A 72,089-nucleotide genomic window follows, 5' to 3' on the forward strand; every position below is an offset into this window, starting at 1 on the left:
ATTAGTAATTTGATACTTAATCAAATTCAATATAAAACAATTCAAGCTATTTAACCTTTATGAATATAAATTATAAACACTTGTTTACTACGTTTATAATGTAATAAAATAAATTTTACCTTTTACATAAAGTATTTTTTATATAAAAATACAATATTGTTTAAATTATTTTAAATTATAATGAAGAAATAACAACATATGAACTTTCTCACTTTTTAGACGACAGCGGCGATCATTTAGCACTAAACCTGCACTTGAAAATATCCTTTCACAGGGAACTGATGTACCTAAATGACATAAACTATTTTTGGCCAATATACTTAGATTAGGGTAGTTATAGCTTTGGTCTTTCCACCATTTAAGCGGATCTTCGTTTCTGGATATAACTGCATCGTCCAAGTAGCGTTGAACTTCGACTATTGCTCTTGACTTTGCAGTCCCCAATGGTGAAAATCTTGCCACATTACTATCAATTTCACTCCAAATTGATAATTCTTCAGATTCGGGTATTGGATCCGGCTGTATATTTACATTTGATTGACTCTGTGGTTCTTTATCTCGAATAATTTGTGCTATATTTTCAATGATTTCATTTTTTATTGGATTCATATTCATGAAAGGCAGGTGTTTAAATCGGGGATCTAAGAATGTACACTTAGAAAGTGTCATACTTTTTTCACAGTTCTTAAAACCATCCCTTGCATCCATATTACTCAGTAACTTTTTAGCTACAAGCAATGCTCTTGGGGACAAATTCATTTTTATTAAACTATTGCACACTTTGTATAACCCCTGGACTATAACAATTACAAGTGAAGCTGTCATATATTTTTGTCCACTTATTGCGTTTGTAGCCTCTGCGAAAGGTTTTAATATTTTAATTAGATCTTGTAAAATGGTCCAATCTTCGGGTCTCAAAGTATCAGGAGCATTATCCAATAAACCTAATGTACCTCTAATTGATGTTTGCATCTCAACAAATCTATCTATCATGTAGTAGGTAGAGTTCCACCGAGTTTGTACATCTTGAATAAGCTTCTTTGGATCTTTTATACCGTTATTTATTTGGTAAGTTTTAAATACATTATTAGCTACAGTGCTTTTTCTGAAATGTGATACTATGCTTTTAACACTGTCTATTAGGTCATTTTCAAGAACAAGGGCTGACTGTACTATTAAGTTCAATGTATGAGCAAAGCATCCCATATTTTTAAAAGATAATGAATTGAGGGCATTTTTTATATTGGAAGCGTTATCGGAGACCGCGAATGTAATTTTGTCGTTTAAATTCCAAGAAACCAATACTTGTTTGATTGCTTGGCTCAAATTAACTCCAGTATGGTTCAAGTTAAAAGAACGACACTCTAAAAGTATAGACTTTAATATAAACTCGGAGTCAATGAAATGAATGGTGATTGCCATAAAACTTTCATTGTTCCTGGATGTCCAGCAGTCAGTGGTCAAACAAGCACTCTCAATGGTAGATACCAACTCTTTCATTTCTCCTAAACATCTCTCATACATGGCCGGAATATGGACTTTTGATATCGTGTTACGGTTAGGCAGTTCATAACTAGGATTCAACGCTTTTACAAATTCAATAAAGCCCGAATCTTCAACAACTTTAAAAGGTTGAAAATCTTTTACAAAAAGTTTTAAAAGTACTTGATCGATTTTTTTTTTAGCATCTACTGATAATTTTTTTGGCAAATAATTTGAAACAGATGTTTGTTTACGTTTGCGGACTGAAGAATTTGAAGCTTGGATCAAGGAGAAAGCATTTGATGAAGATGGTGTAGGGATTTGATCAGATACATCAGAAGTAGATGTTGATGGTTATATTGCAGAGGAACATGATGGAACTGGTGCGGGATCATCAATTTGTTCACCTTCATTACGATTCTAGAATTAATTAATTCAAAATATGATAAATATTCAAATTTAAAAATTTAAATAGTTGATAGAGTATCTATACAATTTGTATCTTAATCAGTTTTTAATTTAATTTCATAAAATATTGTACATTAATTGGATTATATTTTAAATAAATCTAAATATGTATAATATTGGTAATAAAAAGATGTCAAAATATTAAAATGCACTAATGTATCAAATTATACTTTTAATAACTATACATGATAAACTAGTGGCTTAAAGTTAAAATTTTTTAATATGTTATTAAATTATTTAAATATAATAATTAAATTTATTCAGTGACTAATTAAAAATATTTGATTTTATTAGGTACTTACATTCAAAGTATTTATCGGCAAGTTGATTCCATGACAAGTGGATAAATGTTTACGAAGATTTGTCAAAGTAGACTTATAAGAATATTTCTTTTGACATGTATCGCATTTAGCAATATATTTTAATTGGTCAAAAATAGTGAAATATCCCCAAATACTACTTGTGCGTCTATCCATAATCAATATTTTTAAATAATATTACAATTTTTTGACACTTTAAAAAATTAGTTCACTAGGACAATACTGGCAATAGAATTGAGCAGTAATGTGCAAGAAATCAGAAATCTGAATGAATTATGTATGACAGATACAGACTATAATACTAAAATATTTTACTGCAAGATGGGACACATTTATTCCAGGAATAAACCTGCATAATCTTGTATGTAATATCTTGCCTGCCACTACAGCTAGGCTTATAGTACTAAACAGATATAATATTTTAACTAGGATCTCATGTTTACTTTACTTCACTGCTATAAATAATATAACAGCCAAAACTAAGCCTCAAATATTTGTTAAATTCTAATGAAGTGGTTATTTTAATAATATGAATCAATAAAAATAAATAAATACACAATTTTAATACTCAAAAATATGTTTATTTATTAATTAATAATAACATATAAGCATTATATAATATAATAATAATTAACATAAGCCATAAACTATAATATAACATAGTACTATATAATCATAAAATAAAATTTAAAATAGTAAAAAAAACTAAGTCAAATAGGGAAATGTTTTTTTATTTTTAAGGAATAATTATGAAACGAAGTTAAATTTACAATGGCAATTTAAAATTAATTAAACTAAATACCGCATAATTGACAAATTACTATATAAATAAAGGTATTAAATTATTTAACTAACTCCCTACTGAAATTAAGCAAATATATAATATAAATAAATTTAAATTAGCAATTAAAAATATGTACATGCGTTCGTTTGACTAGTGTCTCATTATCATTATTATTGTACATTTATTTTGATTTGTTTAGTTATAGATATTATTAATAGGTTATTATTTTTTATTACGTTTAAAAATTAAATTAAAGCTATACTTGTAAACTGTGTAAAAAATATAAATAATTATGTAAAATACTCCCTACTCCCGCCACAAGCTTTGCTTACAGGGAGTAGGTATCAACTTAATATAGGAATATATAAATATTATATAATATGTATGTAGTATATAGTAAGTTGAAATAAATAAATACTAAATATCCATATACAATTAAATTATGTACCTATTCACTATCAATTAGTAGAGACGAAAGGTCCCTAATCCCTATGCACACTTAACATAATGTGTACTAAGTTCGAATACGTTGATTTTTAAACTTAAAAATTACGATACATAAGATGGTTAGGTATTTTGACTTAAGAACCAAAGCCTCCAATCGGCTATCAATAACATTGCCCTTTAATTAGTTAAATTATTACTAGGGAATAGCTATTTAATGTATCAATATAACAGAAACACAAGATAAATCTGAACTGGAAACCCCTGGCATACAGTTACTAGTCAGTAACAATAGTAACATAATAACAATCGTGCTTTACTGCTTTGGATATTGGATGGAAAAAAATAACAGTAACAGTTATTTTCACTGTTATTTTTTTTGTAACAATAACAGTTGATAACAGTTAACAATTTTAATAACAGTTTAGCATCACTATGCCGGTTAGCTAGGATTCCCAGTGAACATTACGTAAGAATTATTTCTAGCACGTAACAGGGAATTCCGCGCAGCCGTGCATAACCGTGATACGGATTGGGAAGTAGTTATATAACAACCACCACCCCTCCGCAACGTCTACTCTTCGTCCCGCGACATTACCGTCGATAACAGCACAGCGCGCAGGCCAAAACCGGTTTCAGCCGCTGCAACCGTCAACTGCCGCCGCCGAGTACGTCGACTCAGTTCTGCTATTCTTGGAACGCAACGGCGGTACCGTCAACAGCTGACCTATTAACGAAATCGCTAATAGAACACGTAAACTTCCGTAAACAGCGCGCAAAATTTACGTCAAAAAAAAAAAAAAGCCTCTAAACCACGTACACACACCACACACAAGCTACCTAACCGACCAACAGTTTAACGACCGCATTTGTAATTTAATCGTACATAATGACTGGTAAAACGTTACAACAGTTATCGTCGGCGGAGCTGCGTAGCGAGTGCACGGCCCGCGGACTCGGCGTGTCCGGGTCGAAGTCGGATGTGTATGTCAGGCTAGAGGAGCACCTTAGGGAAAGCGGACTAGTTCCCGAGAACGTGAGGTTTGAACCTGTGCAGCCCCCAATCACAGGATTAGGGGACGGTACTGGACAACAACCACACGTTCGATCAACGCTGTTAAGCACGGACGTCAGTCAGATCTTCGGACCATCGACTAGGGGTATCTCGACAAGCCCTACGGCAAGTCAAGGACCAACGGACGATCGGCCAGAGGACTGCGGCAACCAGCTGACCATGCAACAGGGCCAGTCCGCACACCCATTAAATAACGACATTTTCAAAACCGCAGCGGAACAACTGCAAAAGTTAAAACTGGCGTTACCACAAACGAACGACACAACGTCGTTCGAGGCACGCCTAATGGCGCTCGAGGCAAGCATGACGCGGTTCTTTACGGAATCGCGCTCGACCGCCACGCAGCAGCCACACGACTTTTCGGTCCCGCGGTACACCAACCACCCGTCACCCGTACACATAACAACTCGTACACACGATAGTTACCAGTCGGGTAGGTCGTATGAGCGCAACGAAGGCGGCGCTCAGCCGAGCGCCAGCCGCATTGCCGCCACGAACAACCGACCGTTCTTCACGCGCGACAGTCAACACGACTATACGGGTCACACCACACGCGCGTCACAACACGCGTTATACGAATCACGCGCACATGAACGTTCGGTACTAATACCGTACGAGGACTTGCGTACAGCAAGAGCCTCGTTACCCGAGTTCACAGCTAGGGGGAGGCCGTAATTTTACGGAAAATAATTGACCGGAATGATAAAAAATACGGAAAGTAAAATTATGGACCGTAATACTGCGGAACGTAAAATAACGGAATTAAGTCGTTCAAACCATAATGTCGCGGAACGTAAATTTATGGAACCTGAAAAATGCGGAAAAAAATAATTTGGAACATATGATTACGGAACCAGAAAAATGCGGAATGTAATATCATGGATAGTAATTCCCTGGACTGTATTATCCAGGAACGGACCGTAATTTTGCGGAAAGTAAAATTACGGAATTTATAATACCATAAACCAATGATTCTCAACATAGGTATTTCTAATTACAAAATGGTCGAATTAACTTCGGTTTTTTTTTACATCTCCTACAAATGATTTATTATTGACAAAATTACCGACAGTTGGGAACATATAATTTCATCTTAAATAGAAGGCACAAAGAGTGCCTCCAACATGACTTTTTGATAAATTGAAAATACATTTTTGAGGTTAATTAACTACCTACCTAGCTATTTAGTTTAAGATCTGAAATATACCACATAAATAAATATAATTATTTTGAAGTTTTGAACCATATTATAATATAAATATAAACAAATCAACCATTTTTTAGTCTAGAAATGTTTTGATTTGTACGTAATAAATTCATAAGTTTAATTAGGAAGATGTCAGGGAAGGTTCGACTGAAAAAAAAATACTTTGAAAATCAAATAATATTTATTATTAATTCAAAATTAATAATAATAAGTTAGGTACCTACGTACTAACTAAAGACACAGAATATTCAACGCCAGTACAAACATTATCACAATTCTAGACACAACTTCATATGACTTAAGACATTTTGTAATATAAAGTGTAGGTATTTATATTTTGTTGTCATGGATCTATTTAACTAATAACTAAATAGCAGACCCTATTCACTATTCAGTATTTAATTAGTATTAAGTGCTTAAGCTATTAGTAAAATGCTAAGTAGGTACCTATATTACCTAAGGTTATATTACATAGTATACCTAGGACCTACTAGCCAGTAGACATAATTTGTATTGTATCTTATCTAGTAAGTTGTAACCAGTGTTGATAAGTACTAAAAGACCTATTTAAAGGTTAGGTTAGGTCCATTTTTTTCCCATTATGCCTGTACATAAAAGCATTTAAGAACATGATTATATATATAATATATTGTAATTAAATCGGAAAAAAACTCCAGAAATTCACACTTAACAATTTTCAGTACCAATAACGTATGCGAATCGATTGAATCGTATGACGTCTATTATACGGCTATGTCTATTAACGAGCTGATAATATTATATTAATGTGGTTGTGTATATTTTTATAATATGAGTATAATATTAATAAGACTGCACTGAGTGCACTGTTTAGTTTTTCAACGTTATTTCCAAATTCCAATATCAGCCCGATTCTTCGAACTTCAAATTAGAACGTCTGAACGGGTTACATAATAATAAAACTCTACCATTATTCAATATATAAATTTGATAATCGGCGTTTGTTGATAATATGTTGGCTTATATTTACGGTTTTTAATATTTTAATCATATTTTTGGTTTTTGGTTTTTGCTTTGACGTTACTTTTTATTTCAACACTGGCCATTTATCATATTTTCATATTATCATCGTTTTTTAGTTTTTAAGAGGGCTCTACACCCACATGTGTTGTTCCCGTCTTATAAAATATATAGAACATAACAAAACTGTTTTGCGCGGGTAAGAACCACTCAGACTGTAGTCCAAGTTAAGCAACCAAATGTTCACACTAGAAAGAAGAGAAAATTGACTACAACGTTGTTTTTAATTTTTCGATATCACAAATACGATAAAAGTTTTTATTGTTAAAAAATGTATTATTTTTGAGTTTTTCGATCTTGAATAACTAATTTTTTAGTTCCGATATCGAAAAAATAAAATCAACGTTACACAGTTAAATATTTTCTCCTCTTTATAGTGTGAAAATCTGGTTGCTTAGCTTGGACTACAGTCTGATTGATTCTTACCCGCGCAAAACAGTTTTTCTATGTTTTACATTTGAAAGACGGAGACACCACATGAGCTGCGTATAGCGTCCTCTAGATATAATTAATTATTATTTTCCTAATAATTTAATTATTAATATAGTTTTTATAATATACCTAGTCGTATTTCTTAATTTTGTAATTTTAAGTTTCAAGTTGCATCACTAGTATCACAATATAACTTCTAATAATCGATACAAGTAAGGTATTCTATAACGTGAACGGAGTATAGCTTTTATAGCCTATAATCTATACCACCCAGCAATATTCAATCACATTAAGGTGACCACATTAAAAAATCAAAAACTAAGTTGATGCCTTATTATTTTTGATATCTTCTTTCACTACTTATATTCTTTGGTATAGCTAGAATTTTGGATTATGTGAGGTGGGATGTTGTTTATCCTGAATATTTTTTAATTTTGATAAGTACTGAGAATAAATCCAATTTTTAAAATATAAATCGTGTATGTACACCTATCTACAATTTACATAAAATACACGCATCTTTGTAAAATCAATACAATATTCATTGTTCCGCTCAGAATCTAAAACCTAATTTTGAAAGGTTTAAGAGTTCAATTTCAAAATTATGGAAAATTTATTTTTAAATAACCATATGGTATAGGATTGGCCATTGGGTACCTAGGAAAATTAAGTAAGGTAAAACAGTCGGTTCGCATCACACCATCATCACACTTGCAGATTTTATAATATGTGATTTAGCAAACAAAAATATCATAGTGTAATACCTATTACAATAGTGCTGAATCAAAAAACGATTTTTTGCATTTGGTTTTTGATACTAATAAGGTTAGCCGTTTCAGTATTTTAGCTATCTGGGTGTAGAAAAAGTAAACTATAAACACCCTTTAAATCTTACAGAATCTATTGGTATAACTAGTATTATAAATAGGTACTAGTATTCATAATCGATGGTATTACTTATAAAATTAGTCGATTATATTTTTTTTATAATACATTCAATAGACTAATTAACCTCTCTGCAATTTCAATAGAAAGCTTTAAATTGTTTAATCTGTTTCAGAATGTTTTCCGAGTTTTTCAAAAGATATTTTCTTAGATGTTTTCTTGGTCCATAGGATCAGGATAAAAATCTAATTTACTCATAATAATAAGCATATGTATTACAAATTTCTAAAATATTTAATCCATCTATTTGAACATGTATATCCATCGGATATGAACAAAGATTGGTAAATTAATGAAAACAATTAACTCAAGCTAAGTTCAGTTAAGCGAGGATAAGATCGATAAGTTGACAGTTAACAGTTAAGAAATCATACATTTAACTCGATATGTTAAAAGTTGATAGGGACAAAATATTAACTTAACTCAGTTTAAAAAAAAGTTAATATACTTTTTTTAGTTAGTATGTGGATCACATAAATAATGACTGCGTTCTTTCTAATTTCCTAAATTATTATAATAAACAATGTTATTGAACTTTCATTGTAATGTACAGTAATTATACCTATTTTACTTTACATGATTATTAAATACCTATTTAAATACCTACGTTCTACACATCACAATAAATAAATTAATAAATATTAATTTTATTATACCAAATACAAATTTAAGGTCATATAATACTTATTATCAATTATGCGTATCCAACCTATTATAACAAAAATCCATCTACAAAATTATTTTATTTAGAAAAATAACAGAAATGTTTGTATTATTATAGTATTGGATTATTTTTACTTTTATTTTAGTATTAATATTTACGTATGAAACTATAAAAACGAAAAATTTCAAAAATTTTTAACTTGATGCTGATTTTTTTTAAACAAACTGAGGAAAGCTAAGTTATTTAAACTGTCAATTAAACTAGTTAAATTCACAAGTTGATTAGAAAATTAATTAACTAGTTAATGCCCTCCTTTGGATATGAAATCAAATTTAATAATGAACAATTTAAAATGTGTCTTGTCACTGTTGATACAACTTTTTTTAATTTTTTGAACAAGTCCTTCAAACGATTTTCGTAAGAAACATTTAAACATTTGGTATAAAAAAAGCTTATAAAGTAGGTAATATTAATTGGTATAACAACCAACAGATAACGTGATAACAAAAGGTGATGGCGCTGTGGTAACGTACACTTGACTGACAGCATACGAATAAATTAGAAATATAATATTATGGCTTCCGTCTTAGGACAGCACAGTCGTCGAAAATCGGGTACTTATTCCAATAAACCGCCTCGGCCGCCAACTTAGAAGCGATGGCGACCCCTAGCGGACCTTAGAGGCAATTAGCATTTAATATTTTAGGAACCAATTATTATTTTCCGTAATATTACGTTCCGGTATTTTACGTTCCACACTATAAATTTCCATCATATTACAGTCCGTGGTTTTACGGTCCGGGATATTGTAGTCAGAAAATTTATATTCCGTCACTTTACGGTCCGTGATACTACGGTCCGGAATCTTACGTTCCGCGATAATACAGTCCGAGATATTACGATCTGAGGTTTTACATTCCGTGATTAAACATTCCAAAATATTACGCTCCACAAATTTAATTTCCGCAAAATTACGTCCCATTGAATTATTTTCCGCACAATTATAGCCCCCCGAACTAGGGCCGAGGATCCCGTACCGTTTATAGACAATACCGAGTCGATTTTGACGCAAGCTCGTATACACCCATCGGGTTGGTGCAGGCGGTCGAGCCGCAATTAAAAGGAACGGCGAGTACATGGTACAATTCTATCAGGGCACTCGACCTATCCTGGACAGAATTTAGGGAGGAATTTTATGAAAATTTCAATAACGCCGAAATTCAGTCTCGATTGCGTGTCGACATCGTGTCAAGACGTCAAACGCCCAGACAGTCGTTAACGGAATTTGTGCTGATTAAAAACCAGCTTGCGCGCCGCGTAAATACCGGCCTATCCGAATCGGAATTGGTAGGTATTATCGCCGGACTAACGCGTGACACTTTCCGTACACACATACGTCTACACCGGCCATTGACGTTCAGCGAGCTGCGACGCATAGCAGGCGTTTTGGACCCGGTAACGGACAACACCAACCCGCCCCTAAAACCAAAAAAGGGGTGGATACCCCACAAACAGCTCCCCGGTCAAAAAATAAATTTTTACAAAAACAACTGATAATACACCACTGGGGCCGTGCAGATATTGTGGGGAACTCCATTGGAACAGTAAGTGTCCAAACAGACCGACCACGTAAGAAAACGGCGGGGGAGTCGACGAGTACTAGTCCCCCTCCTCAACTCATCACCACCCCCCCCCCCCCCCCACTCATCACCACCAACTCTCGGTAGTACACACGGAAAAAATAAGCGTAATCGAAAAGCGCGTAGTTCGGTAATTCAACACACAGAACAACCAACTACGAAAATTTTTTCCGTCCAATCACCAATCGGCACCCGTTCACAGACCCCCAACCTACACCACCCCACCATTGAACACACTCACCTCATCGGTGACACGTGTGTTCAACAACAACCGGCTCATGGGGCAGCCACAGGTGTAGGGACAAAGGCAACAGAGACACGGGTGTTCACCCGCACGGGTGACGGGGACACAAGCACACACACCGCGCTTATCCCCGCATTAGGTCAGTCTGCGCACGTAAAGCAACAGGCGAGCAACGAGGCAACCGATGTTGACAATATGGTCATGGCGGTTAACACCAACGACCAGACAGTCTCCATCGCGGTTCACAACCAGTTGTCCCGCTCGACCAATTGCAATACGACTAATAACGGTACGCGAACATGCCAAGACAAAATTCCAACCCCCGCGGTCGAACTCGAATTTCCGTCAGGCTTCGTAACAGCTCTATTAGATTCGCAGGCACAAAAATCGTACGTAAACCGGAAACTCCCGGCTTTTGTGCCTTGCGGCTACAACTGCGGACCTTACATTAGCGCTAGGCGCTAGTCAAGAGCCGCAGAGGTTCACGGCCGGGGCGAGGTGGTTGCCCACCGAACACCGACCGCGCGTCGTCTAAGGACCACGAGCACCGGGCACTCGCGCACCACCGGCCGAGGCCAGTGTGAACTCATGCCCGTACCATCTGGCTAGGGCATACAGGTACCTTTCGTCACCTTGGTGAGGCCGCGATCTATCCACGTCGCTTTCCGTATTTGGTCACGGACAACCTTCGCTGCATATAGCCCCAACGATAGGCTGGGTGGGCGCTAAGGAGAGGCCGTACTTCCTCGGCCGGCTGTCGCCGTACGAGTCCGTCCGGACCCGTCACTCGGCAACCTTTCCCTGACCAAGCATGTGGTCTGTTACCACATAGTATGCTCCGGCATACTGCCACTCCGAAACCAAACCGCCGTCGACCGTGGACAGTGTCCACCACGATCGACGTGTGAGGGCTCAACGTCAATCACTCAACGTCGAGGGGCCCCCTCACATCCCAAAGTACCATTCTCGCTCCCGTTAGGAAAGCACATCAATGGTGGGATGCTCGGACGAAGCTTCGTCAGCAACTAGCCTCAGCTTATGGCCCTCCCGAGATTGGGCCGTGTACCGCAGGCTCTCGGTGGGCCGACCACCCCGCTGAGGGGCATCACCAGGTGGCTAAGCCCAGTGACCGACCCGCTCTTCAAGGTCACGGTCAGAACTATCAACACCCTAGTCCCCAAAGGTTTCGGAGTGTCCGCGTCCCAGACGCCGGCCCCGACTGGCCAACCCTTTCAGTCGCCTTTTACGACAAGCAGGGTTTACTGTAGCCGTATTCTTTCATCCAGCCCCGGGCTATAGGGCCAAACAAGTTCAGCTAAGACGTGCAAAGCTCCACGCCTCTCCGAGGCATCTCCAAGGAGATCGACCCGCTCTTCAAAGGTCGCGGTCAGAACCCTCAACACCCTAGTCCCCGAAGGTTTCGGTGTGTCCGCGTCCCGGACGCCGGCCCCGGCTGGCCTCCCTTTTGGTCGCCTTTTACGACGAGCAGGGAATACTGAGGCCGTATTCTATCCTCGGCCCCGGCCCCAGGGCCCAACTCCTTGTCATCCCAAGACGTATGAATGCGCCCCAGGTCAGGACGCACTCGAGCGTGCCCCACCGCTTGTGCCGCTTACACCATGCGCACTCCTTCGGGACACCCCGAGTGCTGCGCCATCCGTCCCTGACGGTGGCTTGCGTCCTGACCCAATGAGGTCTTGACACCTAAGCTTTATCGATCCGATGTGTTTGTAAGAGTTTCTCTGGCAAAGGAGACCAACGCCTCGTAGGTATTCCTGGATTTCAGAAACGCACCGTTTCTTGGCGGCCAAGGTTCGCCTTCCTCACTGAGCTTCTTTTTGAGTTGGCTGCGTGCTCTTTTGGTCCTGGGGCAGAATCTAAGGACGTGGTTAATAGTTTCCGGCATTCTATCACATGCGCAGTTGGGGTCATCCACAAGCCCAAAGCTGTGGAGCTTAGCTTTAAAGTCCCCGTGACCAGTCAACATCTGCGTTGTGTAGTGGTCTAAGACCAAGGGAAGGCTGCATCTAATGCTGACGGAAGGGATCATCTTCTGCGTCCAGCTGCCCTTTTCTGAGCCTTCGTAATTTTGTTGCCATTCGCACATAAGTGCATCTGTTTTCTGAGCCATGGCTTCCGCAGTTATTTTCTATCTGGCACATTCCCTCTTTAAGGCCTGGTACCTAACCTCTAGGTCCATAGGGAAAGTGCCTGCGATAACCGATAAGCAGTTCGTGGAGGCGGTTTTGTACGCGCCCGTTATCGCCAGTAAAGGAGCTCTCTGTGCACTTAAAAGTTTCTTCCGGCTTTTTATCAGCAAGGCGCCGGCCTTCCATATCTCCGACGCATAGGTGATCCTAGGTATGAAGACCCCTTTGTAGATCGTGCGGGCAGCAGTTGGGCCCATGCCCCAGTTGGCAGAGTACAGGGATCGAAGCCTTCTGTACATGTCACAAGACTTTTTGCTAACTGCATTGACGTGGTCCCAGTAACTGCGCCTGGGGTCAAGGATGACTCCGAGATATTTCGCCGTCGTTGCTGATGCGATTCTAGGCGCATTGTGTTTCGTCCCAAAGCCAACAGAGTGTCCCGGCTTTAGGCTACCCTTCAAGGAGAGAAGTTGGCTTTTGGAGGCCGAGAACTCGAGAGAGAAGGTTGAGGCCTACTCAGAGAACGAGTCCAGCTGCTTCTCTATTCGTAAAAATGCTGTGTGTGGGCGAGCCGCGCCAACCAACAAAAGTATGTCATCAGCGTATGTTATGATTTTTGACGTGCTCGAGGATGATAATCGCTCGTAGATTGGGGAAATGGCAATTTTCCACAAAGTGGGCCCAAGTTGCGACCTCTGAGAGCAGCCACGACAGAGTTGTCTTTTATACTGGATGCCTTCAATTTCCAGGCATGCCCATCTGTTGGACAGATAAGAGCTGATTATCCTCACTGTATTGAGGGACGCGCCGAGCTTAATAGCTTGCTGCAGCAGAGGAGACCATTTTACATTGTCAAAGGCGCCCGTTATGTCTAAGAAAGTTCCAAAGATGTGTCTGGAACGAGACGCATCGATCCAGTTATAGACGTTTTCCAAGGCGCTGATTGTCGACTTTCCCGCGGTGAACCCGTGTTGTTCTTCGTGGGAAAGTAAGTTCGTATCAGATTCAATGCTATGGATTATAATGGTCTCCAATGCTTTGCCCAATGTGGGCAGCAGACTAATCGGTCGATATGACTTGGACGCGGTAGTATTCAGCGAAAAAATAGGACGTACCAAATTAATTGAACACGAAATTCTGCTGAAATACCCGTCCCCAATCGCGCTCAAACCATACCCATATCCGCAGCAGAAGCAAACTGCTATCGACGATATGGTACGCGATATGGAACTCCAAGGGCTCGTAGAACCAAGCACCTCACCGTGGGCCACACCAGTAGTAATGGCAAAGAAAAAAGACGGAACTTTTCGTCTCTGAAAAAATTTCATTTTTAGGACACATTGTAGACTCGGAGGGCATACAAAAACAACCGGAAAAATTGGTATGTATTGACAACTTTCCGGTTCCCAAAAAGGTTAGGGACGTACGTAAATTTTTGGGCGTGTGCAACTGGTACAACCAGTTCGTAGATTATTACGCGGATACCATAGCACCTCTCACTAATTTATTAAAACAGGGAGTACGGTGGAAATGGACAGATGTAGAACAACGCGCGTTCGAAACAATAAAAAACGCGCTAGTCACATCACCAGAATTGTCGCCACCCGATTATAGCAAACCGTTTTGTCTGCAAACTGATGCAAGCGAAATAGGAGCCGGTGCGGTACTTTTCCAACGGGGTGACCGACCGGAGGAAAGACGCATAGTGTCCTACGCAAGCAAATAGTTTAGCGAAACGCAAACAAGGTACGCCGCGGTCAAACGTGAGTGCCTAGCGATAATCTGGGCGACATTACTAACCACTGTGTGACGGGGAGTATAAGACCATTCCCTCGGGGGTTTTTACACCTTTAGCCATCTGTCGCGAGGGCGGCTCCTTCACGCCTTTGGATGACGCGGTCACATCCCTCCAACGGGTTACTTCAGGGCGCCCTGGCACCAGGCTGACGGTCCCCCGCCATTCGAGATAGACCGGTGGGTTTCGTATAACCGCGTCGGCGAGCGCTGGATTCGGGTTTCTAGGTATGGACGGAATTTGTCTGTCGCCCAGATTATTATTATTATTATTATTAATAATCTGGGCGACAGACAAATTCCGTCCATACCTAGAAACCCGACGTTTCGAACTCCTAACTGACAACTCGGCACTAACATGATTACACAGGGCAAAAGACAAAAATTCAAAATTAACACGTTGGTCACTACAACTAGCTAATTTAGATTTTAGTACGGTACACGTCCCGGGAATACAAAACGAAGCACCAGATTTGTTATCCCGTGACCCGGCACCGGGGACACCCGTAGACGAAGATCGACTTGAGGAAAAATTGGTAGGGGCGCCCACAACGCCGACAACCAGTGTTGACCTCGAGCCTGACCGTATATTTTCCATGTTCGATAACCACGTTAGTGACGACACACCACTCACCGCGACGACTCTCGAAAAGTGGCAGTCCGAAGACGCTACAGTCCGCGACGTAGTCGCCGGTCACAGGTGGGACGGGCCAGCGCGGAACACTAGGAGCACAAATTCGGGAACAAACGCATACGTTTTTTCCGAAGGTCTCTTACGCGTAAACGTAGGCCCCCACACACCCGTCGTGATACCAAAAACCAAAGCACAACATGCAATTTGGAGGTGTCACGATCACGTCTTATCCAACCATCCGGGTTAGAAAGAGACGTACCGGGCGGTTCGACAACGGTACTATTGGAAAGGTCAAAAAAACGACGTCAGGTTATATGCCGGTGCGTGCCACGTATGTGCGTGCACGAAACCACTAAACTCACGTCCAAACGACCCAGTGCAACCAAGAACCCCCCGTGAACCATGGGAAGTTATCAGTGTCGATCTTATGGGCCCATACCCACGTTCTGGTAAGGGAAAATCGTACATACTGGTAGCAACCGACTGTTTAAGTAGGTGGACCGAGGCTTACCCCTTAGGAACAGCAACCTCTAAAACAATAATCGAAACGTTAGAACGCGAGTTCTTTTCGCGTTTCGGTTACCCCCACGTGTGTCTCAGTGATAACGGCCCACAGTTTGTATCAAACGAAATGACGAACGCGCTAGAACACTGGGGGGCACAGGGTTGGACAACCCCAGTCTACCACCCGAGCGCCAACCCAGTCGAACGCCGTAATCAAGATTTAAAAAAAAGGGTTACGCGCACAACTAATCACGTGAAAACATAAATCTTGGGACACAAAACTACCCTCAATTCTATTTTCGATACGGAACAGGTGTAACGAACAGACATGCTACCCACCCGCGGTCCTTGTCCTCGGCAGAGAGTGCAAGAGACCCGGAGATTGGGCGCTGGCCAAAGCGGCGCCGGTACACATCGAAAAATCACAGGAAGAGAGAGTAGAGCGGGAGAAACGTATTTTAGGCAAAAAGGTAGTGGTAAAACCAAGCACGAACACCGGCACACCGGTGAAGTTCGGCAAGGGCGACGTAGTCTAATACAAAGCACACCACTTATCTAAGGCACACAAAGATTTTCATGCCGGTTTCGCACCAAAGTGGTGGGGACCGGTAAGACTGGCGAAACAGGTCGGGAAAGGAGTCTTCCAAACCGACCAACAACCGCCGCGGAAAATACATGTGTCATGCCTGAAACGGGCACCAATAGGGCAACATTAAATAAACAATTGTCTGTAATAACAATCATTTACAGACAACATGACCGGCCAACAGCAGGAAAAGTGGCAGCAGGTTGCCGACTTAATCCAACGGCTGGGGCTGGTATCCAGTGGCCAGGGTGAGCCGCGAACAGCCGCCCAGGTCGCGAGGATGACTACCCGCCAATTCCTGCAGGACCCAGTGCGGGCGGCCATCTACAACCGGGGCTGGGCGGACCGTACAACAGACATCCAGCGGAGGTTGCGGCCACAACGACCACCATCGACACCAACACCCGGCAGCCGCACACCGTCACTGACAAGGCCACCACCTCCAGCAACAACCGCCACCTCCGTGACACCTGCTACCGTAACACCTGCGGAGCCGGCACTGGTACCCAGGCCAACGCGGGTACTCCCTGGTCCAACAGGAAGGGTGAGGACGGAGACGCAGCAGAAACGGAACCGCCGGAAATTCCAGCAGCTGAAGGAAAAGAGGAAGGCCAGGGAAAGTGAGGCAAGCCAACAACGTCGCCTCGCCAAGCAACCCGCGCCAACCTCAGACCAGGAAGCAGACGGCACGCCTCCGGCCAACCCAACACCGATGGAGGTTGACAAACCGGCATCCAAGGACGGCAAGTCCGAGGAGTCGGGACAGCCAACCAGCCAGGAGTCGCCAAACCAATCGGAGGCCACGGTAAACATAACCGAGGCAGATTGGCTGGTGGCATTCGAGGGGATGCCGGAGTTGGACGACAATCACTCGTTCTACACTCCGGTAGGGTCCCCAAAACACCCCCAATAACACACACGGGCGTGGGAAAGTCTACCTCAAGCGAAAGCCAGAGGTAGTACAAGCCACCCCGTCCCATAATGGCACACAGACACCGGTACAAGTGTACCCCGTGTGACGGTTTGGCGGGGGAGTATGACGCGGTACGCAGCGGCCACCAAGTACAAAGTACAGGTACCGCAGCGACCAGTCTACACTTTTCGTCAACCGCCACTACGGGCTACAGCGCGACAACGCCAATTCCCCACAAAAGCACAAGGTGGGACGGGAAGGCGAGTCGCGTAGAACGAGTACCGGCCGTCGTAAACTCGCCAGTTTGTAAAACCCCCGTTTTGACAGCCTTCCACGCGCCGTGCGCACGTACCACGACCACCGAAACATAATATTATCTATTTTTTTTGTCATAGACATACCGCCGTCCGTTGTTTCTTTTTTTTTTATATTTTTTTTTTGTTATATATATATATATATACACACGTGTATCCCGTACGGGGCAAAAGAAATAAAAACAAACCTCCATCACCTTAATTGTGTTTGCTATAACCAACCAACCAACGACCGGCTCACCGCGGATCACCCGACACCACCGTCGTAGCCGCGTCGTGTTCTAAAGTCTTAACTCGTTGAAATATGTATGTTTAAAAATGCTGGGTATGTGGGTAACATAAAGTGAATTTATGCCAAATATATTACAATATTGTATATTTTGTAAAGGTAATAAATTATGTTGAATTTTAAAGCAAAATCTAATAGGTTTCAGGATTTTTGATAAGTTAGTACCTACCTATATTCACAGCAACCACTCACCACTGTACTTTAAAATTTTGTATTAACATATTTATCTAGTATTTAGTATTATGTGTTTAATAAAATATCTATCCCTTCTCTTATACGAATTCATAATTACGCCACTATTCTGTGATTGAAAACTATTGTAAAAATTATAAAATATAGTATTTTCATACACACCAGGCAGTATATAATTTTTATTAAATTATTGAATTATAAAATGTATGAAAATGAAATATATGCTTCCAATGCTCATAATATATGTCAGTTAGTAAAGCGTGAAAATTTAATGCAAGGCTCCTGATATATTGTTATAATAGGAGTTGAAAAATACAAAAATACATAGGAACACCCACATGCCCAACTTTTTACTATTATATCCGTGCGCACTAATTACGTAATTTACCTAGCAAAACTATCTACAATCTACAGATTTATTACAATTTAACGTAAGTAATTTGTCACACTTTTCAATGTCGAATAAAAGCATTTGTTGGAAATTGTACGAACAGGCAATGTTAAATTTATTGTTTAATAAACACATAAATGTGAAAAGTATTTTTAGTGTTTCTACAAAAGCAGTCAGAATTTTAGATAGAATTGATGTAGTATTAGTTGCTACAATTATTTTTTAGTTTTTGTACAAGTGAATTACGACAACCTGTGAATGTTTTTGTACTAATAAAAGAACAATAATTTATTCGTGTGTTTTTGTGTAATTTAACCCTGAACACTACATTCTATTTGTTGCGCCGTCTGAGTATACATAGATATACCTACGAGATCGATTTGTTTGGTAAGCAACGGTAGATGTTGAGTAGGTACCTAGGTATATTTTGGCTTAAGGAGAAGACAGTGTTTTCGCAAGTGAGAGTACCATGAAGGTATACGATTGTATAAACATATACCACACGTATATTTACACGTATAAACGCAAAAGCGAGCAACAATAAATAAAATTCTACACGGCAGAAAAATATATTATTATATATAATTATAAATTATTTTCATTAATTTTAATATAATATTTCACCATTTGATGGTACGCTATAAGTAAGTCTCCTTTTAAATAGAATGCATTATTATTGACATTAAATATTTTTTGGTTTATTTGATATTAATAAGAATATAAATAATGATTGTGCATTTATAATTTTATTAGTATATTTTATAATATTGCTCATTAAAAATACAATCAAAAAGTATTTGAGTACCTAGCTAGTATTTTATAAACTGATAAAAAATAGTATTTAAAATATTCCCCAAAAATAATTTAATAAAAATATTATAATCAAAGCTAACCTAACCTAACCTAAAAAATATACTGTTGATTAATATACAATTAAATTTTATATAATTTTATAAATATAAATAAGCAATCACATTGTATTTGTTATCGCCCTATATAGGGGATACCCGAAGGTCCACTCGGTGGAGCCCGAGAACGATTTATGTTTTTGAGTATGGGTAATGCCACTGGGTAATGCAAATGGTTCTCAAAAATATCATATTATGTATATTTTTATTTGGGCTAAGTTAAGGCACACGTCAATCATTTTTACCTAAAAAAAACACAGACCAATATGACAATCGCCCCTTACAATCTCATGAAATTGATTGATCAAAATATGTTTTTAAAAGCTAATTATAGTGTAATTACCACATTGTTAATATTTAATTACAAGTATACAGTATGTTCATGCTAAGAGGTACCACTAAATATTTCAGTTCTATGACCTTATATTGAAATGGGGTTTCGCATTGAATGACAGATAGTACTTAAATACACATATTCAGATAAATTTAACATTTTTAACATTTTCGATACGAGCATGCGAAATACAACTAACTTTTTTTTTAAATGGTAACATACAATTTTTTTACATATTCGAATAGAGTTTTTTTTGAACAATTTATGTATAAAAAGTTTTTTTCTTGATACAAAATTGGCATATGAAATTTAATATTTACGAGAAATTGTTTCGACAAAATCTAAACTAAATTCAACTTAAGTTAACAATTGTTGAAACTTATTAATATCCAGTAATGTTAAATATCTGTTTGCTCACGGGTATAATAGTAAAAAAGTGGGCAAGTGGGTGTCGCTTTGCTCTACAGTAGGTTACACGTGTATAATGGATGGTATTTAATCTGAATTCAATGATTAATATTATTTTATAAGAAAAACGATTCTGAGAGAAAATGGTCAGACAACCTATGATATTACGAAGTATATTTAAAGATATTTTTGTGAATAAAGTAATTTATATGTTTACCTATTTACGTAGAACCTTGTTTTAAATGTTCAATCCTTAGCTATAAGAGTTGAGCAATTTATACATTTTTAACTAGAAAATAATTATTAAATTTTAAATTTGATAAATTTTGTCAAAATTTGAACATTAAATGCTTTAAAAAAAAATTGTGCCTATGTATTTTTAATAATTTTCAACTGCTACTGTAACAATATATCGGGAGCCTTGCAATAAAATTTCACGCTTTTTTACACAACAAATAAAATGTTATTGATATATATATGGAAAAAAAACTAAAAAAATTGAAAACTGACAACAACAGCCCAAATTGAGTCAACATATTTTCAAAATGTTATGGTGTATAGAAAATACTGCAAAATTGTTTTTGAACAAGTGAAGTACGACAATCTGTGGTCTTTTTGTACTAATAAAAGAACAATAATACATTCGTGTGTTTTTATGTGATTTAACCCTGACATTTACATTTTTATTTCTTGTGCTGTCTGAGTAAACTTAAGTATACGAGATAGATTTATTTGTTAAACAACGGTAGTTATTAAGTACCTACCTAGGTATATTTTTGGCTAACAGACGAAAGTACGAGACAGTGCTTTCGCAAGTGTGAGAACCATGTAGGTATATAGTTGTATAAACATAAACAACACGCATATTTACATGTATAAATGCAAAAGCGGGCCACAATAAATTAAATTCAATTCGGTCAGTTCCCTACCATCCTAGTACCATACTATCATAGTAGTATCATAGTACCACCCTTCAGCTAATGGGCTCAGTTGCTGGGCTTAAGACCAATACAATTTAAAAATAAAAATATTGTACACGGCAGAAAAATATATTATTACCTATATATAATAATATTTCAGTATCAAAAATTTAAATATAAATTTTCATCATTACGTGGAAGGTTCATGATATGGCTCATTGAAAAGCAAAAAAAAACGTTATTTGTTCAAGTGTTACATGAAAATGTTCAAACTGTGTAGGTGGTAAGCAAATATTAAAAGTATGAAAACCACTGGTATATTATATAGTATAATATAATATGCTAGTTTTTACACCATTCGAACAGTAACATTATATTCTCGCACCGACCGTTAATCTGTGGAATAAAATTATAGCATCTATATTATTAGTAAAAATTATTGAACTATAAAATTTATTAAAATGAAATGTATTATATTATTATCTATGTGTATTACAGTGAGGACTAATACAATGTGTTTGCTTATTAACAGTGAAACATTATTGTATAAAAATACTTTTAAAAAGTATTTGAGTACCTATTATACAGTAAACCTAAATTTAATAAACTGTTAAAAATTAGTATTAAAAATATTCTTTAAAAAATAATTTTTTGATTTATTTTAAATTTACGAATAAAATATTATTTATTTTTATCAATTAGTACGTACATTTTACTAACCGACATATATCATGTGCATTGTTTGCATATATTGCATTTTTATACATTGTATAGATCAATGGTTTTAAAAAAATATTATGCTCCCAGGTGCAAGGGCGTCAGCAGGAATTTGTGAAGGGTAGGGCAAAACATATTCCTTTTTACATTTTTTGTCTCACTATCCTATTAGTTATAAAGTATTATTGTGACATATTTTCTTTCATATATACAAGGATTGTAAAAATATTTATGAATTATACGTACATAGTTAGTTAAAACTTAATCTTACAGCATTCATTTTAATTAAATTATTTTAAATAATCAAATACATTATTTTTAATTGATAAAATGATACGGTTGGTTTTATAATTTTAGGTAATTTATAAAATTAAATATTTCTAGCCCATTTAGTCATTGACTTAAAAAAGTTGTAGCTAATGTAGGTATGCCGTCTATGAACATTTAATTTTTTTATAAAAAAAATAAAAACATTGTTGACACTGCTGTATTGACTTGGTCCCATCACTACATCTCATAATCTATAAAATCAACCTTCTTAGTTCTGACTCTGAATAAAGTTGAGAAGGGATTGAGAAGGGATTTGTACAATAGTAGCTTAGTGTTTAAGTTTGTGTATTTATTGTTAATGAGGAGTGTTTTAAGCATGCGTAGCCTGGAATTCAGCTGTGACCCTTTAGTTTTAATATGGTGTGCCCAAGTGAGACGGCGATCGAGTGTTAGTCCGAGATATTTAACCGTAGGGGTTGAGGGAATTTGGATGTTATAGAGAGTTACAGCCGGACATTGGGCTTGTTTAAGAGTGAAAGTTGTATGAATAGATTTTGTTTGATTGATTTTAAACCGCCATTTCCTGTACCAGTCCTCCATTTGGGAGAGATTATTTTGAAGATAAGTGGAAGCTAAAACAGGGTCTGCGCTAGTTGATATTATAGCTTTGTCATCTGCGTAGTCCGCCACTAAGGTATTGGGCGTAGTAGGTTGGTCTGAGGTATAAATATTGAACAAAACTGGGGATAGAATTCCTCCTTGCGGAACGCCAGCTCTGATATCTGCTACACTAGAAAATGCAGATCCATGACGAATTTGAAAGTATCGATCTTCAAGATAAGATTTAATGAGAATGTAATATGTTGGGGGTATACATTTCTTAAGTTTGTATAGCAGCCCTTCATGCCATACTCTATCGAAAGCTTGGGAGATGTCAAGGAATGCACATGTGCAAAATAACTTTTTTTCCAACGCAAAGGTAATAGCATCAACAACCCTGTGAACTTGATGAATGGTAGAATGCTTGGCGTGAAAGCCAAACTGATTGTCCGGTAATATATTATTTGCATTTATGAAGGGAAGAATGCGTTTGAGTATGAGTCTTTCCAGAACTTTGGCAAAAAAGGGGAGCAAGCTAATCGGTCTATAGGAAGGAAGAGAGTCAAGGGGTTTGCCTGGCTTTGGAATTAGTATAATTGTAGAAAACTTCCAGATGAGTGGAAAATAGGAGAGCCTCAGAATTGCGTTGAATATATGGGTTAGTAAGATTATAGCACGTTTTGGTAAACATTTAGCCACTTCGGCTGTGATAAAATCGAAACCCGGAGATTTTTTGAGTTGGTATTTTTGAATTGTGAATTTGATGTCATTTGGTGTGAAGTGTTTCTCTGGAAGGGAAAGTGGAAGTGGAGAGTTGAGGAGAGTTTGGACAGTATTTACGTTTACAGGATCAATTATATCTGGGTGAGGTTGGAAGATTTCGTAGAGATGATTTTTAAATAATTCAGCTTTCTCGAGATCAGTTGAAGCAAAACTGCCATCAGTTTTCCTTATTGGAGGGATTGCAGGATTGTGTTGAAGTATTTGCTTGGTTGCTTTCCAAAGACCTCCATCTTTTGCCGATAGGTTGGATAGGTGATTCGCGATAGAAAGGGATTTGTTTTGTGCTAGAATTTTTTTAAGTGAGTTGGCCAGACTATTATATTTTTGTTTGTGGGATGGGAGGTGGGTTCGTTGATAGAGAGCTCTGGCTCTCCGTTTTTCAGCTATGAGCATACGTATGTGATTTGGTAGTGGGAATTTGTTTTTGGAGAGCGAGTTTGTATTAGCAACTGAGTTGGAGGACCTGGCCGCGGATTGAATTAGATTTGTGAGACTATTTACAGCTGAATCAATATCGTCATTCGTTTTTAATTTAACATTAAGTTTGATTGTCTGGTTAACTATATCATGGAATTTGAAGCGATCAGTGGAGGTATTAAAAAGTTTAGGTGGTGTTTCATGAGTTGAGGGGTAGTCATTAAGTGTAAGGAGAACTGATGAGTGATCTGAATTTAGATCAAGGATATTATTAGTAGTGCAGTATAAACTAGAAGGAATTTTCACGACAAAGATATCAAGAATATCCGGACTTTTTTGAGGGGAGGTGGGCCAGTAGGTAGGACCTGGGGGAGCTAATATTTTGAAATTTTTTGTAGATTCGAAGTTGTGAAGGACAATACCACGCGGGTTATTTACGCGGCAACCCCAATTTTGATGTTTAGCGTTGTAATCGCCACCAATAATAAAATTATTATTGATTGTTTTGAAATAATTCGTGAAATGTTCACTATTGAGATTGTGTCTCGGGGGAGAGTATAAAGCTGCAACCGTTATAGGGACATTGTTAAGATGAATTATTATGGCACAGGATTGAAGAAAGTCTTGGCAAAAATTGGGGAGGGCTTGGAATGCTATTGTTGATTTTATAAGAATGGCTACTCCACCATGAGCAGTGTTGTCTGAGTGATTTGTTTTAAGTAGTTTGTAACCGGGAATGTAAATATGTGAGTGTTGGGTAAAATGGGTTTCTGTTATGAGGGCAAGGTCGATTCTTTTATCATATAGAACAGTTTGTAGTTCGATAACGTGGTTTTTTAAACCATTTGCATTGAACAATAATGTTAGGAGGGATTTATTTGTAAAAGCATTATTCATTTTTTTTATCTAGAAGACTGGAAATGACTTTCGTGAGGAGAGAGATTAGAGGATTTATAAGAGTTTTGAAATCTTCTAGGAAATTTGTAATTGTAGAATTTATATTAGGGGCTGATTCGGGTGTCGGGAGGTTTTGTGATTGGCCTGCAGTAGCCTGGGCGTAGGATGGTGAAAGGTTTGGAGGAGTACCATTTTCTGGGTGGCTAACTTGTACATTATGAGACTTATATCTAACATTATCTGATATGAAAGCATTACTTGAGACAGGTTTTTTGCGGCGCTGGAGTTCTTTATAAACGCTGCAACCTCTGTAGTTGGCCAGATGGTCCCCAGAGCACAGCGCGCATTTGGCTGGTGAATCACGTGATTTGGAACATTCTGAGGATGGGTGGAAAGCACTGCAACGAACACAGCGAGCAGAATACCCGCAGTAGGCTCTCGTGTGGCCATACTCCTGGCAGTTGAGGCACTGGCTTATTACTTTAGGCTTATATGGTTCCTCGACTTTGACTTTTGTATGCAGCAAACAGGAGAGTTTGAAAATATCGTTCGAATGGTGAGTTGGTTCAAGGTCAACGAAGAAAAGAGGTAGTGGGCATTTGCTGGTCTTATGTAGTACGTTTGTGACTTTCCTTACCTCGAAAAGACGCAGTTCTAATTCGCTTTTTATAAGATCTGTGGATGTAGTCGGGTGGAGATTTCGGATAACGGCACGCGTCGGCTTATCTTCTTTGAGTTGAAATGTGTGATATTGGGCTTTTTTTTCCTTTAAAAAATGGATGAGTGTTCTGTAGGATTCAGGGTTGGAGGTTTGAATTTTTAAGCTGTCAGTCGAGGATTTGCAAACAAAGTTATCTACTCCAATTATCTCAATTAAAGATGAGCATAGGTCTGGAAAGTTTAATACACCTTTTACAAAAATTGGCGGTGGTAATTTAATTTTGTCTGCAATGATAGGTATTTCAGGTGTTTCAGGTGTTGGGTTGACTGGTGAGTTGGTGGATTCAGTTTGCGCTAGCGGTTCGTACCGATTTGCAGTTATAAATAGTTTTTGCATTTTTTTGCTTGGATCATGATTCGGAGAACTCGGGTTTGAGGAAGATGACAGATTCCTTTTACCGGTATTAGTTGTCCAGTCTGGATTTGAGGGGGAGTTGAACGAATCATATTCAAAAACCGTGTCATTTGAATTTGTGAATTTGCGTACATAAAACTTTTTGAAGATTTTGAATTTAACGTCATTTTTCCATTTAAAGATTTTTAGAACATTTTGAAGTATTTCTAAATTTAAATTTTAAATTGTATTTTTAAATTTACACTTGTTTTTATATGATTTTTATATTAAATATATGACCTTAACTCTAAAGCTATAGGTACAGAAATAAAATAGTTAATTTTCAGATTAAATAATAAGTCTAAATGATAATTTCTGTCTGTAAAACTTTTCTACAATCATATAAAAGTTTTAAATGTACATAAGAATTTATATCTTTGATATTTAAGATAAAAATAATTTAGTGCACTATTTAGAATTGTTAGGGCAAATTTTAGTTTTTAGAACATTAAAATCATCAATAATAATATATGATAATCAGCCCAAAAAAATCCAAGAGAGGGGCAACTGCTCAACAACTCCTCAAATAACGAAATCCATTCTCCAGTTTTGGAAATTTACCTCGTTAAATGAAAATCTAGCAAAAAAAAAACTTTTTTTATCTGTGAAAAATTAAATAATTTAAAAAAAAAAATTTTAATTCCATGTTTAGTATCTACTTGATAATCCATTTTTAATGAGTTATCAACTAACTTTCTAGCTATCATAGTTTAGAAGAAAAGTTAAAAAATAAAACTGTTCACGCCGACGTTTTTATGGATTTAAGTAATTATACCGCTTGTGAGTGATATTAAATCTCTCTCATTAATATTTTATATTAAAGCTATTTAAATTAACCACCTACTCATCAATACTGATTTACATTTTTAGTATTTTTCTATACAACCCAAATTCTAGAAGTTTTCAAAATACAGACATTTTTCATTTCAATTACCATACTTACTTGATAAAAAATCAGAAAAGTAAAAATATTATATATTATTATTTTACATTCCATTTTCATACATTTTATAATTCAATAATTTATACAATAGTTTTATATCACAGAATAGTGGCGTAATTATGAATTTGTATAAGGGAGTGGATAGATATTTTTTTAAACACATAATACTAAAAACTAATTAAATATAATAAATACAAAATATTATAATATAATTGGCTTTATATTACCCAGCTACCTAACATTTTTTTTAGATTATTTTGAAACATTCATGTTTCAACAAATTAAGATTTAAGAACAATTTTGCAAAACGCAATTTGCTGAAATCATTATTTCGAAAGTTATTTCCTTAAAAATTGGTGAATTTACGTATTTTATTAAGTTAAGAATTCATTCAAAGTGGAAGGATGTTATTGATTTTAATATTGTCCGAGCGAGTGACCACACCGGGTGTGTGTGAAAACAAAATATACTTCAATTAACTAAAACTTTAAAAGTTTAAAACTAAGTCTGACCTCCAAAGTCTGACTTCACCGTCGTATTTTCATGCTTAACTGATATAGTGCCGTAGCCAAGATTTTTTTTCGGGTAGGGGGGCTCAAATGCTAGGGCTACTACCGAAGTTTTAGAATATAGTAAGTTCGATAAGACAATACCTCAAAACTTTATTCCTTTTATTTTTAGTTTACTCATATAGATAAGAACTATAGGTTTAAACTACTATAAGTTACTTAGTATGTAATCTCGTAAACATTTGAACATAAAATAACTATAAAATAAAACTGTCTATTATATTTTTAGATTTTTCGGTTATAAAATAACCTACTTACGTTGTAGCCTGTTTTAAATTTTCAATCATAAGCTATACAAATTTAACATTTTATAAACTTTTAGTTAAAAAATAATATTATAATAATAATAATAATAATAGTAATATCTATAGTCGTTACAAAAAAAAAAAAATGTTTAACATGAGAAATTAATAAGAAATTATTATATTATTAAATATGATATAAAATAATTGAAATTGTGTATGTATGTACCAAGTACGAATTTATCGTAATTGGTCAAGGTTTTTGCGGAATAAATGTGTTTATGTGTTTAAGGTAATAGAGTAATAGCTTATCTCCTTATTGCATATTAGCTTCAAGCTTACCAATATAACGCCCTTATGATATATTATAATATTAATATATTATTTTATTACCTTTAAATAGCTGGTGCCTGTGTCCCGTATTCGTATTCGTATTACCTATATTACTTGTATCGCCCTTTCGTACAGTGGTTGAATACTATTATATAATCATTTTATTTTCCAATTCTCAGTTCTCAATTACTGTGCGTCTGTAACACTCTCTGTGCAGACGGCAAAGTAGGTAGGTTCTATTACAGACTGTCACAGCCGCGAGCCGTTATTTTTTTTTTTGAGTACGTATACGTTATGCATAAATACGTTCGATTTTTATACAATTATCAAAATGTTCAGTATATTCAAATTAAAAAAATAAAGTACCTAGTGCTGAGAACGAAGATTACCTAAAAAATTATGGTTTATAATAAAATTTGGTTTTAGCTGACTTTTTGTAACAACTAAATTACAGTGAATCTTATAAGGATGGTGTGGGACGCTTTGCCCCCCCCCCCCACGTGTTATTTTAAACTTTGATTTTGTAGGACTCTAGCCCCTGTAACTATTCAATCCTAGTTACGCCCATGCCCGAGAACGATTTATGTTTTTGATTATGTCACCACTAACGACTAATATTGCACTGGACAGGCAACCATATGTGCCCTCACCTGATGCTTGACTGGTAGGCAATTCTACGCACGACGACGATAACAGCGAGGATAGGAAAGACCTGCCGAAGGAATGATGATGGTGCAGGCTAGTTATGGGGAGGGAATCTCTGTGGTTGACTCAGTTTGGTGCAAGTACCACAGAGCTCACAAAAACATGGGATAATACTTAAACTAACTTAACATTTCTGACGTCTTGATATGTGGTGGAGTGACGCTGTAGGCAGAAGTCGACCAGGAAGACCTGGGCGGCCTCTCACACAACGTATGCACCTACGTTGCTGGTGGACTTACGCGGTAACTACTGATGGCACCGACGTTGACATTAACCAGCCGCCAAGTTTGACGGTGAGAATAATAATAGAAATTAAGCAAAGACTTAAGATTTCAGTATACTTCAAGCACAATAGTAACAGATAATAATGTGTTATAATGCAACCGTGTGCACAATACAAGTGACAATATAATGTGATCGCTTTATTAGTAGATACACTTACGAAAAACACAAACGATTAGTTAGCGGATACAAAAATTAATAATTAGGGTCGCTTTAATAACGGACCAAAAAAAAAAAGTGCAAAAACAGGCAACAGATTTGTCGATGCTGGTAGACAATACACAGCCAATAATAATAAAAATAATAGTGATAATAAAAGGGTGTTGGCCGCAGAAAGTAAACAATACAAGATTTTAAGATCGAGAATATAAAACTATCTGAGGCAACAGGCCGACCAGTGCTCGAAATGGAAAGTCTTACGAACCGGAACGCTCAAAAAATTAATATGCGGATTATAATATTGTTTTAATAATTTTAATTCGTGTTTACTTTACAATACAATATAATTAGTTAAATAGATATAAATAATATGAGTAATTTCAAGATTAAAAAATTTAGGTAAGTGGATGTCACTCTGCTGTACAGTAGGTTACAAGTGGGTCACTGTAATGGATGGTGTTAAATTTGAATTCAATGATATAATATTATTGTATAAGAAAAATGATTCTAAAAGAAAACGTTGAGTCAGTTTATGACATTAGTATATTTACCAAGTATATTTAATGATATTATTGTGAATAAAGTAATTTTTGTGATCACTAAATTCAAATAGTAAATTTTTTTCATACATTTTATAATTCAGTCATTTTTACAAAAAAAAAAATATATATATAATTTTACTCCACAGATTAACAGTCGGTGTAAGAATTTTATATTACTGTTCGACTGGTATGAAAACTAACATATTATTATATTATATATGTACTTTTTTACCATCGGTTCTCATCCTTTTAAATATAACCTAATATTTTCAAACGATATTGTAACAATATATTAGGAGCCTTGCATTAAGTTTTCACGCTTTTTTAACCAACAAATAGAATTTGATTGATATTTATGGAAAATAAAAACTAAAAAAATTGAAAACTGACAATGTCCGTAAACAGCCCAAATTGAGTCAACATATATTCAAAATGTTATGGTGTATAGAAAATTCTAATACAAACATTCAGTAAAATTGTCATGTATCTACAGTTATTCGTTTTTGAATAAAAATATAATAACAAAACCGCTACATGAGATATCGAGTGATTATCCAATATTGTAAAAATGTGTAGCGGTATTGTTAAATTGTTAGATTTGTTCATAGTATTTTTATTAAATTATTTTTTGGAGAATATTTTAAATACTATTTTTTATCAGTTTATTAAACACTAGGTAGGTACTGAAATACTTTTTTAATTGTATTATCAATAAGCAATATTATAAAATATACTCATAAAATATTATAAATGCACGATTATTATTTATACTTTTATTAATATCAAATAAACCAAATAATATTATCATTACTTACTTATAGCGTACCACCAAATGATGAAAAATTATATTAAAATGTATGAAAATGAAATATAATTATGTATAATAATATATTTATCTGCCGTGTAGAATTTTGTCTATAGTTCCTCGATTTTGCGTTTATACGTGTACATATACGTATGGTATATGTTTATACAACCATTTACCTACATGGTACTCACACTTGCAAAAAAACTATCTTATAATTTGAACATTAAAAACTTATAAAAAAAATTGTGCCTATGTATTTTAATATTTTTCAACTACTATTGTAACAATTTATCAGGAGCCTTGTATTACATTTTCACGCATTTTTACCAAACAAATAAAATTTTATTGACAATTAATGAAAACAAAACTAAAAAAAATTGGAAACTGAAAATGACCATAAACCGCTCTTATTGTATATTTTGTGTAGGTACTAAATTGTTTAGAATTTTATAGCAAAATCTAATAATTTTTAGAATTTTTGATAAGATAGTACCTATCTAAATTCACAGATACCACTCACCACTGTACTTTAAAAAGTTGTATTTCTTATATTTATCTTATTTATGTAGTATTTTGTATTATGTATTTAAAAAATGCCATTTTTCTACCTTATACAAATTGATAATTACGCCACTTTACTGTGATACAAAACTATTGAATTATAAAATGTATTAAAATGAAATATATGAATAATATAAAACAAGACGTCCTGACTGATTCAACCCAGCCTAAGCTATTATAGCTATATAACGACTAGACATTTGTAATAATAGTTTTTCTTATGCTATAAATGTACAATAACAATTTTTTTTTAAACATATGTATTTCAATGAGTTAATAACAATAATGGTACGAAAACATTTGCGGAAATAATTATTTTAGAATTTACATGTTCGTATGTTTAACCTAAGATTTTAAAATGTAATACAATATTCCTTACAAATTTTTCTACCCTTATCAAAAAAAAATATCTAAAAAACGAATGACTATAGATAAATGAAAATTTCACTGAATACTAAAATTAAGAATTTTCTATACACCGTAACAATTTCCAAATAATTTGACTCTTTTTGAGCTGTTTTCTCTCATAATCGTTTTTCTTAAACAATGATAGTATATAATTGAAATTTAACACCGTCCATTATATAATGACCCAATTGTAACCTACTGTACAGCAAAGCGACAACCTCCTACCACCTTTTTTATTTATTTTTTTGTGTTTGTGTAAACGATACTTAGTTGAAATATTGCTTCTATTTTAACTTCAGTATCTTGTTCGATGAGAAAGCGAATATTGTTGGTGCATTGAGGAGATCAATATTCAAAATTCTCAATAATTTTTAAAAGCGACAGGAAAAACAACATAACAATTAAGGAAAAACGTAAATTTTTACACAAAATTGGTTTTTCAAAAAATTGATTTTGGTCTTTGATGTAACTCTAAAGCAAATGAATTGATTTTTTTTGAACCGTTTAGGAACATTTTCTATTTCCAATTGTATTAGATTTTTTCTCTATGAATGTCAATAAAACTTTATTTGATGGTTAAAAAAGTTTTAAAATTTAATAAAAGGCTCTTACTAAATTGTTACAATGATATTTGAAAAATATTAAAATTCCTTAGTCACAGTTTTTATTTATAAGCATTTAAAGATCAAATCTTCACAAAATACAGGAAATTCAGCCTCCGATCAAGCCTCAACCTGCCCGAATCACTCGCCGAAATACTCGCCAATCAACCCAAAGCCATAGCCGACATCATCCAATTCATCACAGCAGCAAACCTTCAACCAAAAATTTAAAATTAAGTCCTCAATAGTTTATTCATATTTAACATTAAACATGTAATTTAATCTTATGTATACCTAAACCCAATGGCCTATGTTGCCGAGGGCTCTTTTCTTCTAAAAAAAAAAAAAAAATATAGTAGGAGTCTTACCTAACCAGTCGAACAGTAAATATTACATTCTTACACCGACTACTAATCTGTGGAATACAATTATATATATATATTTTTTTTTGAACCTTTATAACATTTGTTGAGTTTAACGCTGGACGGATTAATGACTTCAGTATTAGTATAAATGAATAATAACACGACAATATGATTATGTATAAGTATAATATATAATAACGTACAACTGGACAATTTAACTGTGACAGTACATACACACACCGTATACGCACTGTACGACGGCACCTGTGCAAGTGAGTATTACATACTTCAAAGGCTCCCAAGGTCGTGTTACATCCGTAAAGAGAGTGGGTCGTATAATCGTATAACTAAGATACTAAATTTTACACACGTGTCAAGGTTAACTACTAATATTAATTGTATATTTCAACAACATTTGTCTTCAAGGAAATTAGACTTTCTTTTATTAACCATGTAGGTACCTTCATTATATTATAATACAAGCGAAATCAATTTAATATTTTGAATAAATTCACTTTATAACTATATAACGTTTTTTTTTCGATAACCAAAACTGTATACGTTATTTTACATGCGTTGAATTTTATTTTATTCGTAGCTACGAAATTATGATATAATATTAGCTATAAGCATTTAATGCATACTAATAAAATTATGCACGATTATTTTTTATATTATTATTAATATCAAATAAACCAAATAATATTTAATGTCAATAATAATGCATTCAATTTAAAAGCAGATTTACTTATAGCGTACTAGCAAATGATGAAGAATTATATTAAAATGTATGAAAATGAAATATAATTATATATAATATTATATTATTTTGCCGTCTAGAATTTTATTTATTGTTGCTCGCTTTTGCGTTTATACGTGTAAATATGCGTGTGATTTATGTTTAAACAACTATATGTATACCTACATGGTACTCTCATTTGCGAAAACACTGTCATTGTCTTCTACTTAATATAAAAGTGGAACATTTTACACATTTTTAACAACAAAATAATTATTACATTATTAAATTTGATAAACTTTGTCAAAATTCGAACCTTAAATGCTTATAAAAAAAAATTGTGGCAATGTATTTTTAATTTTTTTTAACTGCTATTATAACGATATACGAGTACCAGGAGCCTTTTCATTCCACCAATGATCCTTCCACGTAATGATGAAAAATTATATTACAATTTATGAAAATTAAATATATTTATAAATAGGTAATAATAATTTTTTTTTCTGAATTGATTTTTTTTTTATTGGTCTGAAGCCTGAAGTCTGTACACCTATGTTTAATCAGACGGCACAACAAATAAAAATGTAGTTTTCAGGGTTAAATCACACAAGAATAAATTATAATTGTTTTATTAGCACAAAAACACTCTCATAACAAAAAACTTTCAAAAAAGTAATGCTGTGTAATAAGTTATAAAGTGAATTTATTAAAAATATTTAAGCAAGGGTGGGCATTAACGAGTTAAAAAGTTAAAGTTAAGTGAAAAGTTTATTTTATTTTAACTTATTAATTTAAATAGTTACTTTTGGCTTTTCATTAACTTAACTGTTAACTTACTAATATTTCTTTCTTAATTAACGTGAATTGAACGAGTTAATTTTTCATTTTAAGAAGTAAGTTAAGTTAATTTATTTTGCTTTTAATTTTATAATATTCACAACTTCAGTCTATTTCGTTTTCATGTCAAAAAATATGTATCGTAAATTGTTTAAAGTTAAATATTTATATCATTTGAATCTAACTTATATGGAAATACTGTATGAAGTATTAACACTATATCCTATAATTAAGTTTTGGATTGGGAAAAAATTAAGTACGCTAGCGTTGTATCAACAAATTAACTTTTTTTTAACTTTTTGTTATTGGTGCATATTAACTTAATTTAACTGAGTTAAAAAAAATCATATACTTGCCCAGCCTTGGGTGTAAGTATGTAAGGTTATTGATATATTAGTGTTGAAACTATGCACAAATAGTTTCAAAAACATTTTAAAATTTTTGCAATCTCATTTTTTTTTACGATTCGTTGGGCTATTTGGACTATTCGGCAATAGTCTGAGAAAACTGTATAACGTGTGGTTAATAGGTAGAGCACTAGAGTACTCTTGCCACAAATATGTTTTAGTTTTATATGAGTGTTTTTGTACCGATTAAACAACAATAATTTATTTGTGTGTGATTTAACCCTGACAACTACATTTTTATTTGTTGTGCTGTCTCGGTAAACTTAGGTATACAGACTTCAGGCTTCAATCAATATACAATCAGAATACAATCAATTCTACACAGCAGTAAAATATATTATTACCTGTATATAATTATATTTCATTTTCATAAATGTTAATATAATTTTTCATCATTACGCGGAAGAATAATATTACTGGTGGAAAATTAGGAAATGATACGCAGTTCAAAAATTCAACTCTTCATTAGTATCAATATAATATTATAATTCACAGCCATCAACGCATTATGATGCCCATATATGGAAACCAACGTCTCAAAACAGATATAAAAAAAACGATACGGATATGTACCACTTGACGCAATCGTCTCCAATAACAAAGCAATTAAAACAACTACACATTCCAGACTGACCACCTAGCCAGCATCCAATTCTACATACCCACAAAACTTAATATAATATTGATACACAATTAATAATAATAGAAACATTAAGCATACAGACCAAAGTACTCCAAGTTACAAGAACATAAAGTCACAAATACATACATTTCTTATGCAAATCACAAGCACAAGTAATATGTGCTTATCTTAACAATAATATACACCAATAAATATTCGTTTAAGTACTTCAACATCTAAACTTCAAGGCCAGGAAGCCAGCACGCGTAATGCTGCGCTGCGATGATCTAAGAGGGGACAAAACCAGTTATATAATGGCAAAGTAACATCAAAAAATCGCCCAGTTTATCTCGAGAGCAGTCCATCGCCACAAGCAGAGTGCTCTACGGTTCTGGGGGAATCTATTAACCCTCAACCACCTTTAATTTCACCCCTGCCACAGATAAACGGTCAGAGTAAGTATGTAAGGTTACGCCGTGTCCTACGTAAATACGATAATGCGATAATCGCAATACGATGCGACCGATACGATTTCTAAAAATAAACAAATCACAGGAAACGAACGGGAGTGTCCGACGTGACCAATGCGACACGACCGATACGACCGGTTTTATCGGATGCGTTTAGTCGTGTGCGTTGAAAAACAAAATAGTTTGTTTTTGATCGCATATTCTTATGCGATTTTCACGCTGGGTGTTTACTTATTAGTTATTACGTATATTATAATGTAATATTATTGTATTATTACATTATTTTTTTATTACCTTATTTTACTTACCTATATTATTTTATTTAATTATGGAATTATTAATATCGGAAATACAAAAATAGAAATGTGTTGTGGAATAAGTGGAACAAAAAGTATAGGGATAGATTAATTTCCGACAGAGAATGGGACGAAGTTGCAAAAAATACAAAAATGGATAGTAAGTAGTTTATAATATAATAATAATAGGTTTAATAATTAGTATCCATTTTACACTGTATTTTTAATTTTATACCTAATAATTAAAATGAGATTATACTAAACAATAGAACTGAATACCAGTTTCAAAATTGTACGTTAGAAACTTAAAGAAATGAAACTGATTTTAGTTACCTACCTATTTAAGTATACATTATTATAATATACGTAGGTATATAGTAAAAACTTACTTAAAATTACTTCAATATTAATTAGGTACATATATTTTACTTACATATTTTTTTCAGTAATATTATTAGTTTTAAAAAACTCTACAAATATATTTCTAATATCAATAGCAGTACGGGAAGCACGATTGTTAGATCTGTTGGCACGGAGTCTCATTATTTTATTACTTTCTTGTACATTTGCAATGTTAAAATTTTCCGATATGATGGTACATTGACGCGAAGATTCGTTCTCTCTATCAATTATTATATTGTGTAATATACATATAGCTTTCACAATATGATCTGCATTCTCAACTTTAGTTTCAATTGATTTTTGAAGTATTCTAAATTTAGAAGATGCAATGCCAAAAGCGCACTTAATAGTCATTCTTGTCCTAGAAAGACGATAGTTATAATGTTTTTTATCATTAGCTGATGCTAATTGTTTTCTAGGGAAGGGTCTCATTATATAATTGCGTAACGGGAAAGTTTCATCACCAACAAATACACACGGTACTTTAAGATTTGAATTAGGCAAGTTACTCAGTTTTGGCAGTTTTAATGTACCATTTTCCAGACGTTGATACAACTGTGTATTACACAGGACGCTGCCGTCGCTATCTTTACCATACGAACATACATCTATCATAACAAATATATATAGTTGGCATCAGCTACTGCCATTAAAACAATAGAGTAGTATTGTTTATAGTTGAAAAACATGCTCCCGGAGTTTTTCGGACATTTCATACGGATATGTTTTCCGTCTAAACTTCCAACACAATTTGGAAAATTCCATTTCTTATAAAATTCGTTTGCAATATTTTTAAAATCATCTACTGTAGGAGTAGACATATGCTTGTTTTTTAATGAATTCCATAAAGCTATACACACCTCGATCACTATATTAGACACTGCAGTCTTAGATATTCTAAATGCTATTGCTAGTTGTCTAAATGCTAGTCCAGTCGCCAAGTACCTACAAATAATAAACAATTTTAATAAAAAAAAATAGACAATTTGATATTTGAAATTTGTTTTTGATTTTCTTCACACAAAATCGAAAATATTTTATTTCGTTAAAAATACACGAACATGTAGTAAATTAGGTTCCCAATTAATTGTTCTTTGAGCAATTTTTTGTTATACATATATAACATTTGAAGTTAGAGCTATTGTTATATTTTAGTTAATTTATTTTTATAGAGGAAGAGGCAAAAAAAAAAGTGGAGAAATTTACGAGACACTTTCTTAAGAGAGAAAAAAAAAGTTAAGAAATGCCGCTCAGGAGATCCACAAGAAGGAGCTGAAATATATACTGGGAAATGGTCTTATTATAATTTGTTGCTTTTTTTAAAAGATACCACAACTCCAAGGGTTTCTGATGGAAATATTACGGATGAGGAAGATACAGAAAACGCAGAAAATTATGAAGATAATCATATTATTGGTCAGATAAATAATGATGACACTTATATTACAGATACGGGAGTATCAAATCCTTATACGATAGATATTGTAAATAATCATGTATCAACACCAGAAATTGAAACAGAGATTAGTCAAAGTACTCAATTTATACACACACATGAAACAAGTACACCATCAACACCAGTAACAAACCAGTCTAGTGATTCAGAGCGTTTACTATCTCGAAAAAGAAAGAAACCAAAAGTAGACGATGATAAGTATTTGGAAAATTTATTAAAAATTGAAAGTCAAAAAGTCGCATTGTTGCAACAGTCTACCAATGTAACTGCTCCAGAAATTGATGAAGATATGCTTTTTTTCCAATCTCTTTTACCATATTTCAAAAAAATGGATTCCATTCAAAAGCTTCGAGTGAGAAATCAATTCCAAAATATTTTAATAAATGAGTTGTCGCAAAATCAAGAATCATCATTAAATGTCGCATTATCTTACTTGCCCTAAGTTTATTAAACAACTTACTGTATACAAGTAGTTGCAAAATACACTTTAAAGATTTAAAAATGTACTTACATTTAAAATATTGTTTTAAATTAGTTATTTAAAAAAAAGATTTTTTATTTTGTTGTTGAAAAATATTTATTCATTTTTTTTACTACTTTTTTTGCAGTAAGTTAAGGGTGTCTGCTTTAAAAAAAATGTATTTAACAATATTGTAATACAAGTAGAAACATAATACATTTTAAAGATTTAAAAATGTACTTACATTTAAAATATTGTTTTAAATTAGTTTTTAAAAGAAAGGTTTTTTATTTTGTTGAAAGATGTTTGTTTATTAGGTACATACTACATAAATATATATTTGTGTTTATGTGTGTTTGTATAAATTAATACCAGTATAATAAATTAATTTCATTGATTAAAAATGCTTACCTAATTGTTACAACCAATCTTTCTTCAACTGGTATGGGATCTTGAAAATTTGTTGACTTTAGATCAAATTCTGGTCGTATTATTTCAACTATATAGTCAAATGTTGCAACTGACATCCTTGTATACGATCGAAATAAGGCGTCATCACAACGTACTTGGTTATATAAATGGTAAAACTCACCAAAAATCATTCAGTCTTTTAAAATGATAGCTCTGGTAAGATACGATTTTTTAATTTTTTTTGTACCTACATATTTATAAATTCACTTATAATTATTAATAATTTACCATTATTTAATTAAATTTATAACTTACCTTTTATATAATAAATACTTAAGCACCGAATTTTCAGTCAGAAGCATTTTGTTTTGTAGTGTGGTTAAAGGCATGATTAATGTTTTTAAACGAATATTGCATGTACAATGTTCCTTCTACCTACAAAACCGTCGCACGACTTTTTTTAATGCGATCTTACGTTTGCCACGTGTCCGATCGCCGCAATATCGGATGACGAAATCGTATCGGATCGGTCGCATCGTATTGCGATTATCGGATTTCCCGTATTTACGTAGGACACGGAGTTACTGTTCGTAGAGTTCGTATTATATACATAGGTGTCATGTAACATATTTATATTTATAATTGTTACATGTACTAACAGGCAATGTTAAATTTATTGTAAGTAACTACTTTATATTTATGTGTATGGATCAACATATACGCTTGTGGGGAGGGGGGACCACTGTAACTTCCAGTTTAATGTAAATGTGTAGTACGAAAAAATTATATTTTAGCCTCTGGCATATGCTACATATCCAAGGATCACGTTATCACAATAACTAACATTTTCTAGATTTTAATTTACCTAGCAAAACTATCTAAAATCTACAGATTTATTAAGATCAAAAGCAGATGGAAATTTAGATAAAATTGATGTTCGTGTAAGTTGCTACAATTATTTTTTAGTTTTTGTACAAGTGAATTACGACAACGGTAAATTACGGTAGTTGTTGAGTAGATACCTAGTTATATTTTGGCTTAAGTAGAAGACACTGACAGTGTTTTCGCAAATGAGAGTACCATGTAGGTATACATATAGTTGTTTAAACATAAATCACACGCATATTTACACGTATAAACGCAAAAGCGAGCAACAATAAATAAAATTCTAGACGGCAAAATAATATAATATTATATATAATTATATTTCATTTTCATACATTTTAATATAATTCTTCATCATTTGCTAGTACGCTATAAGTAAATCTGCTTTTAAATTGAATGCATTATTATTGACATTAAATATTATTTGGTTTATTTGATATTAATAATAATATAAAAAATAATCGTGCATAATTTTATTAGTATGCATTAAATGCTTATAGCTAATATTATATCATAATTTCGTAGCTACGAATAAAATAAAATTCAACGCATGTAAAATAACGTATACAGTTTTGGTTATCGAAAAAAAACGTTATATAGTTATAAAGTGAATTTATTCAAAATATTAAATTGATTTCGCTTGTATTATAATATAATGAAGGTACCTACATGGTTAATAAAAGAAAGTCTAATTTCCTTGAAGACAAATGTTGTTGAAATATACAATTAATATTAGTAGTTAACCTTGACACGTGTGTAAAATTTAGTATCTTAGTTATACGATTATACGACCCACTCTCTTTACGGATGTAACACGACCTTGGGAGCCTTTGAAGTATGTAATACTCACTTGCACAGGTGCCGTCGTACAGTGCGTATACGGTGTGTGTATGTACTGTCACAGTTAAATTGTCCAGTTGTACGTTATTATATATTATACTTATACATAATCATATTGTCGTGTTATTATTCATTTATACTAATACTGAAGTCATTAATCCGTCCAGCGTTAAACTCAACAAATGTTATAAAGGTTCAAAAAAAAATATATATATATAATTGTATTCCACAGATTAGTAGTCGGTGTAAGAATGTAATATTTACTGTTCGACTGGTTAGGTAAGACTCCTACTATATTTTTTTTTTTTTTTTTAGAAGAAAAGAGCCCTCGGCAACATAGGCCATTGGGTTTAGGTATACATAAGATTAAATTACATGTTTAATGTTAAATATGAATAAACTATTGAGGACTTAATTTTAAATTTTTGGTTGAAGGTTTGCTGCTGTGATGAATTGGATGATGTCGGCTATGGCTTTGGGTTGATTGGCGAGTATTTCGGCGAGTGATTCGGGCAGGTTGAGGCTTGATCGGAGGCTGAATTTCCTGTATTTTGTGAAGATTTGATCTTTAAATGCTTATAAATAAAAACTGTGACTAAGGAATTTTAATATTTTTCAAATATCATTGTAACAATTTAGTAAGAGCCTTTTATTAAATTTTAAAACTTTTTTAACCATCAAATAAAGTTTTATTGACATTCATAGAGAAAAAATCTAATACAATTGGAAATAGAAAATGTTCCTAAACGGTTCAAAAAAAATCAATTCATTTGCTTTAGAGTTACATCAAAGACCAAAATCAATTTTTTGAAAAACCAATTTTGTGTAAAAATTTACGTTTTTCCTTAATTGTTATGTTGTTTTTCCTGTCGCTTTTAAAAATTATTGAGAATTTTGAATATTGATCTCCTCAATGCACCAACAATATTCGCTTTCTCATCGAACAAGATACTGAAGTTAAAATAGAAGCAATATTTCAACTAAGTATCGTTTACACAAACACAAAAAAATAAATAAAAAAGGTGGTAGGAGGTTGTCGCTTTGCTGTACAGTAGGTTACAATTGGGTCATTATATAATGGACGGTGTTAAATTTCAATTATATACTATCATTGTTTAAGAAAAACGATTATGAGAGAAAACAGCTCAAAAAGAGTCAAATTATTTGGAAATTGTTACGGTGTATAGAAAATTCTTAATTTTAGTATTCAGTGAAATTTTCATTTATCTATAGTCATTCGTTTTTTAGATATTTTTTTTTGATAAGGGTAGAAAAATTTGTAAGGAATATTGTATTACATTTTAAAATCTTAGGTTAAACATACGAACATGTAAATTCTAAAATAATTATTTCCGCAAATGTTTTCGTACCATTATTGTTATTAACTCATTGAAATACATATGTTTAAAAAAAATTGTTATTGTACATTTATAGCATAAGAAAAACTATTATTACAAATGTCTAGTCGTTATATAGCTATAATAGCTTAGGCTGGGTTGAATCAGTCAGGACGTCTTGTTTTATATTATTCATATATTTCATTTTAATACATTTTATAATTCAATAGTTTTGTATCACAGTAAAGTGGCGTAATTATCAATTTGTATAAGGTAGAAAAATGGCATTTTTTAAATACATAATACAAAATACTACATAAATAAGATAAATATAAGAAATACAACTTTTTAAAGTACAGTGGTGAGTGGTATCTGTGAATTTAGATAGGTACTATCTTATCAAAAATTCTAAAAATTATTAGATTTTGCTATAAAATTCTAAACAATTTAGTACCTACACAAAATATACAATAAGAGCGGTTTATGGTCATTTTCAGTTTCCAATTTTTTTTAGTTTTGTTTTCATTAATTGTCAATAAAATTTTATTTGTTTGGTAAAAATGCGTGAAAATGTAATACAAGGCTCCTGATAAATTGTTACAATAGTAGTTGAAAAATATTAAAATACATAGGCACAATTTTTTTTATAAGTTTTTAATGTTCAAATTATAAGATAGTTTTTTTGCAAGTGTGAGTACCATGTAGGTAAATGGTTGTATAAACATATACCATACGTATATGTACACGTATAAACGCAAAATCGAGGAACTATAGACAAAATTCTACACGGCAGATAAATATATTATTATACATAATTATATTTCATTTTCATACATTTTAATATAATTTTTCATCATTTGGTGGTACGCTATAAGTAAGTAATGATAATATTATTTGGTTTATTTGATATTAATAAAAGTATAAATAATAATCGTGCATTTATAATATTTTATGAGTATATTTTATAATATTGCTTATTGATAATACAATTAAAAAAGTATTTCAGTACCTACCTAGTGTTTAATAAACTGATAAAAAATAGTATTTAAAATATTCTCCAAAAAATAATTTAATAAAAATACTATGAACAAATCTAACAATTTAACAATACCGCTACACATTTTTACAATATTGGATAATCACTCGATATCTCATGTAGCGGTTTTGTTATTATATTTTTATTCAAAAACGAATAACTGTAGATACATGACAATTTTACTGAATGTTTGTATTAGAATTTTCTATACACCATAACATTTTGAATATATGTTGACTCAATTTGGGCTGTTTACGGACATTGTCAGTTTTCAATTTTTTTAGTTTTATTTTCCATAAATATCAATCAAATTCTATTTGTTGGTTAAAAAAGCGTGAAAACTTAATGCAAGGCTCCTAATATATTGTTACAATATCGTTTGAAAATATTAGGTTATATTTAAAAGGATGAGAACCGATGGTAAAAAGTACATATATAATATAATAATATGTTAGTTTTCATACCAGTCGAACAGTAATATAAAATTCTTACACCGACTGTTAATCTGTGGAGTAAAATTATATATATATTTTTTTTTTTGTAAAAATGACTGAATTATAAAATGTATGAAAAAAATTTACTATTTGAATTTAGTGATCACTAATACAATTTAATGTTTATTAATAGTGTTGAATAAAATACTTTTAAAAAGTATTTGAGTACCTGCCTAGTATTCAATAAACTATTAAAAATATTCACCATAAATAATTTTTCTAATGTATTTCTAATTTAAGTTTTAAATATAATTTATTTTCACAATTAGTAGGTCCCTAGATTTTAATAACCGACATATTATGGGTTTTTTTTATTATCAAACATCTACCCCAATCCGCCTTTGAAAGCATGTATAAAATGCTATTCATGCAAAGTTTCAACACTAATCGATCAATAACTTACACCAAGGCCGGGCAAGTATATGATTTATTTTAACTCAGTTAAATTAAATTAATATGCACCAATAACAAAAAAATTAAAAAAAGTTAATTTGTTTGTACAACGCTAGCGTACTTAATATTTTTCCAACCCAAAACTTAATTATAGGATATAGTGTTAATACTTCATACAGTATTTCCATATGAGTTAGATTCAAATGATATAAATATTTAACTATAAACAATTTACGATACATATTTTTTGACATGAAAACGAAATAGACTGAAATAGTGAAATATTATAAAATTAAAAGCAAAATAAATTAACTTAACTTACTTCTTAAATGAAAAATTAACTCGTTCAATTCACGTTAATTAAGAAAGAAATATTAGTAAGTTAACAGTTAAGTTAATGAAAAGCCAAAAGTAACTATTTAAATTAATAAGTTAAAATAAAATAAACTTTTCACTTAACTTTAACTTTTTAACTCGTTAATGCCCACCCTTGCTTAAACGGTCGGTGTAAGCCTCTGTGGCAGGGGTGAAATAAAGGGTGGGTGAGGGTGAATAGATCCCCCAGAACCTTTATAAAATTTTTGACATGAAAATTAGTCTTTCTTTTATAAACCGTGTAAGTATCTAGCTTCATTATTGTAATAACGTAAAATTAGATAAAATATGAAAATAGGAATATAAATACGACTCCTGTCGATATTTATATTAAAATATAAGTTAAAATAGTAAAATCACGCTATTACCTTCCTCCAGGTGTTCGGAGGGCTCTCGAGATCGTGTATTCGAGAATTATATCAAATACACCGTACAATTTAATTTTATGGAAAAAAAGCACATAGAATGTATTGACTGCAATTAACATAAAATATTATATCATATGCCTTACCTGATTCGCAGTTGTTCGTAGACAATATTGTAAGAGTTTTAGGTTTTAGATAAAATAAAGTACTACTTCAAATACACAAATTGAATTAACGAACGCACTGATTATTGCTTGCATAAGAAGTCCAGTTGTCGCTCGTTGAAATCGGTTTCTTTGGTACTTGAAAGGTTGTTACTGCGGTGGTTGGTGCTCATGCACTGGTTTAAGGGACGAACGCGAGGATGCTTACCAGAGAGTGGAGGGTGGCTTTGTCACTAACTTATTGTGGGCCTGGGAACTAGATTATTCTTTGGCGTCAGCATAAAATAAGGTCACACACATCCTACGTAATATTGTTATGAGTGCGTGTCGAATTATTAGTTGTCGTTGTCAATGGTTTTATTTGATGCGACCGATTTCTACAAGCGACAGTCTGGCCGTTGTTTATTATTCTGTAAAATTTTAGTTTATTATAAGGGTGTGTGAGCATATCATTACATCCACCCTGCACTTTTTTGTGTTGTGCCCTCACAACACCACTCGTAGGCGAGAGTGAGAGCAATACAAATATTCATGTAGAGGAGAGATAAAGTTAGAAAAAGTTGAAAGTTGAAAAATTAAAAGTTTTGTTGAAAGTTGAAAAAAAAAGTTATACAATTTAAACTGGACATTTATATATATATATATATATATATATATATATATATATATATATAAAGAAAACAAATTTTACTATACAATCTAAAAGGGGCAATGTAAGTAATATTAAAGTTTACATATTACATTGGAAAACAAAAAATTAGGAAGATAGAACTGAAACTGAAAGTTCGTATTCCCCGCATTCCATTGATGTGTTTCTATTCTTATATATTTTATATTTTAAGTTCCCTATCTGGTGTTGTAATGATAGCTATACAGTTTTTTTTTTTTCTTAATTTTAATATTTGTGTACAATATATTGTCATGTTGACATGTTATGAATTTTTACATATTTTGGTTTTTATCCTATATATTCTACATAGTTTTAACTTTTAATTAATCTAATTATACATTTTTCATATTTACTTTGCTTACAATGTATTTAGTTCATAGACATTTTTTTTTTTTTTTGTTTTTATGATAACTTAAAAGTTAAACAAAGTTAATTTATTTATATATATATTTTTTTTTTTGGTATTTGTTATGCTTAACATTTATTTTCTTATTAGTACTAGCTTAAAATTAGGTTTATTTTTTGTATTCACTGCTTTAAATTGATCTTATACCTTATACTAACTTAAATTAAGTTAATCATTTTACATTTTTTTTTTTTTTTTAATTTTGTTTGTTTTTTACATTTGTTTTCAAGCTTATGCTGACTTAAATAAGTTAGAAGAAATTTTACACATTCTTTGTACTTGACTTGCTTTAACATTTTTTTTTTATATCTTATACTAAATTAAATTAGGTTAATCATTTTACATTTTTTTTTTTTTAAATTTTGTTTTTTTTTTTTTACATTTGTTTTCAAGCTTATGCTGACTTAAATAAGTTAGAAACTATTTTACACATTCTTTGTACTTGACTTGCTTTAACATTTTTTTTTTTATATCTTATACTAACTTAAATTAGGTTAATCATTTTACATTTTTTTTTTTTTAAATTTTGTTTTTTTTTACATTTGTTTTCAAGCTTATGCTGACTTAAATAAGTTAGAAACAATTTTACACATTCTTTGTACTTGACTTGCTTTAAAATTTTTTTTTAAATTTCTTATACTAACTTAAATTGGGTTAATTTTTTTTTTTACATTTTTTTTTATACATTTACTTGCTTTAACATTTATTTTTGTGCTTATGCTGACTTAAATTAGGTTTTAGTGCTTAGGTAAGTAACTTAAGGTATGTTATTTGTATTTGTTATTATTATTCTGTAACTCTTGTACAATAGTTATATAATAGTTATATAGGTAGTCTTAATAATTCGTGATTTTTTTTTTTTTTTTTTAAAGTTATGTTAGTAAAACAAAACATTTATTTGGGGTTTTTATTATTAGTCCTGTAGGAGGTTGATAGTATGATTGAGTCTCCCATAAGATTTGGTATTAATATTTTTTTTGTTTTCATAATATATAGGTTGGATACTTGTCAGGGTAGTATTTTTATTGTTAATTGGTTTATTTTACAAGTGTTGTGTGATTTGTGAATTAAAGATTAATGTTTTTTGTATTTTTAAGAGTGTTGGTTTGTTTGGCCTTTTATTATTTATTTTTTTTGTTTGTATATCAACTGGTTTGTTAGGGTATTTTCTTAATTCTTTATTTCTTTTTGTATGATTTTCGATCGAAGTTATTTGTATTTTGTTTATTTTAATCGTTGTGTTTTTACCATCGTTTATCGTATCTTTAAGTTTTATATTGTGTATCAATGAAGCGAGTGTCTGTATTTCTTGTATGTGAATTTTATCATATTGTTGGGAATTTTATTGGACATTTTTGTTTTAACGGTATACAATCCACGATTCCCATCGTCGAGGACGTTTTCTCCTGGTTTGAATATAGGACATATATTATTGGCTTGATTTTTAGGTTGTATCATGTGTTTTATTTTTGTTTCATTTTTATTATTATCATTAAAAAATGTATGAATGTTATTTATTATGTTAATGTGTTCTTTTGATTTCCAATTGTGTGTTATTTTTTGTTCATCTTTATAGTATATATGTATTTTAATGTTAGTATTTTGAAATTCGGAGTATATTAATTGTCTTATTATAGACCAATTTAATTTGTCTATTCGTGAAACTAAGGTGCAGGGTATTGCAATTTTTGAAATATTTAGTTTTGTGGCTTCAAGTTTTAGATTGTGAATTGAAGATTTTAGATCCTTATATTTGGGCTTGTGATAGTGTAAATTTTTTGTTATTAAGTGAAATATAGTTTTATAGTTATTGATTATAGGTATTGTGTCCCCCACATTTATTTCTTGTAATGCAAGTTGTGGTTTAGTATCACCGTATACTTTAGATAATAAATTTGTTATCCCCTTATTCATTTTGAGATCTGCAGATATACAGTGTGCTATAGCGAAGTTATCTGGGCAATTAAATATGCTACCTGTTAATTCTATAATATTGTTGGTATTATCTATACTATTGAGCGCGTTTATATTATTGTTGATTTTTAATTGGATATTTATATTATTATTTAAAATAATGTTACTGTCTTTGAAATTGATCAGGGCATTATTTTTGATCAAAAAGTCATTTCCAAGTAAGATTGCGCTGCTTAATTTTTTTACTACGTGAGCGTCAATATTGAAATAGTTATTGTCGATTTTGATTTTAATTTTGGTTATACCTACCACGCATAGTAGTTCATTATCTGGTCCTGATAGCTGTAGCGTACTCGGCGTTATTGTATAATTACTAGGTAGTAGTTCTTGTCTAATACAACATATGTTTGCCCCCGTGTCAATTGTTATTGGTAAGGTAATATTATTAAATTGAGCTTCAATATAGATAGCATCGGGTGTACAGTTAATTTTATTTATATTTTGTTTCCGTATTTCTGTATTTAAAGATGAGCAATTATCAGAAGAATTTAACCTTGTATTTAATTTTTTTGGCTTGTTAGTTGAACTTGAACGACAAGTGATCGCGGAATGTCCAAATTTATTGCATAATTGACATATTATATTAGTTTTGTTTTTAAAGTAACATTCATATTCAGTGTGGTTATTCTTCGAGCATATCGAGCATTGTTTTGTGTGTGCTGAATTATTATTATTATTGATATAATTACTGTTATTTTCGTTATATCTCAAAATTGGGTCGTATTTAGTAAAATTGTTTTGATAATTATTATCATTGTTTATCTGAGATAGTTTTAACTGACCTATAGTTTCTTTTAAATTTTCTATTTCCTCTCGTAATTTACTATTTTCGTTGGTTTTTAGTTTGTAGTTTGTATTTATTTGCTGGATTTTATTTTCAATTGTCTCTGTTTAAATTTCATATGGGTTTTTATCTATACTATCTGCTGTCATAAACTCTATAAGTTCATATTTGCGAACGTTTTTTTTAAGTTCATCAAGTGTTTCATTTCCTAATATTCCTATACATCTCAATATTGTGGGTTTTAAGCCTTTCATTATACTTCGTACTATTTCTCCTTGTGACATATCTTTGTCAATTCGCCTACACAATGACTCTACTTCATTAATGTAAGACACACTTTGTTCATCGGGTTTCTGTTTGCGTTTTTCAAGCGTTATTCGAAGCATATGAGTTTGGGCAATGGGTTCAAATTCTAGTCTAAATTTTTTTTCTAGATCGGACCAATTAATGTTTTCAACGGTATCCATAATATTGTCATAAAATATGAGAGCAGTGCCTTCTAAAAATACGGGAATATAATATAGACTTTTTTCAGATTCGGACCATCCGTTAATAAGTGCAGCTCTTTGATAATTTTTTAAGAAAGAATCGACGTTTTCAAAATTATTTCCCGTGAATTTTCCGGGTTCAAAGTAAGGTTTTTTATTGTCTCCCATATTTAATTACCTATTTGTATTATTTTTAAAAAATAGTTTTATAATAAATAATGTACCATTATTTAATTGTAATATTTTTGCAACTAATTTAATAGATTTAATTAATATATTTATTACTAAATAAGTAATTTTTTTATTTTAATGAATATAAATTAATTGGTTTTGTTTTTATAATAAATGATGATACCTATGTTAAATCGTAAATCGTAAATTAGTATGTTTTATTAATAAATAAATCACTTTTTGTTATTATTGTTTTTCTAAGTTTTATTTTTAATATTTTTTTGTATTAATAATATAATTTTTTTATTAATTCTTAAAATTAATATTAAAGTATTATAATCTTATACAACGAATATAATTTTGTAAAATGTATTTGATCAATTCTCAGTTTATTTATCTGAATAAACTGAACTTGTGTTGGGCGCCACTTTGTAATAACGTAAAATTAGATAAAATATGAAAATAGGAATATAAATACGACTCCTGTCGATATTTATATTAAAATATAAGTTAAAATAGTAAAATCACGCTATTACCTTCCTCCAGGTGTTCGGAGGGCTCTCGAGATCGTGTATTCGAGAATTATATCAAATACACCGTACAATTTAATTTTATGGAAAAAAAGCACATAGAATGTATTGACTGCAATTAACATAAAATATTATATCATATGCCTTACCTGATTCGCAGTTGTTCGTAGACAATATTGTAAGAGTTTTAGGTTTTAGATAAAATAAAGTACTACTTCAAATACACAAATTGAATTAACGAACGCACTGATTATTGCTTGCATAAGAAGTCCAGTTGTCGCTCGTTGAAATCGGTTTCTTTGGTACATGAAAGGTTGTTACTGCGGTGGTTGGTGCTCATGCACTGGTTTAAGGGACGAACGCGAGGATGCTGACCAGAGAGTGGAGGGTGGCTTTGTCACTAACTTATTGTGGGCCTGGGAACTAGATTATTCTTTGGCGTCAGCATAAAATAAGGTCACACACATCCTACGTAATACTGTTATGAGTGCGTGTCGAATTATTAGTTGTCGATGTCAATGGTTTTATTTGATGCGACCGATTTCTACAAGCGACAGTCTGGCCGTTGTTTATTATTCTGTAAAATTTTAGTTTATTATAAGGGTGTGTGAGCATATCATTACATTATATTATAATACAAACAAAATTAATTTAATATTTTTAATAAATTCACTTTATAACTTATTACACAGCTTTTTTTTTTGAAAGTTTTTTTTTTTATGTGAGTGTTTTTGTGCTGATAAAACAATAATAATTTATTCTTGTGTGATTTAACCCTGAAAACTACATGTTTATTTGTTGTGCCGTCTGATTAAACATAGGTGTACAGACTTCAGGCTTCAGACCAATAAAAAAAAAATCAATTCTACGTGGCAGAAAAATAAATTATTACCTATTTATAAATATATTTAATTTTCATAAATTGTAATATAATTTTTCATCATTACGTGGAAGGATCATTGGTGGAATGAAAAGGCTCCTGGTACTCGTATATCGTTATAATAGCAGTTAAAAAAAATTAAAAATACATTGCCACAATTTTTTTTTATAAGTATTTAAGGTTCGAATTTTGACAAAGTTCATCAAATTTAATAATGTAATAATTATTTTGTTGTTAAAAATGTGTAAAATGTTCCACTTTTATAGCTAAGGATTGGAAATTTAAGACAAGGTTCCATTTAAATAGGTTATATAAAAATTACTTTATTCACAATAATATCATTAAATATACTTGGTAATATACTAATGTCATAAACTGACTCAACGTTTTCTTTTAGAATCATTTTTCTTATACAATAATATTATATCATTGAATTCAAATTTAACACCATCCATTACAGTGACCCACTTGTAACCTACTGTACAGCAGAGCGACATCCACTTACCTAAATTTTTTAATCTTGAAATTACTCATATTATTTATATCTATTTAACTAATTATATTGTATTGTAAAGTAAACACGAATTAAAATTATTAAAACAATATTATAATCCGCATATTAATTTTTTGAGCGTTCCGGTTCGTAAGACTTTCCATTTCGAGCACTGGTCGGCCTGTTGCCTCAGATAGTTTTATATTCTCGATCTTAAAATCTTGTATTGTTTACTTTCTGCGGCCAACACCCTTTTATTATCACTATTATTTTTATTATTATTGGCTGTGTATTGTCTACCAGCATCGACAAATCTGTTGCCTGTTTTTGCACTTTTTTTTTTTGGTCCGTTATTAAAGCGACCCTAATTATTAATTTTTGTATCCGCTAACTAATCGTTTGTGTTTTTCGTAAGTGTATCTAACTAATAAAGCGATCACATTATATTGTCACTTTTATTGTGCACACGGTTGCATTATAACACATTATTATCTGTTACTATTGTGCTTGAAGTATACTGAAATCTTAAGTCTTTACTTAATTTCTATTATTATTCTCACCGTCAAACTTGGCGGCTGGTTAATGTCAACGTCGGTGCCATCAGTAGTTACCGCGTAAGTCCACCAGCAACGTAGGTGCATACGTTGTGTGAGAGGCCGCCCAGGTCTTCCTGGTCGACTTCTGCCTACAGCGTCACTCCACCACATATCAAGACGTCAGAAATGTTAGGTTAGTTTAAGTATTATCCCATGTTTTTGTGAGCTCTGTGGTACTTGCACCAAACTGAGTCAACCACAGAGATTCCCTCCCCATAACTAGCCTGCACCATCATCATTCCTTCGGCAGGTCTTTCCTATCCTCGCTGTTATCGTCGTCGTGCGTAGAATTGCCTACCAGTCAAGCATCAGGTGAGGGCACATATGGTTGCCTGTCCAGTGCAATATTAGTCGTTAGTGGTGACATAATCAAAAACATAAATCGTTCTCGGGCATGGGCGTAACTAGGATTGAATAGTTACAGGGGCTAGAGTCCTACAAAATCAAAGTTTAAAATAACACGTGGGGGGGGGGGGGGCAAAGCGTCCCACACCATCCTTATAAGATTCACTGTAATTTAGTTGTTACAAAAAGTCAGCTAAAACCAAATTTTATTATAAACCATAATTTTTTAGGTCATCTTCGTTCTCAGCACTAGGTACTTTATTTTTTTAATTTGAATATACAGAACATTTTGATAATAGATAGCGTACTTAATATTTTTCCAACCAAAACTTAAGTATAGGATATAGTGTTAATAGTTCATACAGTATTTCCATATAAGTTAGATTCGAATGATATAAATATTTAACTTTAAACAATTTACGATACATATTTTTTTACATGAAAACGAAATAGGCTGAAATAGTGAAATATTATAAAATTAAAAGCAAAATAAATTAACTTAACTTACTTCTTAAAAAGAAAAATTAACTCGTTAAATTCACGTTGATTTAGAAAGAAATGTAGTAAGTTAACAGTTAAGTTAATAAAAAGCCAAAAGTAACTATTTAAATTATAAATTTAAAATTAAATTAACTTTTTAACTTAACTTTAACTATTCAACCACCTTTGCTTACACCGACCGTTTCTCTTTGGCAGGGGTGAAATTAAAGGTGAGAGAGGGTGAATTTATCCCCCCAAAACCTTTATAAAATGTGTGTACAACAAAATTAGACTTTCTTTTATAAACCATGTAAGTATTTACCTTCATAATATTATAATACAAACAAAATTAATTTAATATTTTTTATAAAATCACTTTATAACTTATTACCCAGCATTATGATTTTGAAACATATGTATTTCAACTAGTTAAGAACAATGGTGTAAAATATATTTCCGGGAATAATTATTTTGTAATTTATATCATTCTAAAGTTGCGATATTAAGTTTATACGCATTCGCACAACACTGTACATAACCACAAAACTCAGTTCTATAAATTACAGCTGAAAGTGCTATATAAATTTGATAACAGTGATATAACAGGTACAACTAGTTCCTTATGATAGACAATTATGGTTTAATTATTTAGTATTTATTTATTAATTTTAGATTCTGAGTTTAATATTTTGTTTTTAAGATAATGTGTTTTTTTTTAAATGGTTATTTGTGTTTTGCATCACATTTTAAGACAGTAGAAATGTTAAGATTTTCTTCAACACCATTATTTCTGATAGGGAAGTGATTCTAGTTGGTACTCTTAAATTGAGGTTGAGAGTCAAAAGTAAAAATTTTTCTGTAGTTTTCATAACTGATAATTAAAATTTTTAATAAATTCACTCTATAAGTTATTACCCAACATTACTTTTTTGAAAATTTTTTTTTTTATGTGAGTGTTTTATTGCTTATAAAACAATAATAATTTATTCTTGTGTGATTTAACCCTGAAAACTACATTTTTATTAGTTGTGCCGTATAATTAAACATAGGTGTACAGACTTCAGGCTTCAGACCAATAAAAAAAAAATCAATTCTGCGCGGCAGAAAAATAAATTATTACCTATTTATAAATTTATTTAATTTTCGTAAAATGTAATATCATCATTACGTGGAAGGATCATTGGTGGAATGAAAAGGGTCCTGATACTCGTATATCGTTATTATAGCAGTTAAAAAATATTAAAAATACATTGCCACAATTTTTTTTTATAAGCATTTAAGGTTCGAATTTTGACAACATTTATCAAATTTAATAAAGTAATAATTATTTTGTTGTTAAAAATGTATAAAATGTTCAACTTTTATAGCTAAGGATTGGAAATTTAAGACAAGGTTCCATTTAGATAGGTTATATATAAATTACTTTATTCACAATAATATCATTAAATATACTTGGTAATATACTAATGTCATAAACTTACTCAACGTTTTCTTTTAGAATCATTTTTCTTATACAATAATATTATATCATTCAATTCAAATTTAACACCATCCATTACAGTGACCCACTTGTAACCTACTGTACAGCAGAGTGACATCCACTTACCCACATTTTTTAATCTTGAAATTACTCATATTATTTGTATCTATTTAACTAATTATATTGTATTGTAAAGTAAACACGAATTAAAATTATTAAAACAATATCATAATCCGCATATTAATTTTTTGAGCGTTCCGCTTCGTAAAACTTTCCATTTCGAGCACTGGTCGGCCGGTTGCCTCAGATAGTTTTATATTCTCGATCTTAAAACCTTGTATTGTTTACTTTCTGCGGCCAACGCCCTTTTATGATCACTATTATTTTTATTATTATTGGCTGTGTATTGTCTACCAGCATCGACAAATCTGTTGCCTGTTTTTGCACTTTTTTTCGTTGGTCCGTTATTAAAGCGACCCTAATTATTAATTTTTGTATCCGCTTGCATTATAGCACATTATTATCTGTTATTATTTTGCTTGAAGTACACTGAAATCGTATGTCTTTACTTTATTTCTATTAATATTCTTGCCGTCAAACTTGGCGGCCGGTTAATGTCAACGTCGGTACCATTAGTAGTTGCCGCGTAAGTCCACCAGCAACGTAGGTACATACGTTGTTTGAGAGGCCGCCCAGGTCTTCCAGGTCGACTTCTACCTACAGCGTCACTCCACCACATATCAAGACGTCAGAAGTGTTAAGATAGTTTAAGTATTATCCCATGTTTTTGTGAGCTCTGTGGTACTTGCACCAAACCGAGTCAACCACAGAGACCCCCTCCCCATAACTAGCCTGCACCATCATCATTCCTTCGGTAGGTCTTTCCTATCCTCGCTGTTACGATAGAATTGCCTACCAGTCAAGCAGCAGGCGAGGGCACATAATATGATTGCCTTTCTAGTGCAATATTATGGGTTAGTGGTGACATAGTCAGAAACATAAATCGTTCTCGGGCATCACTGAGTGTCCCTACGGGCAGTTAAGCATGAAAATACGTCAGTGAAGTCAGAATTCGGAGGTCAGACTTAGTTTTAAACTTTTAAAGTTTTAGTTAATTGAAGTATATTGTGTTTTCATACACACCCTGCGTGGTCACTCGCTCGGACAATATTAAAATCAATAACATCCTTCCACTTTGAATGAATTCTTAACTTAAAAAAATACGTAAATTCGCCAACTTTTAAGGAAATAACTTTCGAAATAATGATTTCAGCAAATTGCGTTTTGCAAAATTGTTCTTAAGTCTTAATTTGTTGAAATATGAATGTTTCAAAATAATCTAAAAAAAATGCTAGGTAGCTGGGTAATATAAAGCCAATTATATTATAATATTTTGTATTTATTATATTTATTTAGTTTTTAGTATTTTGTGTTTAAAAAAATTTCCATCCACTCCCTTATACAAATTCATAATTACGGCACTATTCTGTGATATAAAACTATTGTAAAAATTATTGAATTATAAAATGTATGAAAATGGAATGTAAAATAATATTTTTACTTTTCTGATTTTTTATCAAGTAAGTATGGTAATTGAAATGAAAAAAGTCTGTATTTTGAAAACTTCTAGAATTTGGGTTATATAGGAAAATACTAAAAATGTATATCAGTATTGATGAGTAGGTGGGTAATTTAGCTAGTTTTAATATAAAATATTAATGAGAGAGATTTAATATCACTCACAAGCGGTATAATTACTTAAATCCATAAAAACGTCGGCGTGAACAGTCCCAACATTTTTATTTTTTAACTTTTCTTCTAAACTATGATAGCTATAAAGTTAGTTGATAACTCATTAAAAATGGATTATCAAGTAGATATTAAACATGACATTAAAATTTTTTTTTAAAAAATTATTTAATTTTTCACAGATAAAAAAAGTTTTTTTTTTGCTAGATTTTCATTTAACGAGGTAAATTTCCAAAACTGGAGAATGGATTTCGTTGTTTGGGGAGTTGTTTGGCAGTTGCCTCTCAATTGGATTTTTCTGGGTTGATTATCATATATTATTATTGATGATTTTAATGTTCTAAAAACTAAAATTTGCCCTAACAATTCTAAATAGTGCACTAAATTATTTTTATCTTAAATATCAAAGATATAAATTCTTATGTACATTTTAAACTTTTATATGATTGTAGAAACGTTTTACAGACAGAAATTATCATTTAGACTAATTATTTAAGCTGAAAATTAACTATTTTATTTCTGTACCTATAGCTTTAGAGTTAAGGTCATATATTTATTATAAAAATCATATAAAAACAAGTGTAAATTTAAAAATACAATTTAAAATTTAAATTTAGAAATACTTCAAAATGTTCTAAAAATCTTTAAATAGAAAAATGACGTTAAATTCAAAATCTTCAAAAAGTTTTATGTACGCATTATAATCCCAAACTCAATTATTATAGTTGTAATATAAAATATCGCAAAATAAACTTTTTTTAAATTAAAAACAAAAACATTTTTTTTTTTTTTTACAGAGTGATTTTTATTACACTTGATTCAGAGTCAGAACGAAGAATGTTGATATTATAGATTATGAGATGTAGTGATGGGACCAAGTCAATACAGCAGTGTCAACAATGTTTTTTTATTTTTTTTATAAAAAAATTAAATGTTCATAGACGGCATACCTACAATAGCTACAACTTTTTTAAGTCAATGACTAAATGGGCTAGAAATATTTAATTTTATAAATTACCTAAAATTATAAAACCAACCGTATCATTTTATCTATTAAAAATAATGTATTTGATTATTTAAAATAATTTAATTAATATGAATGCTGTAAGATTAAGTTTTAACTAACTATGTACGTTTAATTCATAAATATTTTTACATTCCTTGTCTATATGAAAGAAAATATGTCACAATAATACTTTATAACTAATAGGATAGTGAGACAAAAAATGTAAAAAGGAATATGTTTTGCCCTCCCCTTGACAAATTCCTGCTGACGCCCTTGCACCTGGAAGCATAATATTTTTTTAAAACCATTGATCTATACAATGTATAAAAATGCAATATATGCAACAATGCACATGATATATGTCGGTTAGTAAAATTTACGTACTAATTGATAAAAACAAATAATATTTAATTCGTAAATTTAAAATAAATCAAAATATTATTTTTTAAAGAATATTTTTAATACTAATTATTGATAATTTTGAATTTTGACCTCCTCAATGCACCAACAATACTCACTTTCCAATCGAACAAGATACTGAAGTTGAAAAGCAAAGCATTATTTCGACTTCTAATCATGTACACAGACACAAAAATAAAAAATAAAAAACACACATCAGTGTAAAATCAATACATTCATCGTTCCACTCAGATCTAAAATATTAAAAAAACTAGTAGGTATAGTAAGTACCATGATATGTATATTAGATCGTTAATTCGTGGTTATAACTAAACATAATAGTATTATATAACTGCGTGAGTTCATCGGTCACTCAATCGCAAATACCCTACACACAAGTAAAATTCTTAAAATATAACACAAAACTAAAATTATTCTTCTACTATGATAGTTTGGTACTAGGATGGTAGGGAACTGACCGAATTGAATTTAATTTATTGTGGCCCGCTTTTGCATTTATACATGTTAATATGTGTGTTGTTTTTTTTTTATTACCTACAGGGTACTCACACTTGCGAAAGCACTGTCTCGTACTTTCGTCTGTTAGACAAAAATTTACCTAGGTAGGTACTAAATAACTACCGTTGTTTAACAAAAAAAATCTTACTCGTATACCTAAGTTTACTCAGACAGCACAACAAATAAAAATGTAGATGTCAGGGTTAAATCACATAAAAACATACGAATTAATTATTGTTCTTTTATTAGTACAAAAAGACCACAGATTGTCGTACTTCACTTGTTCAAAAACAATTTGCAGTATTTTCTATACACCATGAAATTTGGAATATATGTTGACTCAATTTGGGCTGTTTACGGACATTGTCAGTTTTCAATTTTTTTAGTTTTTTTATCCACATAAATCAATAATATTTTATTTGTTGTGTAAAAAAGGGTGAAAATTTTTACCACCTTTTTACTATTATATCCGTGAGCAAACAGATATTTAACAATACTGGATATTACTAAGTTTCAACAATTGTTAACTTAAGTTGCATTTAGTTTAGATTTTGTCGAAACAATTTCTCGTAAATATTAAATTTCATACGCCAATTTTGTATCAAGAAAAAAGCTTTTTATTAATAAATTGTTTAAAAAAAAAACTCTATTCGAATAAGCTGTATGGCATTTATATTCTAAATATTAAAATTTTTGTTTTATTTGATATTAATAATAATTGTGCCTATATAATTTTATTTTTACGCATTAAATGCTTATAATATTCTCATAAGCTAATACAATATAATTTCATACATCTAAAATAACGTATACAGTTTTGAAAAGCAAAAGAAAAAACGTTATTTGTTCAAGTGGTACATGAAAATTTTCAAACTGTGTAGGTGGTAAGCGAATATTAAAAGTATGAGAACCGCTAGTATAAAAAAAAGTTCTACAGACATTAGAATAAAAGACTAATAAAATTGGAAACTAAAAAGGTTCCTAAATATTTTAGATATAGAAAATGCGAATATAAACAATCAGGGAAAATTGCATATATTTTATAATATGTTCATTTGTTTTAAAGTTACACCAAAATCTAAAATCGATTTTGTGAAAACCCTATTTTGCGTAAAAATTCCTGTTTTTCCTTAATTTTTTTTTTGATTTTCCCGGTGCTTATGAAAATAAATAGTATTTAAAACTTAAATTAGAAATTCAATAGAAAAATTATTTTTTGGGGAATATTTTTAATAGTTTATTGAATACTAGGCAGGTACTCAAATACTTTTTAAAAGTATTTTATACAACACAATTAATACAACTTTAATTTTATTGGTGATCACTGTAATACAAATAATATATTTCATTTTCATACATTTTATAATTCAATAATTTTGACAAAAAAAAAAATATATACCTATATAATTTAATTCCACAGAAAAAAAGTCGGTGTAAGAATGTAATATAACTTGTTCGACTGTAAAGATATCAAAATTCAAAACTCTCTATAAGGGTGGCAGTACAGTGGTGAGTGGTAGCTGTGAACATAGATAGGTTAGGTTAGGTAGTACATTTTTAAGACAGAATAAAAATAAAAATAACTATATATTTTAAGTAATAAATTATACGTTTAAAATGTTTGCAATCTCATTTCTTTTTACAATTTGTTGGGCTATTCGGGCTATTCGGCAATAGTCTGTGACAATTTTATAACATGTGACATAACCTTGACACGTGTGTACAATTTAGTATATATTTATACGAGTATACGATTCACTCTCTTTAACGATGTAACACGACCTTGGTTCTTAATATATATAGAGCCTTTGAAGTACGGTGTGTGTGTACTGTCACAGTTAAATAGTCCAGTTGTACTTTATTATATATTATACTTATACATAATCATACTGTCGTGTTATTATTCATTTATACTAATACTGAAGTCATTAGTCCGTTCAGCGTCACTTTCAACAATAACATTGAATTCAAATTTAACAGCAGCTTTTATAGTCACCCATTTGTTATTTTATGTAGTGCAGAGTGACATCCACTTGTAATAACGTAGAAATAAGATAAATATAAATATGACTCCTGTTAACCTTTTAGTTTAAACCAACTATCGCCCTAATCTAGCCCTTAGATTATCTACGGTTCCTACGCTTTTTAATTGTTTAGATTTGCATAGTTCAATAAGTTCTGATTTTTTATGTGAATAAATATCTGTTAATTTAGTAATTTTCGAACCTAAGGCTATAAGCTCTTCGTCATTCATATCATATTAAGATTTAATTGAATTAAAGAAAAATTTTGTAATGAAAGAAGTTGATTTTTATTAATTTTATACTTAACAATAACTACTTAATTTTTGAATAATTTAAGATTTAAAATTAAAATATATTTTTTTTTTTGAAATAAACTAAATACAATTTTGAAGGGCGAACGAAAATTAAACTAATAAAAAATTATTTAAATTACTAAAAAAATAATCTACAATCCTAGTATTAATATGTAAGTATATTACAAAACGTTGCTCACCTTGGCGTATATGTGTAGACGCACGGTTAGCAAAATTGTTTCCACGTGGCACAAACGTTGTCTTGTCGGTAAGACAAAAATCGAACGCGTATTTGTTAGTAAATCGGTATACACGCACACAATTGCGTTCTGGGTTTCTACTGTACCCAAAACTCTTATAACTGTTATTTTAACTTGTAAAGCACTAAAAATTTGCTCCCGGTTACACTACCAGAAATGTACAATTAGTCGCACTTCACTTGTACAAAAAAAAACAAAAATTATATATTGGTGTACTCACGAGGTACAAGCGTTGCTTTTTCCGTAAGAAAAATTTATCGAACGCGTATGTGTTACTCACTCGGTATACACACGCACAAAATTGCGTTCTGGGTTACTACTGCACCCCAAATACACACAAAAAGTATATTTTACTTAAACAGGTAAAAACACTAAACTTGCTCCGGGTTTTACTACCCAAAACGTATACAATTGTCGTACTTCACTTGTACAAAAAACGTACACGCACGTCGTAGCTACGTTCTCGTCGAATCACTCAGCGACAACGGGGGGGGGGGGGGGGGGGGGGTCTTGCCTGCGCGTACGGCGGTGTTATATAGAAAATATTATTGTCGCCTCAGCACATATTGCTTCGCTGGCCTGACTTATGTCAATAATTTACAATTTGAAATATTCCCACCTATATTACATATATATTAAATAATATTATTTTGACGACTGTCTGCAATATACGACAGTCCCCGTTGTTTTTTGGAAATATGACGTTTTCTGAAATTTGGGGGAAAATATCAAAAATGTGAGAAAGTCGATTTCAACGATGAATTCAAATCAGTTTACAGAATTCTTATCGCTTCAATAGATCAATTATTGGTATGTTTGGCAAAAAACACGTCTAAAATACTATGTCACGCGTGTGTTAGACAAAAACAAAAAATCACGGTATCGAACCCCCTTAAGTACTTATAAGAAGAAATCCAAAAAAATGTCAGGGGGGGCAAGCATTTTATACATCAATGTGAGCAAAAGTATTGGTTACCACATGCACACACAGCCAGAATAACTGTATATATATTTAATTTTTTTTTGAAGGGGGGCTTTTGGTATACTTGATGGCTAAGCAAAACTAAAATGGCCTCTAAGATATTTTTGAACCGGGGCCTTAAAATTTTAATTGCAGCACTGTATAAAATTAAACTGTCTATTATATTTTTAGATTTGTTGGTTACACAATAACCTACTTACGTTGTAGCCTGTTTTAAATTTTCAATCTTTAAAATCTATAATAATGTAACATTTTATAAACTTTTCACTACAAAACCATTTTTAAATGTTCAATTTGATAGGTAAATGTTGTCAAAAATCGAACTTTTAAGTTTAATTGCATATAAAAAAAATTGTGCCAAAAACAAAAATCAATTTTGCGATATTCACGTTTTTTTTTTAATTTTACATCGTTTTTCCCGGTGCTTTTGAAAAATACTGGGAAATTTTTACTTTTGACCACCAACTCCCACTCCTAGAGCACCAACTAGATTCACTTTCCTATCAGAAAAGATGGTGATGAAGAAAATCCTTACATTTTTACCGTCCTAAAAGGTTAGATATAAATTTTAAAAAAAAACATAATTTTTAAAACAAAATATGAAACTCAGAATCTAAAATTAACGAATAAATAAATAAATACTTAATAATTAAACAATAATTGTCTATCATTAATAACTATTTGTACCTGTTATATCAAAGTTATCAAATTTATATAGTGCTTGCATCTGTAATTTATAGAACTGAGTTTGGTAGTTAAGAGCAGTGTTGTGCATACGCATATAAACTTAGATTTGCAAACTTTGGATTGATATAAATTCCAAAATAATGATTTCCACTAATTTATTTTGCATAATTTTTCTAAACTCATTGAAATACGTAGGTTTCAACACAAATAAATTCAGGGTGGTTATAAAGTGAAATTATTCAAAATATTAAATTAATTTTGTTTGTAATAAAATATAATATAGACACTGGGTACTTACGTGGTTTTTTTTATATGGTTTATAAAAGAAACTATACTTTTCTTGTATAAATGAATGTTATAAAAGCTCTGGGTGAGGGGATCTATCCACCCTAATGCACTCTTAATTACGCCCCTGCTACAGATAAACGGTAGGTGTAAGATTGCAAGGCTGGGCATTAACGAGTTAAACATTTAAAGTTAAGTTAAAAAGTTAATTTTATTTTAACTTTTTAACTTAACTAGTTACTTTTGGCATTTCATTAACTTAACTGTTAACTTACTAAATTTCTTTCTTAATTAACGTGAAATAAACGAGCTAATTTTTCATTTTAAGAAGTAAGTTATGTTAATTTATTTTGTTTTTAATTTTATAATATTTCACTATTTCAGATTATTCCTTTTTCATATCAAAAAATATAAGTTGTTAAATGTTCAAAGTTTAAAATGTATGTCATTCGAATCTAACTTATATGGAAATACTGTATGAAGTATTAACACTATATCCTATAATTTAGTTTTGGGTTGGAAAAAAATCAAGTACGCTAGCGTTGTATAAACAAATTAACATTTTTTTAACTTAATAAAAAGTTAACAAAAAGTTTGTATTAACTTAACTGAGTTAACCTATAGTTAAATTAACTTTTAACTTTTAACTTTTTGTTGGTGATGCATATTAACTTAACTTAACTGAGTTAAAAAAAATCGTTAACTTGCCCAGCCTTGTAAGAATGTAAGATTACTGTTCGATTAGTGTGGAAACTATGCAAATAGCATTGAATGTATGCTTTCGGGGGTGGATTGGGGAATTATTTCGACATGGTAATTATTGTCAATATATTGGCACACAGTCGTACAGATGATTTATGATTAATATTTTTTAAATACTAATATATAAATAATTTAAATTCCACTGTCAAAATCCTCAAACAAAGCTTTATTGATATTAAAAAGAGGAAATGTTTGATAAAAAAAAAACCAATAATATGTCGGCCAATAAAATGTAGGAACTAATAATTGTTAAAAACAAACAGTATTAAATACTTAAATTAAAAATACATAAGAAAAATTATATTTTGGGGAATATTTTAAATATTATTTTTAAACAGTTTATTAAATACTAAGTAGCTACTCAAATACTTTTTGAAAGTATTTTTAATAAAATTGTGTTAGTGCTCACTGTAATACACATAAAACATTTCATTTTCATAAATTTTATAGTTCAATAATTTTTACAAAAAAATGTGCTATTAGTACCGCTCATTTCCCTATCATTCTTAAATCAATGAAATACGTAAATTCACCAACTTTTGAAAGAAATAACTTTCAAAATAATGATTTCAGCCAATTGTTTTTTGCACAATTTTTCTTAAGTCTTAAATCGTTGAAATATGTATGTTCAAAAAAATCTAAGAATATGCTAGGTAGGTGGGTAACATAAAGTGAATTTATGCAAAATATATTATAATATTGTATATTTTGTAAAGGTACTAAAATACCACTCACCACTGTACTTTACAATTTTGTATTTATTATATTTATTTAATTTATTTAGTATTTAGTATTATGTGTTTAAAAAAAAATTTCTCTCCACTCCCTTATACAAATTCATAATTACGCCCCTATTCTGTGATATAAAACTAAACAAGAAATCCTGACTGACTAGATTATGTATTAAAAAAAAAAAAACAATATTAACTTCATCAAAATATTATTTATTTACAGTGTAATTCGTATTATGACTAATGAAATTCTTGTTTTAACGTACCTATGTAGTGAAGCATAAAAATACGATGGTGAAGTCCGAATTTGGAGATCAGACTTAGTTTTAACGTTTTAGCTCATTGAATTGTATAGTATTTTCATACACACCAGGCATATAGTTTTTTTTAAATTATTGAATTATAAAATGTATGAAAATGAAATATATTCGTACAATGCCCATAATTTATGTCGGTTAGTAAAATATAGTATATAGAAATTGATAAAAATAAATATTATTTAATACTTAAATTTTAAATACATTAAGAATATTATATTTGAGAAATATTTTAAATACTAATTTTTAACAGTTTCTTAAATACTGGGTATACTGTATGATAATAGATACTTTTTAGAGGTATTTTTATAGAATAACGTGTCACTGTTAATAAGCAAACACATTGTATTTGTTATCGCCCTATGTAGGGGATACCCGAAAGGCCACTGAGCACTCGGTGATGCCCGAGAACGATTTATGTTTATGACTATGGCCTATGTCACCACTAACGCCTAATATTGCACTGGATAAGCAACCATTTGTGCCCTGGCCTGATGCTTGACTGATAGGCAATTCTACGCACGACGATGATAACAGCGAGGATGGGAAAGACATATAGAAGGAATGATGATGGTTCAGGCTAGTTATGGGGAGGGGGTCTCTGTGCAAATCACAAGCACAAGTAATATGTGCTTACCTTAACAATTATATACACCAATAAATATTTGTTTAAGTACGGATTTTAAGACGCACGTCAACATCTAAACTTCAAGGCCAGGAAGCCAGCACGCGTAATGCTGCGCTGCAATGATCTAAGAGGGGACAAAACCAGTTATATAACGGAAAAGTAACATCAAAAAATCGCCCAGTTCAACTCGAGACCCCAGTTCATCTTGAAAGCCCAGTTTATCTCGAGAGCAGTCCATCGCCACAAGCAGAGCAGTGTGTACCTCTACGGGCACGATGCTTCTCTGCAAGGAGCAGTACACAAGACCTACGCCATTCAACATCGAAGACACACAAATTTTTATTCTATCATTGGGTATTATTAATTCACAATTCAAATTTAAACATTGCATTAAATTAACATACCACGTACGGTCTAATTGGTTCGAAATCCTTACTTTTGATTATTTAAACAAAAACAAATCATCTCGTTTTATTTATATTCTACTTACACCAAATTTATTTACAATATACACATATATATATCCATTTACGTCTCATCCTCAGAGGATAACAATTTAAAATTTTACATACCTTAAGTGTTGAACTTATAATATAATTAAAATACAATATAATAGAGTATAAGGGTCCGGTAATATTCGAAAGAATAACTGATTGGACACATTCTTTGAAGTATTTGTCTTTTAAGTATAGTATAAGAATAACTACTTATCCACTAAAAATCATTCGAAGTGCTGAATATTGAAGTCATAATTCAATATTACTAAGATATAAGTTATACTATGTTAATACTAGGCAGGTACTCAAACATTTTTTAAAAGTATTTTATACAACACTATTAATAAGCATTAAATTGTATTAGTGATCACTAAATTCAAATAATAAATTTTTTTCATACATTTTATTATTCAATAATTTTTACAAAAAAAAAATAATACAACTAATTTTATTCCACAGATTAACAGTCGGTGTAAGAATGTAATATTACTGTTCGATTGATGTAAAAACTAACATATTATTATATTATATATGCACTATTTACCAGCGGTAATATCTTGTAGTTGAATAAAAATCATCTACTCCATTCAACCACATTCCCTAAATTACCTATACACCCTCCCCTTTTTACTTGATTTTTCTAGATAACATATCCCCAGAATAACATATATCCCTGTTCCCTTTTTTTTTACTAGATCCCTTTTCCTTTAATATTTAATTTATTCAAATTCTGATTCCTAGAATTTTTAAAATTCAAAGTTTTATTCATACAATGTTTGATATAGCATATTTTCGCATATGTTAGGAAAAGTTCATATTTGAACAATTTTTAGGATATTCATGCATATTTCATATTATTTTAATGTGCTTAAAATTCTAAGGAAAAATAATATTTAGATAACATTCAAAAATATTTCTCAAAAATATCCTTGGGTATGTAACATATGCCAGAGGCTAAAATATAATTTTTTTCATACTACAGACTGTACATTAAACTGGGAGTTACGGTGGTCCCCCCCCCCCCCCCCCCAAAGTATATATTTTGATCCATATATATAAACATAAAGTAGTTCATTTCTATATGTCCTTATCCATAGAGTACAGACTGCAATACAACAAAATGATTTATGTCGGTATATTGGTACGATTATTATTTATTATACATAATTTTACAGTAAAATGTAAATGCAGTAAATGCACTGAATTATAATATACAGACGGCGAATTGCAAAATCAAAATCCCCGGAAAAAAATCACGGATTCTAGGAAATATGAACTCCAAAATACAACATTGCTTACTATCGAGAGAACATAAACTAGGTTCGGAAATTTAATATACCTAATAAAAAAAGGTCGGTTGTAAACTAGGCCCGATAAATTTGACCAAGAAAATAAAATAGGTAGGCGTGACATAGTTTAATATGCAAATACATTTTACTTATAATTTTTAACATATCCCTTACATTTTTACACAATTTAACATTTATATAACGAATTTCATACTATGAATAATAATACGAAAATGAACATGATTTTTGGTGGTTAATGAGAATCGTCTACCCATGGTATCCTCTGGGTAATGCCAAATGTTTCTCAAAAATATCATATGTATATTTTTATTCGGACCTAGTTTGGTACACGTCAATCATTTTCTCCTGAAAAAAAAACACGGGCCGACATTACACCAAAATAATTTTAACCTAAAAAAAACCACAGGCTAAGTTTACAATCGCCCCTTACATACACATGAAATTGATTGATCAAAATATGTTTTTTAAAAGATAATTATAGAGTAATTATTTCCACATTGTTTTTCAAATACCTATACAGTGTGTTCATGCTAAGAGGTATCACTAAATATTTCAGTTCGATGACCATATATTGATAATTTTAGTGTGAATAAAGTAATTTATATATTTACCTATTTACATAGAACCTTGTTTAAAATGTTCACTCCTTAGCTATAAGAGTTGAGAAATTTATACATTTGAACTACAAAATAATTGTTAAATTTTAAATTTGATAAATTTTGTCAAAATTTGAACGTTAAATGCTTTAAAAAAAATTGTGCTTATGTATCTTTAATATTTTCAATCGATATTGTAACAATATATTAGGAGCCTTGCATTAAGTTGTTACGCTTTTTTAACCAACAAATAGAATTTGATTGATATTTATGGAAAATAAAACTAAAAAAATTGAAAACTGCCAATGTCCGTAAACAGCCCAAATTGAGTCAACATATAATCAAAATTGTATGGTGTATAGAAAATGCTAATACAAACATTGAGTAAAATTGTCATGTATCTACAACAGTTATTCGTTTTTTAATAACAATAAAATAACAATACCGCTACACGAGAAATCGAGTGATTATCCAATATTGTAAAAGTATGAATTTCAAACACTAATAAAAATTTAATTTGAATTGCTTGTAAACATCTTTTTGATTGATAAAGATAGACAAACTTATGAATAATCTTGTTATATTTATGAATTCTTAATTTAAAATTGTTTGCTAATTTTCGTGGATTTCCTGTTTATCGTCAAGATTGGATCTTTAAATGCTTATAAATAAAAACTGTGACTAAGGATTTTTAATTTTTTTCATATGTAATTGTAACAATATAGTAGGAGTCTTACCTAACCAGTCGAACAGTAAATATTACATTCTTACACCGACTGCTAATCTGTGGAATACAATTTTATATATATTTTTTTTTTTTTTGAACCTTTATAACATTTGTTGAGTTTAACGCTGGACGGATTAATGACTTCAGTATTAGTATAAATGAATAATAACACGACAATATGATTATGTATAAGTATAATATATAATAACGTACAACTGGACAATTTAACTGTGACAATATACACACCGTATACGCACTGTACGACGACGCCTTTGCAAGTGAGTATTAGTAGTATTACATACTTCAAAGGCTCTTTATATATACACAACCGAGGTCGTGTTACATCCGTAAAGAGAGTGGGTCGTATACTCGTATAACTAGATACTAAATTGTACACTCGTGTCAAGGTTGACTACTAACATTAATTGTATATTTCAACAACATCTGTATTCAAGAAAATTAGACTTTCTTTTATAAACCGTGTAGGTACCTTCATTATATTATAATATAAGCGAAATCAATTTAATATTTTGAATAAATTCACTTTATAACTATATAACGTTTTTTTTCACTTACCAAAACTGTATACGTTATTTTACATGCGTTGAATTTTATTTTATTCGTAGCTACGAAATTATGATATAATATTAGCTATAACAAATATTATTAGCATACTAATAAAATTATGCACGATTATTTTTTATATTATTGTTAATATCAAATAAACCAAATAATATTTAATGTCAATAATAATGCATTCAATTTAAAAGGAGACTTACTTATAGCGTACTACCAAATTATGAAGAATTATATTAAAATGTATGAAAATGAAATATAATTATATTTAATATTATATTATTCTGCTGTCTAGAATTTTATTTATTGTTGCTCGCTTTTGCGTTTATACGTGTAAATATGCGTGTGATTTATGTTTAAACAACTATATGTATACCTACATGGTACTCACACTTGCGAAAAAACTATCTTGTCCTGAAGCCAAAATATACCTAGGTACCTACTCAATAACTACCGTTGTTTACCCAGCGTAAGCTATTATAGTAGGTATATATAGCGACTTGAAATTTGGAATAGGGGTTCCTCTAATGCTCCAGATATGCAATTACAATTTTTATTTTAAACATGTATTTCAATGAGTTCATAACAACTATGGTACAAAACCATTTGTGTAAATAATTATTTATTAATAAAATAATTATTAAGTTTGTGATTTTAATTTTTAACGTATACGCACAAGCATAACACTCTACTTTACTGCAACGCTTATAGAGAGTTTTGATTTTTTATTTCTATAAGTATTTCAACGAGTAAATAATGATCAAAATGTGCACAATCAGCGAGTCATCTTAAAAACAGCTTGAGTATGACATGGAAATATATTAATGTACTCAGCAACTTGTCCGGACATAACAATCTGAAAGAAACAAAAAATTAAGTATTTAAATTTAATAAACAGTTTTGTAAAATATATATATTACTTGATTCAAAACTTCATTTTCAATCATTGATAATATTGGTGGCTCAGTTATTTCACATTTGTTCCAGTCTACTAATTCAGTATAATCAGAAGCATCGAAATTGAGTAAAGGTACTTTAAAGATACGAACTCCTGTTGCTTTGCTAAGTCTTGAATTCAAAATTTTTTGTATAGCAAGTTCTCTTATACGCATTCGATCATCAACTTAGCATACTTAAAAGAATATTTTCAGGTGCTCCAAAATATGCATTTCTTTGAATAACTGGATCAATAATTTTTTGGTAATTTTTTGGTAAGTATCTTGAAAATTGAATGGTTTGCCAGACATGTTTTGAACCTAATGAACAAAATGATTTCATTTTTATGTGAAACCACATGGGTGCATAAACTTTTAAAATAAATTCAGTTAAAGTTATTAGGTTTTCTTCCGGTGTTTCAGTGCTAATGTATAACCGCAAAATTCTATTTGCAGTAGTCACTAGTCAGCCACCTTGAATGTGCTTGTTTACCTGGATTTGTACGTGCTAAATCTATGGAACATTCACCATTTATTATGCTTACACAAATGTGGAATAAATATTTTTGGTCAGTACTTAAATCAATTGCGGTTTCTAAAAACGGCATATTACCTTTAATAGGTTTAAATTTTTTAACTGGTAACTTATGACAATTCTATAGTTGTTTTCCCAGTGCTCCAGAAAATCCACGCGATCCTGAAGTTTTTCCATCTAGATGTTGGAATAAATGACGCAAAGGTAGTTCGTTAGCGTGTAACTGACAATTTACCCATTGTAGTGGTTTATTTAGCTGTTCCTCTATTAGCCTAATAACACCATTTACTTGTAAATAGAACTTCATTACATCTTCATAGGTAGGTAAAACTAAATTACTAAGATCACGAGTGTCACCAAAAATTGGACATTTTGACTTAATTCTGGTACAAACAGCCATTTCAGAAATTAATTGAAAATTAAACGAATAAATGCGTTAATAACTTTATATTAGCACTGTCAAACGTCGTTTACGTCCACACTCGATGATAAATAGTGCGATACTAATCGTAAGTCAAATGATAATAATGCTGATTGCCTTATTTAATCTATTAAACTATTAACTATGGTCAAAATAAATTTGGTGATATCGTAAAGTAATAAAAATAATGATACTTAGGTTTTTTGTTTCCTATTTCTATATATAGATTTTAAATGCTCGGCGGCACCTCAAAACAACACTCTATGTTGACAATTTTTTTTTTACATATTATACATACTAGAACACAAGTTTTCCTTACTATTATAAAATTAAATTACAAAAAAAATATTTTCGTTCCACCCTAACGCACAAGCATAACACTCTACTTTACTGCAACGCTTATAGAGAGTTTTGATTTTTTATTTCTATAAGTATTTCAATGAGTAAATATTGATCAAAATGTGCACAATCAGCGAGTCATCTTATTTCTACAAGGCATTAAACTAGATAAGGTATTGAAAAAAAAAAAAACACAATTTTGACTTCATCAACATTTTATTTATTTACACTGTAAATGGTATATGGTTGTATAAACATTGTCCACACGCATATTTACACGTATAAACGCAAAACCGAGCAACAATAAATAAAATTCTACACAGCAGAAAAATGTATTATTGTATATAATTATATTTCATTTTCATACGTTTTAATATAATTTTTAATCATATGGTGGTACACTATAAGTAAGACTCTTTTTAAATTGAATGCATTATTATTGACTAAATATTATTTGGTTTATTTGATATTTTTAATAATATAAATAATAATCGTGCATTTATAATTTATATAATTTATTGGTATATATTAAATGCTAATATAATATCATAATTTCGTAGCTACTAATAAATAAAAATTCAACCCAAGTTCACTCTAAATTCAAGTTTAGTGATAGAATTTACTTAAATTTAGTGATACCTCCATAAAAATTTTCAAACAGTGCAGGTGGTACGCAAATATTAAAAGGATAATATATAATATATTATATAATATGTTAGTTTTTACAAAGATCGAATAGGCCGATCAACAATCATACTTTCTTACACCGACCGATCTGTGGAATAAAAATTATAGCATCTATATTATTTGTTAAAATTATTGAACTAAACATTTTATGAAAATTAAAAGTTATATGTCAATACAGTGAGCACTAATACAATTTGTTTGCTTATTAAAAATACTATCAAAAAGTAATTTAGTACCTACCTAGTATATAATAAGCTGATAAAAAATAGTATTTAAAATATTCCCCAAAAATAATTTAATAAAAATATTATGATCAAACCTACTATAACTATATAATATCATAAGATTTAGAACAAGATAGTCATAATACTGTTTATGAGGTGCAAATAAATAATATTTTGATTAAGTCAAAAATGTGTTAATTTTTTTTTTTTAATGTCAAAGTTTAATTTGTTATAGAAATAATTTGACTCTCTGAATGTGCAAATTGTGATTTCGCTATCATTATTAACTTGTTAAAATACGTAAAGAAATCAAATTTCTCTATAAGTGTGGCAGTAAAGTTCAGTGTTGTGCATTTGCGTATAAACTTAATATCGCAACTTCGAAATGATTTGAATTCCAAAATAATAATTTCCGGAAATAAATTTTACACCATTGTTCTTAACTTGTTGAAATACATATGTTTCAAAAAAAAAATAATGCTGGGTAATAAGTTATAACTTATAAAGTGAATTTATTCAAAATATTAAATTTATTTTGTTCGTATCATAGTATAATGAAGGTAGCTACTTACACGGTTTATAAAAGAAAGCCTTATTTTCTTGTATACGATGTTATTAAGGTTCTGGGGAAATCTATCAAACTCTCACCCACCTTTAATTTCACCCCTGCCACAGATAAACGGTCGGAGTAAGTATGTAAAGTTACTGTTCGATTAGTGTAGAAACTAAGCACAAATAGCATTTGATGCATGATTTCAAAGGTGGATTGGTGCGGATGTTTGATAATAAAAAAAACCTATAATTCAGTTATTAAAATCTATATACTTACTAATAGTGAAAATAAATAGTATTTCAAACTTAAATAGGAAAAACGTAAGAAAAATTTTTTTTTGGAG

At 31.4% G+C, this 72,089-nt stretch overlaps 1 protein-coding gene and 2 pseudogenes across 1 annotated transcript; 1 reads left to right on the plus strand and 2 right to left on the minus strand.

Annotated features, from left to right (window-relative positions):
• Window positions 1-165: 165 nt before the first annotated feature.
• LOC132947092 (E3 SUMO-protein ligase ZBED1-like) lies at window positions 166-1,524 on the minus strand. The gene has a single exon (XM_061017321.1). It carries the CDS (start codon window positions 1,522-1,524, stop codon window positions 166-168), a length of 1,359 nt encoding a protein of 452 aa, XP_060873304.1.
• A 23,253-nt stretch (window positions 1,525-24,777) lies between these two features.
• Window positions 24,778-25,235, minus strand: LOC132934561 (uncharacterized; annotated as a pseudogene).
• A 10,405-nt stretch (window positions 25,236-35,640) lies between these two features.
• On the plus strand, window positions 35,641-38,089 carry LOC132947179 (uncharacterized; annotated as a pseudogene).
• The last annotated feature ends 34,000 nt before the right edge of the window (window positions 38,090-72,089 follow it).

The sequence above is a fragment of the Metopolophium dirhodum genome, chromosome 1 (genome assembly GCF_019925205.1).
Source record: "Metopolophium dirhodum isolate CAU chromosome 1, ASM1992520v1, whole genome shotgun sequence".
NCBI classification, from domain to species: Eukaryota; Metazoa; Arthropoda; class Insecta; order Hemiptera; family Aphididae; genus Metopolophium; species Metopolophium dirhodum.

Excerpts from the sequence above, each read along its gene's own strand:
- LOC132947092 (XM_061017321.1), bottom strand. The coding sequence starts at position 1,524 with ATGTATGAGAGATGTTTAGGAGAAATGAAAGAGTTGGTATCTACCATT.